General features: G+C 39.4%; 4 protein-coding genes across 5 annotated transcripts; 2 read left to right on the top strand and 2 right to left on the bottom strand.

Moving 5' to 3' along the window:
• Positions 1-10,312: 10,312 nt before the first annotated feature.
• selenoi (selenoprotein I) lies at positions 10,313-20,600 on the bottom strand. Of its 2 annotated transcripts, none has more exons than XM_053337281.1 (10): positions 20,422-20,600; positions 16,811-16,879; positions 16,182-16,290; positions 15,263-15,337; positions 13,297-13,559; positions 13,093-13,201; positions 12,963-13,011; positions 12,691-12,871; positions 12,394-12,573; positions 10,313-11,422 (listed from the first exon to the last, which is right to left on the bottom strand). In XM_053337281.1, the coding sequence occupies exons 1-10, from the start codon at positions 20,476-20,478 to the stop codon at positions 11,315-11,317; spliced, it is 1,200 nt and encodes a 399-aa protein (XP_053193256.1). In that variant the 5' UTR covers positions 20,479-20,600; the 3' UTR covers positions 10,313-11,314. The 2 variants fall into 2 exon arrangements, with proteins under 2 accessions (XP_053193256.1, XP_053193257.1); XM_053337282.1 differs by having other exon boundaries at positions 11,357-11,422.
• Positions 20,601-21,640: 1,040 nt separating this feature from the next.
• On the top strand, positions 21,641-23,590 carry ost4 (oligosaccharyltransferase complex subunit 4 (non-catalytic)). The gene is made up of 3 exons (XM_053337289.1): positions 21,641-21,644; positions 22,980-23,118; positions 23,478-23,590. The coding sequence occupies exon 2, from the start codon at positions 22,981-22,983 to the stop codon at positions 23,092-23,094; it is 114 nt and encodes a 37-aa protein (XP_053193264.1). The 5' UTR covers positions 21,641-21,644; position 22,980; the 3' UTR covers positions 23,095-23,118; positions 23,478-23,590.
• Positions 23,591-23,617: 27 nt separating this feature from the next.
• agbl5 (AGBL carboxypeptidase 5) lies at positions 23,618-37,622 on the bottom strand. Its single transcript, XM_053337279.1, has 17 exons — positions 37,506-37,622; positions 35,540-35,834; positions 35,217-35,388; positions 34,907-35,073; positions 34,631-34,808; positions 34,313-34,491; positions 33,202-33,736; positions 31,791-31,960; positions 31,414-31,549; positions 31,015-31,226; positions 30,699-30,901; positions 30,087-30,263; positions 26,665-26,807; positions 26,473-26,525; positions 26,016-26,206; positions 25,207-25,334; positions 23,618-25,108 (listed from the first exon to the last, which is right to left on the bottom strand). Exons 2-17 carry the CDS (start codon positions 35,752-35,754, stop codon positions 25,028-25,030), a joined length of 2,940 nt encoding a protein of 979 aa, XP_053193254.1. The 5' UTR covers positions 35,755-35,834; positions 37,506-37,622; the 3' UTR covers positions 23,618-25,027.
• Positions 37,623-41,531: 3,909 nt separating this feature from the next.
• Positions 41,532-50,053, top strand: LOC128376811 (poly(A) polymerase beta-like). Its single transcript, XM_053336665.1, has 20 exons — positions 41,532-41,560; positions 41,690-41,803; positions 43,217-43,387; positions 43,544-43,610; positions 43,743-43,824; positions 44,121-44,230; positions 44,326-44,379; positions 44,491-44,602; positions 44,716-44,805; positions 45,624-45,762; positions 46,255-46,327; positions 46,420-46,540; positions 46,753-46,837; positions 48,050-48,103; positions 48,319-48,438; positions 48,692-48,795; positions 48,888-49,156; positions 49,271-49,579; positions 49,768-49,859; positions 49,957-50,053. The coding sequence occupies exons 1-20, from the start codon at positions 41,532-41,534 to the stop codon at positions 50,051-50,053; spliced, it is 2,292 nt and encodes a 763-aa protein (XP_053192640.1).
• Positions 50,054-66,978: the final 16,925 nt, after the last annotated feature.

Genomic DNA, 66,978 nt, shown 5'->3' with positions numbered 1-66,978 from the left:
TCTTCACCCATCATAATGTGAAGTGCAGGACGCACATTGAATAATGTTTCTATATGTATTCACTATTATTAAATACATTTTTGTACTTGCAAAAATAACAAAGTAAAAAAAAAGAGCCTGAATTAATTCATTGTGTGTTATTATGTAATTATTTTAATGATTGCTCAGCTGTGAAGATATTAGAGGTTTAGTAGGTAAAATGTTTGGAGATGAGTTTTTTTAATTTGTCTCTTGATTATTCTACCTCAACTACACTCAACTCTCTCAAGGTTTTTGTTTCACAGACAAACACACTGCATAACTCAGAAAAACCAGCCTTCTAATCTGAGTCATCTCACTGTGGTGTTGTGGAATTCAAAGTTTCCATTGATAAAATGTAATTCAATGAATCAGATAGTCAGAAGATAACTTCAACCCTTTAACGAGCAGCAGCAATCACCAGCTGAAGACTATTTTCTTTATGTCAAGTCCTTTTAACCACTATCTTATTCATCTAGACAGGAGTGGCATTGACATTGATTGCTTTACTTAATTAGGCTGCTGGCTGGCTATAAATGTAGCATTACCTCATGATTACTGAATCCATTAGGTTACTTTTGAAGTTGTGCATCATCCTACGGCTCAGTTTGAAGCACTGTTTTCTCCCTCACTCATTTGATTAACTCAGGATTTTGTCAGTTTTTCTTGTAGGGACCAGGACCAAAATGACAACAATCAAATCATTTTAACATATGCAGTATAAATATTTTTCACAGTGATGAACAAACCACAGCACAAGTTTGACCATGTCGTCATGTTTAGATATTTACCGCAGGAAGCCAGTTCTTCACTGGGCGAGTATGAGAGTGTCAGAGGTACTTGACAAATGATATGTCATAAAACTGTAAAGCTAACACACACACACACACATAAAAAAATCAACCTTAAACAATTTCGACCCCAAATCTGTGTCTTCAGTCCCACCCCTCTCTGTCTCATCACTCTTCTTTCCTCACTGTCACTGTCTCTAGATCATTAGTGTTTAGGTGCGCTGCAAAGAGTTGCAGGAATCTGGTTGCTGCTTCGTAGCTGCTAAATAATTCAGCCACTGTTATGAGATACTCTGTGTGTGTGCGTGGGGCTGGTCGCATGTTCTGCGTGTGCCCAATAAGGACAGATTGAACCCACTCAGGTGGATACATCGCCCACTCCAGTTACCACTCTGGCTACTTAACAGTGATATGAACCAGTAAGCTCTGATACTGTAACAGACAATATACACACATTCAAGCTGCACAATAGCGATACTCTAAACAAGAATGAACCTGTCAAATTAAGTAAACCAGAAGATGAAATACAGTGGCCTTTTTTTCTTTTTTTTAATCTGACCAGAAACTAACAAAAGTCATCTGAAGTGTCATTCTATAACACGCTCTTAAAAACACTTTGGCACTCATGCAGGGTACTCATAAAATAAGCTTATTTGGGTCTACTGTACACACGTGATTGGGGGTTGTAGATGCTTGGTGCTGTGAACAAGTGTCCCCTAAACTCTCCCCTTTGAGAGCTGAGCTTAGTGGTAGAGCCTGAAAGATGCGAGTGTGTAAGAACTGGACAAAGGAGGTATGGAAAATGGATTAATAATACATGTTACACATATGGATGTATCCATAGCTACTGGGACATTGTGTTTACATGCACGGTACAGTGAACATTGTTCCGTCTGAAGAGCATGTGCCTGTGAAGGAGACATCAAAAGGCAACTTAAAACACGATGGTCACATGATCACTGTTGGTTATCTATGACATTCACTTTTGTGTGCTTAATCTGAGTGTCAATGACAACTGCAGCAAAATCAAAGCAAAAAGCCAAACTAAAAATATACATCATTTACAAGTCAGTACTTAGTAGTGTCATCAGTATTCTTGCATCTGGAGGATCTGGTTCAATGTAACAAGTGAAGTATCTGTCTATTCATACAGGTGTTCATACAGAGGTGAAGGCATCAGATTTGGACTCTAATCAGACTTTAGTCACAAAAATTAGGACTTGAGACCTTGAGAATTTGTGAAATGAACCTAAATGGGAGTTGACTCGATGCAGATGTGACTTTAAACTAGAAAGCAAAAAACTTCCAAGTCAAGTAAAGTTTAGGTAAAATCCTGCAATAACAAACAATCAGACAGCGACAGGCAGGCCATGCATCGCCACTGACAGTAAATATTTAAAGGAGTAATTTGACATTTTGGTAAATGTGTTTATTCACTTTCCTGCCAAGAGTTAGCTGAGATTATTGATTCCACTCATGTTTGTGCAATAAATATGGGAATTATGTCACAGACTAGACACTTGGTTTATATATCTTTAACACACAAACATGAGAGTGGTATCAATCTTCTCATTAACTCAGCTCTTGGTAAGAGAATGAATGAGCATATTTCTCAAAATGACAAACTATTCCCTATAATTATCAGACCTATGGATGAAAGGGACTTGGTCTTAGCCGTGTCATTTTAATACTCTGCATTTAGAGACTTGAAAGACTTGGCACTGACTTGCAAGATCTTGAGACGAAACGACTTGACTTGGACTTGCCCTACAAGATGTCTACACAGCTCTGGTTGTGTAACATGACTACACCTTTATTAAATACTGTCTATGTAATTTTCTGACACCTTTGATTGTCAAAAAGTTTTGAGAATTGTTTTATTGTGTTCAGTTCTTTTGTCATGTTATAATTCAGACCATTCAATTTACAAAGAATTGGAAACTTGCTATTTTTTTTAAAAACCCTGATGTCTTCCCTGGATCAGGTCATTATTTGACAATCCAAATTTAGAGGACGACTTTTTACTTCATTACATTTCTCTACATACCATCTTCATTCTCTAATGGCGTCTTCCCTCACCTTGAACTCGATTTTGTTTCTCCCGCTCTCAGTTGCTACTGCGGCAGAATGAAGGTTAAGTTGCAATGAAGTTTCAGCCGCTGTCATGCCCTGTTGGGTAAGATGCTATAGAGATTGAAAGTGGTGGTGAACTGAAGGTTAGTCATCTCTGCCTTTCTTTTGTTAGCATTATTAAAGATACCAAACATGCCTGGACATGTCTACTCTGTACTTGTCTTTACTTCCTGCTTCTTCTGATGTATGTTTAGCTGGTTAATTATTAGAGGAACGGACAGAACAGACAGTTTTACAGCTGTCTGAATCCCAACAAGGATGATAAATGATTTTTGTCTTACTTTCCTAAGAGGGTGTATTGGACACATTTTAATTTTTACCTGATGATGGCACAAGATGAAAAATCAGTGGATCTCCAAGTTCATTATATTTCTCCTGCGTGACATGAATGTGTGGAGCAACTTTTATGGCAATTCATCCACTGTAGCTGTGACAATTCACTCAAAACCACAAATGTGAACCTCATGGTGGTGCTTGAGGAAAAGTAAGAGGATCAAAAAAAGTCTGGGAACGATGAATGTTCAGTACAAAATTTGGTGTCTACTTGTGCAATAACTGCTGAGATATTTCAGTCTGGTGGCCGCTAGCATGACGTGTGTTCACATTGTTGATGCATGACTGTGTATCCCATCATTCTGGTGTATTGCAGCTTAATCCCTGCGTTAATGACTGGTGAGAGATGCATCCTTTGTGCTCTTTCTTTTGCAGAACAAATGCAGGATTAAGAGCCGTACCAAAAGAGCTAATAAGCAGCTGCCCTAACCTTGACCACCCATGACACAATGAATACCATACACTGCATCTCCTCTATGATACACCAAAATGTCTTTTTGCCATGCAATGTTATTCATTTTGTGTAATATCATTATTTGACACTGATTTAGAGTTCTGATAATGATAGTGATACAGAAAATCCATACTTGTGGTTACCTGGAGGCCAAAAGGGGTTACAGGTGCAGTGGTTATGGAATGAAATGGATGGTGTTACTCCATTAGCACTTCAATAGTCTTGGGTGTCTCTGAGTATAATCGCAGTGCCCATCACAGTGTTTGTGTGTGTGTGTCAGTCTGGGCATGCCTGTGTTCCGGCGTGTCTGGTTTCTAATGATGGTCATCTATAATTGAGTGTCACCTCGCGGTTGGGGGGGTGGGGTCCACGGTGGTTAACTAGGATCTGGCTACTCTGCCATGGCAGTTTGTGTATGAGTCATAGGGGTCACCAGTGCACAAAACGTCCAGCGCCGCAGGGCAGCAACCGGAGCCGAACACTGTTTAATTGATGCCACCTCTGATTAACTGTCAGTTCAGGATCAACACCAGCTAATTCACTAAAAGACGTCCTGACCAGAGGGGCACTGTGTCACTTTAACCTCAACACATGGGAACTGCCCTTAACTTCTACACATGGGAGCTCGCATGCAGGTTGCCAAGAAACCACATTATTGTTTTTTAAGTCAAGCACCCCCAAAATATGGCTTTAGATAATAATTATGTTAATGATGTTCTTACAACTGAGTCACAATATGGAATCATGATTTTACACCTTGATTTAAAGCCACTTCATGTGCAATTGTAGCATCTTTCTAATTATTTTGTAAGCATGATGTTTTTATTCATAAAACAGTGAGACAGTCCTGTAAAGATAAATGTCTTGGCACAATGTCTTTTTACTGCTGGGGGTGATTTTGACTTGATTTTGACTTTTGATTTTTTTAAAATGTAGTTTTTTTTAGTATGTCTCAAAATATATCCTTAATTAAGGGTTCATAAGTTAATAAATGAATTACTTATACTTTATACAACAAACCAATAAATAAAAAAATTTTTTAGGTCACCAGGCTGGTAAAAATCTCTCAGTTGATGAATCATTAATATTAAAGCAATTAATAAATGCTGATTAGTTTTTTTAATTTTTAAGTTTTGAACAGTCCATCAAGTCTGCATTTTTGTTATAGTCATTAGTCAAAGTCAAAGTCATTCAAACCCATGATTATGTCGCTTTCTAATTAGTCATCAGCTAAAGCTATAGTGAGTCATCTGAAATCGTAAATGCTAAAAAGTCATTGATAGGCGCTGATTGGGTTTTTACAATCCATCAAGTCTGCAGCTGTAAATGTTAATATGTTTTAAATAAATGGACTGTTATCAGGATTTCCTGCCGCTAAAAAGAAGGGTCCTGTCGTCCAAGAAATGTCATGCAGCAGGAGGACAAACTCCCAGCCAAAGAAAATTGCCATGGCAGCCAAAAAGCTCTTGTGAATGGTTTAATAACATTATTAATTAATGTTAATAAAGTCAGCATTGGTTGCAACTTATAACCCCTGTATAAATGTAGTGGTACCAGTTTTTTAAAGGAGCACTGGACTAAAAACCAACATGTTGAGTATCAGAAACCATCGAGGCTAGAAAGGGTGACTCTAAAGAGTCGTGGATTGCTCCTTTGTGAAGGACTCAAATTTTTTTGAACATAGTGAACATCTGGCTCAACAGCAGATCCATTCTCTGTGCTGCAGTTTTATCTTCAAATTTCTACTGATGTTCTACTTTTTCTTTTCTGTATTTTCTTTTGTTGCAGTTAATCTGAATCACTGTTTGAATCCAACCAACAGCCATTGTCTCAGTGAAGGAGTAAGCTACAACTTTTCAGAGGTATGTAATGCTTACAGGAGGTGAGTGTTTGATTTGGTGGAGTATTTAAACTTTAATCTCCATCACATTTCACCAAAATCACATTCAGTATGTGTATAAATACAGTCAAGTAGAGCCTATTTTCTTATGGAAAACACACTGGAAAAAGAAACCTTTACAGATACAAATACATTTTTCTCATACAGTATCTTCTAGGCTACTGTATGATCCACTGAAGATAATTAATTACTTTTAAAACACTTTGAATCCCCAGCTTCAATTTGGCCATTCCAAGACAAAAGGAGCTGGGTGATCACATGCTTAACGGACGAGCAAACCTCTGGCTCGCTCACAGCACATTGTTTGGATGAATCATTGCTCGATGGGAGTCATATTTCTTGATGAAAAAGATCCCCTCAAGACAAGCGACCGTCATGATCCGTTGCCAGCTGTTTTGACATGCAGCACTCAGCACCTACACATTCACAATAGAGGGCCAGTCCAAGAGAGACATGCTGGGCCTCCACTTTCAAACATACTGACTCAGGGATATACAAGCTTTTATTAAGGACAAATTTGCCCCCACTTTGATGTTCTCTGGTAATTTAGATTCTTTTTAGGATTTCTGATTTATCCCCATTAAAAGAGTTTTTTTCATTCCCTCAACACTCCCTCTCAATCTTCTTGCATATAATGCCTGGAGTTGTTTTTTTTTAAAGAGTGCTTTAAGTGCAAAGACGATAAAAACAAACACAAGCTTTTGCTGCCAGACAAACCTGCGGGTGAGGAGACAATCAATTACTAATGAAGTCTGAAACAGAGAGCGGAGCCGCATGAGTCAGAGGTGTTAAGTTCAGCACACGTGTTATTCACACTGTGAAGACTATAAAAATGCCAACTGGTGCTTTTTTTTTTTTTTTTTTTACCTATGAAACTCATTGTAGGGGGAACTGTGTGCAAGAACAATACTTTCATCATTCCTCACTCTTGGTCCACAACTACTGCACCTCAGCATGGAAAAGGAAATCATGTCAGCTTAGACATCTATTGAGCTACAACTCCATCTGCTGAAGCCTCTATGCAGTGCAGCCTGATTTGTGAATATTTTCCACCTTTGCTTACATCCAGTTTTCTGCACAATTCTCAATACATATTGCTTATGTCTGATCTCTCAACCAGCTTTGCACGACACATATTTCATTGATTGCACGCTCACTTCAAAAATGTTTCACGTTTCAGCACCACTGCCATCACATTTTCTTTGGAAAAATACCTTAAAACTGGAACTGGAATGCAACATAAAGTCCATCTGTGCTTTACAGCATATTGTAAAGTCCAAAATAAAAGTTATCAATAAATCATGATGACTTGTAGTATTCTGAACTATAATCCAGGACACTCTAGATCTTCACTCTGTAACGGTCCAGCAGTGCTCTGACCCTCGGCCTGGGACATACGCCATTGTAATGACATCACCTCGTCAAAGTCTTGACATACATGATCTACACAAGCCAAAACCATGAATACCACATGAAAAGAGCTCAATTTCTGATCATGCACTTTATTATATCTCCTCCACATACATGCACTTTGATGTTTGGCTGCCTGAACTCACTGCTTCATTTATTGTAGTTTCTCCAGCTGATTAAGAGTAATGGAAATTGAAAGCTGCATTACTGACTCAGTCTGCTCAACCTCAGCTGGAATTATCTAATATTCTCATTTTCAGATACATATACTGCATTTATAAGCCTGTAATGCAGTTTATAGAAGGTGAGACAGACTTTCAAAGAGACGCTCATTGCCAAGCTTTTTTCCCTCTATTTTTTGGAGGGTTTTTTTTTTTTTACTTCCATTTGTATTTTCCTACATCTTATAATTGAAAAACATGTTGCTGACGTTGAATGTGTAGCCATCAAATATTCATCATTTACACATTACAATTGTTTAAGTTGTTAACGTCTGTGTTTAGAGCAAATGTTGCCAGATGTTTTAAATGGTAAGAGAGTGTGTAGTATAATTGCCATTATATACATTATATATACCATGTTGGTAAGTGTGGTATATGAGTGAGAAAATATAGCTTTTTGGATCTGTAGAGACTATCTGGGAGCAGATTACTATATTGATATCAGTGCTTCATTTTGGTGAGAAAGTGTGAGGTTTAGTGAAATGGGTGTGTCGTTTGGGGAAACATGTTAAAACGTTGCAGTTGCCAAGTTTAGGCTTTTTGTAGGAAAATGTGTGAAAATGAGGAAATGGGTTGAAACCTTATTGGTATTTAATTAAAGGGCAGTCTGTAGTACCACAGGAGGGGCCACAAGGGGCCTCAATAGTCTGTCAGGAGGTTCAAATCTGCTCTCTGCTGATCCCTAGTGGACAATAAATAATCTGCAGGCTTTCTTCACTTGTAAAGTTTCCAGCTAACACACACAGCAAAGTGGTTAATGAAAATTCACTTTTATTTGTTTCTGGACAGTCCTTCCTTTCACTGGTTAAATACAACATCACAAGTAGCCACACCGACGCCCTGGAGTGTGTGCCAGGGCAGCATTATACAACAACTTAGTCACAGATTGAACAACTCCGTTCATTGATCCAGGGGGGTTTAGACTTTTTTTTTTCCTAAAAAGTGGTGTGAAGCAGAGTAAGACACTATAAAAAATGCCCAGAGAGAATTTGTGATGAAAATCTTTTTCTTTTTTTAATTCTCAAGACAGGAATTGAAATGCCAGCTGGCTGAGAGAAATTGGACTTGCTTTAGCATTTGTTCCTGATTTTTATTTGTTTATTTAATGGCACACTTTCTTCTCAACCAGCTGACATTTTTTCTTCTATTAATATATGAAATCCCTCTTTGCATTTAGCATTGTTTGTAGTGTCTGCAGCTCAAGGTGGAGATCTTCACACCCAGAGCTCCGCCCCTACTCTCCCAGAGAAAAGACCCAGAGCATGGTCCAATCAAGCCAGTTAGAGCAGCAGCAACAACTGTTCATAAAAACTGTGCTGGCAGATCTAAGAGCTGCTACCTGGACAGCAGGCATCACTCGCTGGTCTACCAGTTCACCTGCACCATGTTTAGAGAAATTGGCCAACCGGATGTGTAGTTTTAAAAAATAAAAATGGAGAAATAATATACGTATTTACACAGATATCCACACATAAAGAGTATACACCCATACATTAACAGACATGTACACATGGATCTGCACGAACCCAGACAGTGCATATACAGTTCACCGTTTTGGTGGTGAAATCTCAGTCACAGTTCTCGTCCCTTCACTACAATCTATGGTCTCTGAAGTCACAGATGCGGGGCTCCCAATTCAACTCTGATAGTGTGCTTAGAACAGCAGCTTTCTCCACTTGCAGCACAGACACGCCGGATACCAAAACTGGGCTACTTTGCTGGGTATAATGGCAGTAGAGTTGGATATCCCAGTCGTAATAGTACTGCGGGGAGACTACAGTACAAGGCTGTGCCTGTGGTTTAAATATTCAAGTTGCTCAATAACAGCTTATGTACAAAACCTTTGGACAACTGCGGAGCATCGGTAAAAATGCATAAGCAAAACTGAAGCTGAAGATCCAAGTTGATTTTTACATTTCACAACCGTTGTGCATCTAAAATGTTTCCTACTGACTTTCAGTCATAGAGTACAACCTCACTTTACCTGTAATGACTTAAATGAGATGATTATTGTGACTTCACATTCAGACAGATAACTGAAAGGCATTTAACTCCACATTGAACTTATTACAGGGCTTTTCCAATAGTCCATATCCTGGGCAATTTGAACATTTTTCCTTCATAAAAACTTTGATCCAGACATTCAAACCTGTGGTTTACGGCTGACTGAATCCACCTGTTTTTTCCACAGGTAAAAATGAGACATGACATGTAAACCAGAGCTGTACCATTTTTTTGTATGTCTGGTTTGGTTGAGAAATAAGGTTTAAAATATCGGTGAAGAGGAGGACAGACTCATGGAACACTATCCTTTAGTCTTTTCTCCAGATTGATCATTCAGACATAATTCTGATGGCAAAGTGAGACTCTCAAGTGTAGCTGAGGCTCTTAGTGCTTTCCTACATCTTGTTTTAAAAGATGCAGGAGACTGAAACACGGGAGAGTCCTTGCACTAATCGCTTTTCAACAGCAAGGCTAAAAAGGACTTGAAATGTTCAGATCATACACAGACGAACACACATTCTCCAAACTACAACCACACTAACAAAGTGTCAAAGTTGTAACATGAAAAAAAACAATCTGAATGTTGTGATGAAAAGCCACACGGATAATAAGTAAACCCAGTCTTGTCTTATTTGGCTCTGTGAGGAAAATAAAGAGAGACCAAGTAGCCACTGCTATAAATCCACTTTCACCATTGAAACACAGCTTGAATCACACAGAGAGACAGTGTTTAACAGCCCGAAAAAAAAAAAACAACAAGACACAAAGTTAAAAACAGACAGTATAAAAGGTGTGATAACAATATCTGTGTGTGAGTAGGAGAGTGCGGCGCCAAGCAGCAGTGTGGTGTTTACGGTGTCCTGTGCGACGGCTTGTTCCCTCAGAGTGAGTCCGCTCCGTGTACGGCTTTTGAACACACTCTTCATTCAAGCGCTGCGCGACTGAACCTCACACCTTTGCCTTGGCAACAGAAAACAAAACAAAACAAAACAAAACAAAAAATCCCCAATATTTGTAAAAAAAAAAAAAAAAAAACCCACAACAAAACCTTAAAAAAACTGAACGAATCAGCGTGAAGACACGACACCTCAGAAAGTAGGGCGAGCCGGGAGGCCAGTGCTCAGACAGAGGTCAAAATGGGAGGTTAGTAGAGTTCAAAAGGTCAGAGGTTACCCTGGTCAATTCTTGCCCTGGTTGGTCAGTATCCAACTCTGTTTACTCAGTTGTCACCACAAAATGTGAAATTAATTAGAGGGAATTTTATACAATGTTTTACAGGAGTTATCATTTTTTTAAAGATTAATTTCAGTTTGAAAATAAAATGCCCCAAACCCCTTAACATATACAGTATATATATAGCTATTAACATTTATCACCGTGACTTCCAGCTGCAAATCGTCCGATGATAAAAAGGTGACTGAACCTTTAAACTCTGGACACAGCTGTGGATGTGTGAGCCACATGTGGCCAGATCTCAGAGGCTCACTCAGGCTTGAAACAACACTACTTGAGGCATTCCTGTTAATGTATATAATAAAACTGACATGGCGTTTCCCCAAGGCATATTATACATTCATAATACTATGTGAGTGTAAGTGTAAGTGTGTGTGTGTGTGTGTGTGTGTGTGTGTGTGTTTGTGTGTGTGTGTGTGGCTGTGTTTGAAATGCCTGCCACGAGATATAAAGGATCTGCATTAAAGCAGAGTAATGTACTGGATGTATTGGTGTATGTTTGCATGGCTTGTCTGGGCTCCTGTCCTCGCGACTGAAGCACATTTCCGTAGGAAACAATTGCACCTCATTGGCTCAACCAAGTTGGCCAATCACCAATGACGGAAGCCAGAGCCCCTGGGCACACCCCATCACCGCGTCCAGAGGTGGTAGGTTGGTTGGGAATGTGTGTGCGAGTGTGTATTGTGTGTCTGTGTTTGGGGACAGTGGAAAAGAGGGCCACAGTCTGTTCCACTTGCAGCCTCCTCATGGATGGAGGGGAGGGGATGCGGTTTCCGTGGTGATGAGAGTGAAGTGTCGTAAGCCGAGGAGGGGAGGCCTAGACCTCGGCTCCTTTCAAGCCAATTCGTTCCTCCTCTTGTCAGTCACTGTTTGCCTTCTTCAGGGAGAAGGCAAAGATGTTGAAGTGGCTGCTGAGCTGTTGAACCTGGTGATGGAAAAAAAAACATTAATTTTTTTGTCAAATTCAAGTCTGTATTTCATTGTTAGATGCGTGTAATTTATAACATTTAGCAGCACAGGGCCAACAACAACTACATCTGTCTTTCATTTTGGAGTCCAGGTGCATTCAAATAGTTATTGTAACCATTATGGCACTGAAATCCATAAGAAAAAGGCTAAAAGTACTTTAAAAGGGAAAACAAATATCTGCGGTTTTAGATTAAGCATAGTAAATGTTCTGCTTAAAAGGAACAGTTCAACACTTTGGAAAATATGTGTATTTGCTTACTGGTGGAGTAAGAAAAAGATGAATGGATGCATGGTTGGATGGATGAGAGGATTGATACAATTGTCACATCTGTCTACTTAATAAAAGGCTACAGCCAGCAGCTGGTAAATTTAGCTCAGCATAAAAGCCATAAAATGTAATCCATAAACAAATTTAGGAGTAAAAAAAGTTAATTTGTCATTTTGCTGCGATTATGAGCCAGACTATTTCTTGTCTGGGACCAGTTGCCAGGCAACCAACAGAGACAGTTACTAGAGCCAAGAAATATTTGGTCAGAAAACCCCTTGTAAAATGGAAAATTTAAGTTTTTACACTTAATTTTTGTACCGAATGAAACAAACTAGACATTATGTGTTATGTAGTGAGCTTTAGATGTGCCCGTAGGTGGAGTTTTGCATCTTTGAACAGTTCCAGGCAAGTCTTTTCCTTGTTTCCAGTTTTTATGCTAATCTAAAATTAACAGCTGCTGGCTGTAGCTTCATATTTACTGTACAGACATGAAGGTGATATTGATCTTCTCATCTAACTGTCCTCCAGAAGTGAAGTGTTTTTTCCTTTAGAATATGGAAATGCCAATATTTTGTTGGTGCTATTAATATAATGCTTTCTTTTATTCAAGAGAGGTCATGCATAAGTATGTGTGTGTGTGTGTGTGTGTGTCTTCTTACCACTGATACGCCGTAGTGTATGTGCGCTAGTATGACAGCAGCTGTCCATAGATACAGCAGTAGCGTCTCATTGGCAACGACTCCAGTCACCGCTAACAACACCACTGGTGTCATGGGCAGCAACAGCCAGCTCAGCGGCTGGCAACGTGTGTTACTCATCTGGCACACAATGAGCTTACACTGCAGGATAAATACACACACACACAAATTAATAAAAGGTACATTAGAACCTGAACACTTAAATGTATGCTTTATGTTGCTGTGGTTTGTGAGAGAGAGAAATCAGCAGAAACTCACCGTGACGTTAGCAAAGGCTGTCCCCACCATGAGGTAGAAGATCCTGGGCTGCAGCTCGAGGATGTTCGATGGAGAGAAAACCACCCAAGTGGTGGATAAGATAAAGAGGAGGACGGGCGAAAGGAAGGGCAGGAAGGCTTCGTACAAGCTGCTGTGTTTCAGAGTGTTACTGCGGTGACCCCTGCAAAATTACAGATGGTGACAGTTTCAGAGTTCTGGGTCAAACAACACTGCTGCACTTTTATTAATACGCACATTAAAACTAGACTTACTTCAGGACATTGTAGAGGCTCATGGGTAAGGTCACAGTGAAGGAACAGGCTAGAAATCAACAGACATGAGTTACTTCAGCTGCTTCAGCAAATGGAATGAATGTAATCACAGTGACCAATCAAGGCTCACCAATGATCATGAAGGTGAAAAGGTCTCTATAGAGGAAGTGAAACAGAACCGGCTGGTACCACGTTTCCACACCGACGATGGCAGTGACCAAGTAAACGAGGGAGATGGTCTGGAAGGAGATGGGACGCAAGACAGTGAGTTACTAGAAGCTCGCTTGCTTTGTATTTCATCTTATTTCTTATTTTAACGTGTGTTAGTCCTCACCACTTGACTGACGTCGTATCCCCAGGGCAGAAACAAGATGCCGGTGTTATATTTTTCCCAATGAGATAGAATGAAAGAGAAAAGTACCACCCAGAGGATGTAATACAGTGTGGCCACACCTACGCCGCTCTCCCCACGCCCAAATATGGAGTACACAGTGGCCACAAAGAAGATACAGGCCCAGCTGTCCAGCCCGTGGTCAAACAGCTCCCCAAGTGGCGTGGAGGAGTTGGTGCGCCGCGCCTGTTTACCATCAACACCGTCTAAACAAAACAAAGAAAGACACACATTACAAACAGTACATTTTTATGTGAACATTTATACAGGAACATATAAACATACATGGTGTAAATTGTTTACTCATATTTTTCATGTCTCTGCTCAGTCAAAGTTGCTCCCCACACTCACATAACTGGACAGTCTTTGAATGACAGCCACATTCCTACATCCCATCACCGACTTCGCTTACACAGCAACTGAGCCCAGCTACATTCATTTCACCCAAACATGGAAGAATTCAGTAAGCACATCCTCATAAGAAATCACAATATGGAAAGTTGTTTTACTTTAATGGTTCACAAAATGGTCAGCAATATTTTTAATTGACTTTAGTGTGGTTCACAGAGTACATGTCTGACCACAAACAGAAAAGGAATTTGACTGTAAAATGGATCTGGATTTGTTTGACTGTTACATCCACTGACTAACAGTCCAGAGTATATGTGAGGGCATCCATATGGCTCTATGTTTAAAGAGAAAGCATACTTTCTTTCTTTCTTTGCCACCAATGCCAGTATATAAAAATGCTCACAGAGTCTCTCAGTTATATAAATCCAGGGTTTCCCACAGCACTTTATAGCTTAAGTGGCCGCCTAAGCAACACACGCCTTAACTAATGTCTTCAAATAAAAAAAATAAATAAATAAATAAATAAAAAAAGTAATAATAATAATAATAATAATATATAAATATATATATACACACATATACACATATATAAAATACATGTCACGGATTGGAAACAAATCCGTTTTTAACATCTTTAAATAGGCCAATGTGATATGCCTCCGAGATGCGTCCACCTGGTGGTTGAATGTCATCATTCTTTACTTCATTGGTAGTGAACTTCGAACAGATTTCCAAATGTTATCATACATGTTACACCTTCTGTGTAAATATTGCTCTGTTAAACTGACTCCTGCTTGAATGGTACGATGGGTGGATGGGTAGGAAGGGAGTGGCTTAATTACATCATTTTTTCACGAGTCAGAAGCTCTTAAAAATCCTTAGATTTCACGTTAAATGGTAAATATTTGACCATGAAGTCATATGTACATTTTCTTTCTATCTATCTATCTATCTGTCTAACCGGCTGGGATAATAAATGAGTAGGTGGGAGTAAATACAGATTGTATACAATCATTATGAATACAGTATCTACGCTGACACAAACTAAAGGTGTTTTGAGATTCTTACAAGTAAAATAACATACACTTTGTTTTGTGTCTTACTAACCCTAACCCTTAATCATGATTATACAGTTTGGCAGTTGCGTAATCCTTTTTCTTACATATCAAAAAAATTCCCCAGGAAACTGTTATCTTTAAATTTATGTCAGTATCTTGACTACAACACCACACTTGTTTTTAAATAATAAATCTGCTGTTTGATAATGAGGCATCGTCTTGGTTCCTTTTCTTTTTTTAAACCTCCCCCATTAACACTGCAATCACAATTGCACAAATAAAACATGACTACACAAATTTCAGATATATCCAAACCTCAGTGGCAGTATATTTCAGCACAAGGGCGCATGATTTCGACTTGTACATCGACCCCTGATCTGATAGCTTTACTCTCAAGCTCAAGTTCTCATCCTACTAGGAAGAATTTCCCCTATGCCTCTCAAAAACTCAAAAAGGGGGAGAAAGAACAACACAGAGGGGCTGCAGGGGTTAGGACTCACCGAGCGTATAGGCCAAGAAGTTGAAAATCCCTGCAGCAACCCAGACCAAGCTAGGCACGTGTTCATGTCCTGCAGCTGAAACATAAATAAAGTGAAAATACAGAACACCACACACATACACAGCCTGTAGATTTCAACTTTTCTGACTTAACACAAATCTACTCAGAAGTTCAACTCCTCTAAAACTGAAGGCAATGCACGAATAAACTCACTTGACTATGTAACTGACTTTTAACAGCAAATTATTTTTATGAGGAGAATTTGACGTAGCCTTTGCAGTGATTAAAAACATGACAGGGCACCATATTACTACAGAGTTTTGCTATTATACAAACACTGACTGATTAACAGGAGAGTACTACAGTGTGTGTTTCTTGGATATGATGTGTTAGTGATTACACTGACTCACCATATGCAACGTTTCAGTAAAATGATGGACTTTGCCCTTCATAAACTCATCGATGCAAATACCTCCAGCTCAACTAGCTAGAGCTGAACAATTAATACAATTTTTTTTCGAAACCGGACTATGGCCCAGTGCAGTTTTTTTTTTTTTTACAGCAGGAGGTGCAATATTTGTTAGAGAGATGTGTGTCAAAATACCATTTTAAATTAAATATGGTTGTGCAGCCTACACCTCATATTCTACAGAATTAAGAAGATTTTGTTTTTGGTACGGACACCTGAAAAAATGACACCATAATCAATTTAAAAAAAGATCTGAAAATAATGATTTAAAAATGATAATTCCCTCTAATATTGCAAATAATATCGCACCTGCAACATCAGTAAAAATGTCTGCAATTAAGTATTTTTTCCAGAATTGTTCAGCTCTACAAATAAATTACAGCAGGTTTGGAGACAAATACACTCTATAATACACTATGCAAAGAAAAAGCAGGCAGAGCATTGGACATACCTGAGGCATTGAAGTCAAAGTCATAAAAGGCCAACATAAGGAAGTTTAACACGAGGAACATGAAGCCTGTAAATGTAATGAGATTTGGAGCCAGCCACGTTGGGAGAAACTGTTGAGGGAGACATGGATAGAGACAAAGATACAGTGAATAAAAATATAAAATAGTAAAATAAAATGTATGTTCTCATCATAGAAATGAATAAAATAATATACTGTAATCACACTTTTAGGTTTGATTATTAGATAACTGAGGAGAGGACAGAAATGAACAAACTACAATACAGGCTTGACAAAGAGAAGCAAATACATGTGTCAGGGCCTTAACATGTTGTTTACGATGGCAGTGGACCCATTTATATAAGAGATGAACAGTCTGTGCTATTTATAAGTTACATAACAGCTTTCAAGATGACACAGTATCTCCATAGTCCAGAGCAGACCATCACAATCAAAGACTGATGTGTACTGACACAGTGACACAGTGAGTGCGGATGTCTGGTTACTGTATCAGAGCAGACTGTTGGAAACCTCATTAATGATGTAATGCATGCGCACACACACACACACACACACACACACACACGCACACACACACACACACGCACACAGAGCTGACAGGTCTTACTCACCTTGACCACAAAGTTCCAGAAAGGGTGCATGACGTAGACAGACAGGGGATTCGAGTCCACTGCGCTGTACTGCAAAGACAGACATCATTTCATCATCAGCCAGGGTGTGATTATCATTAACCTACAATTCATCTACTTTGGTTGCACTTTTCATATTTGACTCATTTAATCTAATTTTTCAGTAAAGCAGGGCTTGTAAACAAATACCACATGGCCCCACAAGCAGCAGAAGATGTTTTACTGGATCATATTGGTAGCCTGTCACCATGCAGATCAAAATAAACCTGATTCCAGTCTTGTAACTTCATCCAGACATGACAGACATGTGTGTGTGCTACTGCGTAATGTATCTAATGTACCTCTGGTGTTCATGCAATTGAAGAAGTGTGCAGAGCTGCAGTTTGTGTGTTTTATAAAACCATGCTTTCCAGCTCAGAGTAAATGCTGTCTCTCTAATGTCAGTCTGTTTTGGAGGGTGGTTTTCTGTAAAAGGTTTTGATAGTTCACTTTCACTGTTTCACCTGGAGGAAAAGTCATTTCTCAACCGAGGCAGGTGGCACAACATTTTCAGGTGTACACATGAAGTTGCATTACTGATTTTAAAATGCGCTGCTCTCATAGAAGCAATACGTTCTTGTGGAGTTCAAATGAACCATTTTAAACATGTTTGCCAATGATGTAATTCAGTGCTACTATACAGCAATCATCATACATACACTAAGATTTTAAAAATGACTAGTCACAGACTGGCAATGCTTAAACTTCTTGTTTACAACGTCTATTGCAAATTAATACAGTCATGTTGTTGTGTAATGTCAAATGAGTGTTCCTAAGATTAACAATGGTGATAAGATTACCACGTGAGCACACAATAGACACAGTGACCATAATTCACATCCTCATCTTGCAAACATGTCAAACAAACAATGTTGCACAAGAGAAAGAGACACAACACACACCAAAAGGCTCTGCAGTCTGCGTTCAGCGAGCAAAAAGGATGACAAAAGGAGGAAGACTGATGACAGCATGAAAACCAGAGCGAGACCATCTCTTGAGTGTTTCACCCTCACTTGCACGCTCGTGTCTGTGCATCTTTTAAGAATACGACCGCTGTGTCAAAGAGAGCCACAAGTCCTTTCATTCACTGTCATCTGTCTTCCTCTCCTGAGGGCACTGACGCTCGAGGCTAACGCACCGAGTTTAGCCACTTAATAAGCAATTATTGGAGAAAAGCCTCTCATGAACAACAGCTCCTGGGAGCAGTTTAACACGGTAATCAAAAGAGGGGTATTAAAAGGAGAGAGAGGGAGAGAGAGAGAGAGAGAGAGAGCCTATGCTTGAGTCATTTAAAGATAAGGAACATGACTAAGAGAATACAAAATACAGGCAGAAATATAAGTGCAGACTAAATGGACAGAGGATTTTTGATTTGAGAGATTTTTTCCCCTATTTAAAATTAACTAAACATGGAAATAAGTCTTAAGATAGCTCGGGCTGCTTGTCTTGTAAATATTGGTAACTAAGTCAAATTATGTGGCCTTTTATCAAATTGAATTGTCTTTTACCATCCTTGACATAACTGCCACTCCTGTTTTTCTTCACATGAAGAAGGTGGTCTTTTTTAAACTTTTAAACAACACAATTTTACGGTCACTGGACTTGCTTATTAAAGCAATTTCACATGTCAGTCCCTATTTACTGCCCATGTTTCTCTTCAATGTAGTTGTTCCAGTTGAGTGGTCCCTCCCCTACATATCCACTACAGCACCTGCTTTGTTTTTTTCTCTTATATGGTTGTAATTACTGTAAACATTGAATAAAGGGGGCTTCTATACAAGAATGAGATTGACAACGGATCTCTGCAACATGTGAAAGTTCTAATTAAAGCTGTGTTTCATAGCTAAATACTAAGAGGGGAGAGAGTTGTGAGCCAACCAACTGTCGGCACATTTGCACCAGCGTGAAGCAAGACGTGATAAACAGTGACACATCTGGTGTTACACTGTATTTGGTGACCCATCAGATTCTGTGACCTGCAGAGTTGAAAGAAGCACTCACATTCTTTATGTAAGTAAGTATCAATACCACAATTTAAAAATACTTCATTACAAGTACAAGTGTAGAAGTATTACCAACTAAATTTACTTAAAGTACTAAAGTAAAAACACTAAAATTAGTAGTTTAATTAAGTATTTTAAAATTGTGATATTAATAGCGTGTAGAATTTAGTGTCATCTAGCAGAGAAGTTAACCCGCTAAATACCACCACCCCTCGGCCTGCCCTTCCCAGCAGGTGGAATAACCTACAGCTGTCGTGAAAAGCCCCTTCTAGAGCCAGAATCTGGTGTGTCCATTGTGGGCTACTGTAGAAACATGACTTGATTTTTAACCCACTTGGCCAAATGGCTACTAAATGTTAAAATGTGACCAGCCACTTGATAGATTACTGTCTTCTTTTTGGGTGATAAGTGAAACAAATCTACCAACTACTGGCACATTTTACCAGCTAGTGTGCAGTGGTAATTTGTGCCCTGTGGCGGCCTCCATGGAAGAGCACCTGCTCCTTATGTAGATATAAAGGGCAACAACACATTAATTCTTATTTTCAGGTAATTATACAGTAATTAAAACATATTTAGGATCATATTACATTTCTGCCAAATCTGTTGCGCTTGATGCCACTAAATTATACACAGAGCACCTAAATTATCTGAGTACATGTTAACACTGCAGGTCACAGAATCTGATGGGTCACCAAATACAGTGTAACACCGACCAAACCCTTGTAAAAACTATTCACCCACATTATATTCTACAAACATTTACACTGTACATAGTTTTGTTGAGTCTTGTTTTACTCACCAGATGTTTAAGATTGTTGTATAATATATATTATATAATGAGGGTCAGTCTAGAATAGGGGTGTCAAACATACAGCTTGTGGCCCACAGAGGGGTCCAATCCAGCCCACTGGATAATTTTGCTTTCCTTTAAATCTGAATCACATTGCAAGTCTTTTTTCCCTCAGTGGGCTTGTGGACACATTGTTATCAGTACCTATTACCAGATTTCTTCTAGGTGACTTATTACAGTAGAGTTATAATATGTATTTAAATATATAGGTTATTATGCAATGGTTTTACTGGTCCGGCCCACTCGAGATCAAATTGGGCTGCATGTGGCCCTTGAACTGAAATTAGTTTGACACCCATGACCTAGAGATTAGAAACTTTTTTTTAATCATCCCAAACTTGAACCCTACAAAATAACAAGACGACTCTGTTTAACTGACACTATAATAATTCAACATTAAAGCTTAAATTTCACATGTTTATTCCTTGGCTATTCTTTTTACCTCTTATAATTGCTTTGTTTTATGGCTTTTTGCTGTGTTGACTATACAGTACGTTTAGTCGACTGCTTTTAAACCCTGCTTTATAAATTAAATAGACTTGTGACAATAACATGTAACTGTGGCGAGCTTCACACACTCCTTTCTTTTTCTTGTTTCTTTTTTTTTTTTTGCCAGTGCAGCACCCTGCAGATCGTGACAGTACAGTAAGGCTCAGAGTGGCTAACTTAGCAGCTAGCAGGCTATCACAATCTGTTACCTTGTATTTGTCGAAGCCCGCGAGCTGGTCCTGAGTGACATATTCGTGGAGAGCCATGTTGGTACAAATCTGGCTCCACCAATTAGAAAAGAAATGGATATTCCTCCTCCTTTTTTGGAAATATGAATCCCCCCACAACGTTAGCTGCCGAGTCGAAATACCATGTAGCTCAGCCGCTGTCGTTCACGCCGGGTGAGGTGATGTCGAAACATTTGGGGCCACTCCTACTAACAGTGAGCAGGGCTGAGGCCCACTACCGCCGCCTGCAGCCCGGAGGGGGTATTGCTTCTTCTTCTTAGTCGTGTTCTTGAGGGGTGATTTAGCATCCAAATTATTGCAATACAGCCATCTACTGGATTTGAACTAAATCCTCCACTGACGACATAAAAATAAAAACCCCTTCCCACCATTTAACACCCTGTTCTAAATTATCTAGGCTGCATTACCTTTTTTACACACTTGTAACACTTCAGTTTTTGTTCAACTTTTGTATGCACTTGTCTGTATTGCTTTATTCTTAAGTTTTTAGGTTGTATGTTTCACTATAGGAGAGCCAGCTGACAAGCCCTGGTGGGTTTTATTGGCACCTCCTGCAGAATTTATTTTTTGTTAGTTATTGTTTTACTTTCCTAATCTCAACACATCTGCATGTATTATTTATTTTTTTGTATTATGTATTTTATTTTTTATGTGAAATTAACTAAACTAAACTATTTTTAAGAGAAACTAAAGCCTAGAGATCTACATTTTTTACAAGGCTGGATTAGTACCCCTCGGGGGCCCTGGACACTGAAGCTGTTGGCAGCCTGTTGCTGCAGCTCCTGCTCATAGTTCATCTTGTTCATTTCTTTCTCTGTGTGTGTGTGTGTGTGTGTGTGTGTGTGTGTGTGTGTGTTTCTTATTGTTTTTACTGTTCTTTATTCTTTTTTCTTCTTATTATTGCTGCTCTTCTAATTTGTAATAATGCAAATTTCCCCACTGTTGGACTAATATAGTATCTTACCTCTGATCTAGAGTTTCCTCCTATTTTCCTGCATGAGCTCTTGTTTCACCCTGCAGTCCAGGTGGTGGCGGTATTGCTCTCTAAGCTGGTTTTTCAACCACCATTAAACACTTAAGAAGGAGAAGAAAAAGTGACGTGGCCTTGCCTACAGCCGGAAGAGCTGAGCAGCTGAACTGGATCGCCTAAATTTTAGAGATTAAACATCAATTTAACACATCAAGTAAGTAACACTATGAGCTAAACTAAATGCAGTTGGCTGAATTTTGTAATATTGTTGAAGCTTTATATGTAGCGTTCTGTGTATTGGTTAATTTAGCGAGTGTTGGCTTGACAGGCTAGCTATTTTAGCTAAGTCGACGTTACACTGATTGATGGTCAGGTCTCTAAATTTACCAGAATTTGGCAGATTACTTTGCAGCCATGTCATTGGTGCTGTAGGATATTGGTGGTTTCGTCATTAATGTACAAAACTATGAATACATATGAATGCAGATATCACGAACGTGTCGGCGTTATGTGCACACAGTCACTTGTGTGCATCTCTTTTAATGATTTAAAATGATGATATGATGCTATCAGTGGTTTATATGTTTAAGCATAATTCTAGTGCACTGCTCACCACTTTACAGAGGGCACCTTACTTATTGTGAATGCGGTTTCTCATCTTCCAATCAGTCATTTAGTTGCATTTGTTTAATATAGTAAAATAACTGGCAGAATTAGGCCTGTCACGATAACTGCATTTGTTGGACGATATATTGTCTCAGAAATAATCGCAATAAACGATATTATTGTCATTTGAATCTTGTTATACTGCTTGCTTAGCAAATGTGACATGCATAGCCTCTTAGTGTGGCAATATTGAGGTAAAAATGTGTGTTATTTAGTTATTAACGTTGATACATTTAGAGGCCAATTGATATTTGATTTTTTTGGGACTGATACATTGGGGAGCAAAACATTCTGATATCATTATAGTTGCTGATATTATATGTATGACAAACATTTATTTTCAACCAGCCCTTAAAAACTGTATCAAATACCTTTTTTATTGTGTAAAATAACATCAATGCACTGACACAGCAGACTTACCGGGGAATTTAATGATTATAAATAACTGTAAATAATAAAAGCAAAGCAAAAAGCATATATACAACTTTAAAAAGTATAAAAGACATCAGTGCATATGGGACAGTATATCTGATACATCTGTGATAGGCCAATTGCAGCTGATAATATTGACTGATCAATGACACATAATGCTCACAGATGGCTTAAATGTTATCCACCTGATAACACAGTGCAAGTATTCAAATTGATTTCCGCACTGTTATAAAATAAATGGATAGAAGTGGCTGGAAAGGCAGACGATGCGTTTAGATATCTTTAAAAGCTGTGTTGTATTTACACAGTGTAACAAAGGTCATGCAAAATAAACATGTTCGTGTAGTAAAAAGACTTCAGTGTACCTTACTGCCTTTGACCATGGACTTGTTTTTCTTATAGTAAACTATTTTCTTCCTCTTGCACTAATGTGTCTTTTTATCTTTTTCAGAATGGTGACCGACGTGCAGCTGGCCATCTTCGCCAACATGCTTGGCGTGTCACTCTTCCTCCTGGTTGTTTTGTACCACTACGTCGCCGTCAATAACCCTAAGAAGCTGGAGTAGAGTACCCCCAGAATGGCTGGAGAGGTGAGTGCAACCTCACACTCACAGCGAGTAAAGGTTACCTGAGATGGTTCGTCATTTTCAATCATGTGCCATTATTGAACAAAAGTACAATGAACGCTACATTAATCAATTTGTTGAAAGTTGTCTCTGTGGTCAAAGTTATGACTGAAATGAGCAGGTGAATAGTTTTCATAACACACCTGCTTAAACATTTGCTAAACATGACCTGTTGTCAGTGCAATTCAATCAAATACTTCAATATTTAGTGACTTCTCTTACCCCACTTTGATTGGTGTCTTTATCATTTTAGCTAATGCACTAATGTGTTTCTTACATATAACACATGTTAACCCTCTTAAATGGCATTTTTCTTTCCACAGGTGAGATGGGAATCCCTGCCATCACCCTGGAAACAACATTCCTCCCCCTCTTGCTTTGTTAAAATTGCACAGTAGTGTTTTTTTTCTAATAAAATATGTAGATTCAATTTGCATTTGTGTTTCAATAAATTCTTTTTATTCTACACACACAGTAAATACATTCACATCAAGTTATTGTGCAGAATTCAAAATATGTATTTCAAGTTAATTAATATTTTAAGCTTATTTCAAGTTACAACAGTATTATCTCAGTCACAGTATAATCAATTTGGTAAAAACCAGTCTGTCACTGGGATAACATATGGTTATTACATTTAAAAAGAAAAAGACTATTTTAACAGTTTCTCTCATAAAATATATGAATATATATATGGTAATAAAATACCTGGAAATCAAGGTATTAAAGGAATGTGCCAATATATTTAATAAACATTTATTGCCTATAAAAATATACACCCACCCTTGGACTTTAATGTTTTATTACATTAAGTCACTGGGAATATGATGAGACTTTGGTTAAAGACATTCACTGGAATGATTTTTTTTTTAGATTCCCCTCAAATACTTTTTAACAACCTTATTGTGGAATGATTTGATATGTTTCTTCTTAAGGTTTGACCTTCGAGATACAAGTGTGTTTATCCTAAAATCACTTGCCACACATTGATCACACATAGGTGATCTTAATTCAATGATATGTCTAAAATCAACCTTCGGCATTAGTGATAATTTAGGTTTTTAACAATAAAGGGCTCGAGTTCTTGTGCAATCAGTGATTCTTACATCTTCACTTACTTCGAGCTGTAAACTTTCATCCACTGAGGGTTCAGTGTTGTAAAACAAATCATAAAAAGTCCAATGTGGGTGAATAGTTTTTTATAGGAATTATATGCAAAACGCGCAACCTTTAGAATAATTACATTAAATACACTTCACTCTCACATCTAAGCCCACAACGGGAATAATGAGGTTATAAAGGTGCTGCTGTGCTCGTTGGAATAAAAGTCAATCCTTTGCTAGACTAGAACAAATGGCTGACTGTGGAAATATTTATCAGTGCAGAACAGTACTGGTCATGAGTGCGTGTCACTACATTTTTAGGGAGGGAGCAACAGAAGGAAAGGACTCGCATTACAAAGTGTGAGGTACATTAATGGTAGCTGAAATGTTAAGGGATATTTCAAGTTTCTGGATTGTTAATTAGCTAAAAAGCTTGAATGAAAGAAGTTTGTGTCTCCTCCATACCTCAGCACACTGTTGTGGTGTCATTGGGCAAGGCACTTAACCCCCAGCTACAAGAGTAAAGCTCCTAGGTCTGTCTGTGTTGCACCGCATGCCTGAAAACATGCATGCTCCGGATATTGAATAAATAAGGATAAAATTGTTCACATTAATATGCCCAAAATAATCCTTCTGTGATGACTATGTCACCCCTTCCCCCACATTCCTTCCTTCTTTGAAATGATTTTGATCTTAATATGGTAATTTAGTCTCACATTAAGAAAAAAACATACATATACTGTATGCACCAGGGCTCTTGTGTGCAGTTTCTAGGCTTCTCCACACAGCGTCACTGTCTCACACATGTTCACAGGCTCAGGGAGCGGCATCACTGGAGGAGTTTCCTCAACCTTCAAACACAAAATATTACAGACTGGTCAAGTCAATTGATTTATTCATGCTGATCGTTGGTCTCTGTGAACTTTAATAGTGATTCATCTGTGTTCACCTGTTGTTCATCAGTCTCTGGAGCAGTTTCTATAATAGTGTTTCCTTTGTAGTGGAAACTCCGGCCCGTGCTCTTCTTTAGTGCTTTAGAGGTCAGCTGTATGGCACCCTCTTTCCCTGATACACCTTCTGAGTGAAATAAAACACTGACATTAGCTCTGGACATAAGTCATTTACACACAGGAAGGGTGGAACTCAAAAAGCAATTTTATGCTGACTAATTATGACAAAAGGAAGAAGTCTTGTATAATGAGATATTTGTATGGGAACCATCAGGATTGTCTAAATTTCCGGGGATATATAAATGTGGACAATTCAAACCAATGTTCATAGGAGCATTGTAGCCACAAGTATACATCCATGGGTTTGTGAAAGGCGCTATATAAATCACACCTATTATTATTATTACATATTGACAGATATTTAATATGGAAATGAACTTCTGTCAATCCTTCACTGATTGTTTGGCTGAACGCTCTGTTTTGGTCTTCAATGACCCCTGAGGGAAATATCTGGCTCTTTATTGGCTAAATGCTTCACTGTTTGGGGCTGGGCAGGTTTACCAGAGCTTTTAAGTGTAAATCCAAAACAATGATCTAAAAAAAAGCTACAACACCCAATTGAAATGAGAGAAATGGTATTATCAGTTAATTTATGTCTCTGTTTGTCACTTTAAGCTACAGTAATAATAACTATGCAAAACCCTGTAGGTAACTTACTCAGACACCGGTCCATAGGTCAAAGGTCTAATACCACAGACAAATGTGTGTGTGTATGTGTGTGTGTGTGTGTGTGTGTGTGTGTACATGCCTGTCAGTGACAGGTGTCGGTGGAGCCCAGGTCTGATCAGCTTCCAGACCTTCATGGTGGCGGAGTGCTCATTTGCAGGTGAGGGTGGGTTAGTGCTAATAGGGGATGTTTTACTGTCACGTGTGGGAGAGGTTTCAGATGACCCCACCCTCCGGATAGGGATGCGGCTTACATGAGGCTGCAGCTCACACCTGGGCAGGCAACAGAGAGGTTAACATAATTTACAACTCCCTAATAAAAACATAGCATTGGAAACTAACAACCAAGCAACACAATGTTACATATTAGCAATACATGGGAACTCCTAATTTTCTTTCTTCCTTCCTTTATATATAAAATTTGCAAATGTCAACAGTTGCCAAATTTCTTCTCCTTTTGCATCAAAATTTTAACTGCGAGTTTTAAAAAAAAAAAAAGCCCTAATATACATACATATACATAGAGTAAGCACACTCACTTGCTAAATTTGATAGAGGAAAGGATGTGTTCAGGCTCCGAGTCTTTAGCAGTCTGTGACAGATAGACATTACAGTGAGACTTAATAAACCTGGGGAAGTACACTTAAATGGAATAAATGGCAGAACAAACTGGTAATAGAGGAGATGAGGACAATTAAGTGTCTGTAAGTGAGTTAACAAAGTATGTTAACCTCTGTACGGCCTTCTGTGGTTTGACGAGTGATGGTAACAGTTCGACACCCTCTCCCCACACGCCCAGGACGGCTGGGGAGAGGCATTCTTGACCAACCCGCTGAACTGGGTCCACCAGCCTGAAAGTCTGGGCAGCTGAGGCCTGTAAACCAATGACAAGGGACATAAATACAAAGGACGGAGAGAGGAGAGGAGAGGAGACACATTGGTGGGCAGATGAGTGACAAAATATTCAAAGATAGACATTTATTACTGGTCAAGATGTTGATTGTTGATTTTTACAAACAGAGTCTTGCCTTAACTAAACAAGTCAGGATACTGAAATGTCTTGAGGTGGCCTATATAGTTACAAAGAAGTTGCATTTATAGAGATTTCACAGAGTCAAAAGAGATTAGAGACAGAAGTTGCTTCACAAAGGAATAGTTTTTATTCCAGAGGTTAAACAGAGAGGCGGTAAAAGACAGCAGCACATTCAAGGAGGTGATATTTGTAAAGATGTTACACAGACAAACACTTATTGTAGTCTGGTATAGAAGATTAGCACCACATTGATAGAAACAGCACAATTCTCATAAGGAGTATAATGCAGAGAGACCTAGTGAGAATGTGACTATGCATACAGTGTGTTTCCACCTAAAGCTTTTTGTGTGTGTATGTGTGTGTCTGTGTCATTCTGGATGATAATATATAAGCTTTAGGACTAAAACCACTGGGGAACAAGACATCAAAGTTCACAGTGAAAAAGCAGAACTACAGTATACTCTCCACACTTGTCAGGGCGTTGATCTAATTTGAGAGTTTATAATAAATATACACTGTATTAAATGGAGTGGGCATTAGCTACATGACAATCATCATAGTGAGCATCAAGTAAGACTTCTATGTCCCTAGAGAACAATATGAGAACATTTGTAGAAGTTTAATTTGTTTTTGCTCCTGTTCTCCTGTAGCTGAGATCTCTCTTTTAAGCCCATACTGCCTCTTTGGGAACGTTTACAACTACCTAAGAAAGGATAGTGTTGCCAGTTTTTGTTGGTCATCGCTCTAATTAGACTTTTCTTTCATGAAAAGGTAATAAAAAGTCCTAAATATGCCCCTTAATGTCCAAATATAACTGTAGTCATATACAGTATCTATATATATATATAATTTTTTCTTTTAATGAGTTGTATAACTCAGATTTAAACATACATTAGTTTAGGCCTGTATATTCAAAAAAGCCACCCTCTACATTGTAGCTTGCAAAAACAAGATTTCTTCAGATTGAAGTTAAAGCAGACGCGGAGGCAACATGGATCCCTTATCAGATCACCTGGATTATATAGTGATCTGGTAAAAAAAAAAAGGAATGAGCAGAGCCTCCAAGATCTACTGTTTTACAAAAGATACCAGAGCAAGGCACACCATAACTACAATGTCACACAGCATCAGAACAGACAATAGCTACAACAAGGCAAGGCCAGATATTCTGAAATTTATCGATTATTAATCTGGTTTATCTGCTGTTTGTAATACCCTCTCTCCAGGTCACACACCATCTGCCTCTCAGTGCATCGTCAGTGCATCTAAAAATCGCTGGTCCTTAAAACACAGACCATAATCAAGGTACTTAGTTTGATGACAACACACAAAACTAAATTACAGACAAATTACCATAAAGTCCACAATTGATCTATGAAGCGTACATACAGTCTGAGACAACAAAATTATTTCTCATCTCTGCTAACCACAAAATATATTAACTTTGACAATTGACAGCCCATTACATACCTGCCACGCTCACCCTGTTTACACTAGGAAGGACACATATACAGTACGCTTAATAAATAATGAATATAACTAACATTATATATGAGGAATTAAATGTTTTTCTTCACCACTTTGATGGATCATAATACAATTTAAAAACTCCACATTTTATTTACATCATAACTTGACTTAAATCTTATAAAGAAAATTATAAACTCCTGCCAACTTTGACTTGGTCAATCTGTTGGAGACAATGAACAAAACAAATACTTTTTTATATGATATTGCTAGTTGGCAAAACTGCTTCAAAAACCTTTTTTCTCTTTTCTTTTTTTTTACCTCCAAAGAAACTAAGGTTTCACCATCCATTAGGATTTGAGCCAGTGATGGTGCACATGAGGTTTCTGGCATTAGGCTACTCTGTGAACATCATAATGTCAAGACCAAGATAGGACTGACACTGGAATGATACATATTTCATAACGATCACTGAAATCAATCATCCACTCACATTAAATATTAAAAAAAACAGTCAATAGAAATTAAATAAAGTGTAGAGAGTGCTCAGTCATACACTAAACTAGCTCCAAATAGGATTATACCAGAAAGTTGTGGCAGCGTTCTACATATAAACATGAAAAAATTAAATTAAAATACAATACAGCAAACAAAAGATCAACAGGTGCTTTAAAAGATTAAACAGAAACATATGCCACATTATGTTCAGTCTTATTATTCAAAAAAACCTGTTCCTCAAACATTAAACAAATCCAATAAACAAGTCACTCTCATAGTGTTGAAAATTAAAGTGCAGTATGTCGAATGTTTAAGTATTTCATTCATAGATGACAGCTCCTGTTTAATATGAATGGCAACTATGTGAAAAAGAAGAAAAGCTCACAGCCCTGTCAATCTGCACAGTTATTCTTCTTATTAGCTTATTACTTGTATACAGACTGAAAAGGAAACTTAATCTAAATGAAATCTCTTAGTATAGTGTTTCCAATATTATCCACTGTACATTCTGTAAGTCTTAGGGGACGATAAAGGTTATCCAAGTCTAGCCAAGCATCTTTCATTCATTCACTAACCGGCCTGCTTCGTTTAGTAAAGAATGTCCACAAGATAGACACCACAGGATGTTATCCAATGCTTCATTAAAGGCTGAAAATAAAAAGGAATAACATTTGAAAATTACCTGCACCGTCAAGTGTATTATTTATCCTAAAGGTGCTAGTAGGTATATGTAATTACAGATATGTGCAGAAGGAGAAACGGTAATATTTTGAGAAAAAGTTAGAAGAGCTAGCACCAATGATGTTTCAGACGCGAACATACACAAACACACAGTAGATCAAATAGTGATTTGCACTTGTTTTGACCCAAGTGGAGTACCAGGCAGATTCAGGTTTGTGTAAAGACAATCTTCATATTTCATACACCTGTTCGTCTGATACTCCACTCACTCAATACAACACACACAGATATATTTCCAAGCTCACAAAAGGAAAGGTTAAACTCAGTCCTGAGTGGGCCCAGTTGGAGAGTTGGTGGCTGGTGGTAGGCTCTGAAGAAGCAGGGGGCTCAGTTTGGAGAGCAGCCCGGGGCGGGGAAGTGCCTGCAGGGAGGGGAGCAAGGTGGAGAGGCTGGGGGGCTGGAGGGAGTACAGACCTGTCATACTGACGGAGGCCGGGAGGGGACAGGAGCCTGCTGCGCACACTGAGGAAGACGAGGAGGAAGAGGAGGAAGGGGGTGAGAGTGGGGGGCGGGTGGGAGTGTGGCTGTTGCTAGGAGACCGTAGGATGGAGCGGTGGTGGGGCGGGCGTCTCTTCTCCTGAGGCTTAGCGTCTACAGGGAGAGAGAGACACACACGCGCACACCAGCTCAGACACATGCGGGGGTCGTAGACACACTAACACAAAGTGGCTACATGTTGAAACTGCCCTTTACTTTGACAGCCATGTACTGTGAGGATGAAGGCGACAAAATTCATACACACACACAAACATACAGCAGCAGCAACAGGAGGGGTGCTGGGGTCATGCAGGGGTCATGCATGGTACAAGCTGTAGGCATCTGGGGTGTGAAGTCATACCATGTATTTAAAATCAAGTGAATGTCATCATCATTAGCTGATTTTGCATCACAATCACATGGCACATCGATTATCAACCAGCCACCATCTTTTCTTAACAGCTCCAAAAGAGGAAACAGACACTGAGTGAGAAAAAAGCGAAGAACACCTAGAAAAAGGTAAGGAAAGGTAAGGTAACATCCACTTACCCCTGACAGGTCCGAGCGCCTTGTTGCTTCCGCGTACGTTGCTGTGTGTGCTGTTGTGCTGTGTGTGAGTTCGGGGTGGGGGGCAGCCAAAAGTAAAACTCGGGGAACTGTGAACTTTCGGGGATGGCGTCTGACTGCTGCTGCTGTGGCTGTTGCAGCGAATGCGACTGAGGGTGTTCTCTGATGCCGAGCCAGACAGACAGCTGTTCGGAAAAAATCAAGACAAACACACGAAACACACATATTCAAATGAGTAATATAAATTTTAAAAAAGACACTATTTTAAACGGAGTATTCAAACTCCATGTGAACTCACTTGCTGAAGCTCTTTGGCGGTGACGCCTTGCTGCCGCTGTGGTGTGTTCTTGGTGGAGCATGGACATGTGAGTTCAGGCCTTTGGTGTTGCGGACATGCTTGAGGATCCAAGCTCGGAGGTTGGTCAGGCAGCTGTGCTCAGACAGCACCAGTCGAGGCCAGGGGTTACACTCTGCCATATCCAGTGCTGAGATAGCAACGGCACGACCCACCTGATGCACAAAAAAATGCAGTTTTCTTCATACCCACCTCATATTGAAAGATAAATTTGGTTACGAAATTAGTTTTAAAACCTAAAATTGAATTAAGTCAATATCTTGGGGGGCGTGTGTGAAGAAATATTGTTCACTGTAACTAAAACACTTCACATCTTGAAACTAACCACTCATGACTTCCTACCTGTTCAAATATTTCTGGAGTATATTTTGGAGGGAATGATGGAGGTGGAGGGGGGGTCGCCCGTCCGTTGTCGTGGCAGGCCGGTGGGATAGTGTTCATGGCTTTTCCTGTGTTGTAGTTGCACTCTAAAGTGTAGCTAGTGGAGAACCAGTGACAGAGATGTAAGTTTAATGATAGCTTGGGAGACAATTTGAGAATAAACAAGTTCATTGTTATCTTCATTTTTACTATGTACCTGAGTAAAAACACTATGAAAGTATGGAGATAATCTAATTCCAGAAGAAAACTGAAAATGATTTAAAACCTTTGTTGTTCTTTTTGAATTGATCACACTGAACATAAGTTGTTGCATTGGTGTCCATCCCATGATATCTGACCTGTGAAGCAGACCTATGGCCTTGTGAATAGCCACCCGCCCGCTGCCTTCCTTAGACTGGCCATCTCTCTTGTCCCGAGCGTACATGTTTTTCTCAGAGAAGTTACAGCCCAGGAAATCAAAGTGTGCAGAGTTCACAGCAATCAGCCTTGGATACAACATGTTCTCCACCTGCAGACAGAGGAAGCAGAGTACAGTTGTAGTACTATATCTGCTGGGGATAAACAAATGTGCTATTAGGCCTGCACGATTAATCGAATTTTCATCGTCATTGCGATGTGAACGTTCGCGATGAACCCATCGCAAAAGCTGGTCTGTAATGCGATAAATTGGCCACGCACACTTTTTTTTTTTTTTCGTGGCGTCCAAAACATTTTGCCTTGTAACAGTAGACCAATAAAATTGATGAGTAGTTCACAGAGGTCCAATGAAATTGTGTGATAAATCAAGCACGCTTTATTATTGTAAATCAGTCATTTGTACTGACTCTCATCAACATGGAAAATACTCGAAGAAAATCATATGATGCGGCTGTTACGTACTTTATTATTTTTTCACTTTGCTTCATGGTTGATACACGTTGTCGTCCGACTCGTTCATAGGAGAGAACGGGAGAGTTCGCTCAGTAGGTAAGTTTTAATTCAAAGCAAGACGTACAATGACAGGTGCCAACGAGGTAGATTACTCCAGTAAAAGTAAGACTTAGTTTAATGACTTAGAAGTCGCCAAATTACTTACTTTAACGAATTTCGTTAGTTTATATAATGCAGATTTGTAAAATATTACTTTTATGAGGGTCACAGTCACAGACTGGAAAAACTTAGCATTTGATAATTGTGATAGCAGCGGTGCAGCAGATGTATTGAAGTCCATGCAGCACGCTGTATGCAAACTAATATTAAGCATATATCCTATTCATTACAATGTCCATGGACATAAATTGAGTTCTTTTGCCTTAATAATGATAAAATAATACACAATAAATGCGTGATGGCTGTCAGGCATCGCCAGACCAACCATAGCTAATATCTCATATTACAACGTGGGACACCTGAGGCTTAAAATCCGGCGTGGCTTGTACAAGTACAAAATTGATTTTCTTTCTAAAATTAGAGCATGCGGCTTTTAATCAGGTGCGCTCTGTAGTCCGGAATTTGCGGTAATTACAATCAGCTATTCAGTGTTTTAGAGTACCTAAAAGCAGGGAATCTTTTAAAGCTGAAAATCTGAAAGAGACAGGAACTGTATGCAAACTTTAAATATTTTCTTATTTATCGCAAGTCATATCGTCATCGCAATATTGAACAGTGTGATCGCACATCGCACATTTTGCTGATATCGTGCAGGCCTATGTGCTATCATTACCACTAGTCAAATGAACAACTGTATTTAATAAATTCAATAATCTTCACCTGCTGGCTCTCGTCAGAAAGACTATTTCCATACATGAAGCATCCGCGTTTGGAGGCGTGGCCATGTAAGTCCACATAATATGCCACACCTCCCTCCTGGGGTGGGATTGATTCCTGTTCCTCCTCCTCCTGTGGTTCTGGTGACTCCACAGTAACAGGAGCTACAGTCTCTACAGAGCTCGACGAGCTGTTCTGGTCCCCTTTGCCCACCTCTGTGGTCTCCCACGAGTTTTCCTCCATCCCCATGGGAACTTCTGCCTGGGGGGGATTTGCGTCTTTCTCTGCATTTCGTTGGTTCAGGCTGACTTCGAGGGCCGTGAGGGGAGGAGACTGATGCTGATTGGCTGGCTTGGTGTTGAGGGGAGGGGCCTGTGTGTGTGTGGGGCTGTTACAGCGAGTCCCAGGGTTTGTATTGCGCACACGGTTGTGTGTGTGGTGGTAAAGCAACAGTGTTTTGGCTGCGTAGATGGAAGGGTGCAGCTCAGGGCTGGGGTTCAGGTACTGTCTATTTAGGTTCACACCCCTGGAATCAGTCCTACAGAACAGAGAGAGATTGATACATCAATTAGTTATTACATAGAGCTTGAAAATCAATTAATTCTGCCATAGTTCTTACATACTGGTGTTTGTTTAGATAAAGAAAGGTTAAACCTGTATTTGCTTAAAGGCTTAACATCACATAACCTGGCTTCTCAAACCTGACCTAGATTGGACACTGCTGGCCTTTGGTGAACAGGGTTTTTCATTACAGGTGAAAATGTTATTTAATTTAATTTAAAATTGAGGTTTAACGGACATTTATGAACATTAAAATTCTATCAAACTAGTCTATGTCTAGGTGAGACATAAGGAGAAAAAGGGAGTAAGAGAGCAAGAGAACACACTTCTTTAGTTTCATCTGTGTCTGTGTAATTAATAATGACCAGAGGTTAACTTAAGACAGCATACTTATATAGTAATACTGTGGTCAAGTAAGGGTTTAACAGAGGTTCATTAGTTTAGAGTATGGGTCAATGCACACATGTATTTAGGAGAATCTGGGCAACACTGAGAGAAACTGGAGGCTTGGCTTACATTGACCAGTCTAGGTGTATGAATGTGCAGTTCTCACCTGTAATGCCCTCGGACAACCCCGTCTGGGTTGAGCATTGGAATGAGCTTGAACACAAACATGTTACGAAGCGCATGGGCGCGTGGGTCGTCTCTTCTTAAGATGAAGTTGAGAAAACCGTTAAAAACAAAGGATGATGGAGTTTCCCCGGGGTGCACTCGACTGCTGAGGAAAAACACCTGCAAAACACACGCAGAGACACAAATGCCAAGTTTCAGCTTCACGCTGCTCTGATATCATTGAATGCCATCATAAAAAAAGCAATTATGTCACTCATTAGAAGAGAGAATAATGATTGTGTGTTTTTTTGATTGATACCCTTTTGCCAGAGAATTGATGAGGTCTTGGAGTGTTGGTGTCAGGAAACAGCTTAGGGAGCCGGGGTTCTCTCTCCTCTTGCATCCTGCTGCAATTTGTCACAGTGAGCAGGTCCACCCTGTTGCCATCTAGAGAGTGGCACAGCAACTCCCTGTGGTAATACACAGTACCTGGTGCACTGGCAATGAGAGCAGAGGATAGTGATGGAGGGGAGAAAGTTAGAAAGACATCATATACACACGAAACAACGTGTATTCTGTATTTGTTGTGTTTTACCTGCTCGGAGTGAGCTGAACAGCATTGGGGTAGCTCTCATCCAACTGCTGCAGCATCTCCTGGCACTCATTGTATGAAAATGGGTAGCAGAAGGAGAAATAGGTGGTTGCCCCTCGAACCTCCAAGAGGCGGTGAGTGAATGATAGGATGAACTGGTTATCTACAATCTGGACAGCAACAGAAGGAAGAAGAGACACATTATTAGAAAGATAATAATAGCTGACAGCACTCTGCTTCATCCATCCAGCTGCTTTTGGCTCCTCTTTAGCCCGGAGTCTCTCCCTGAGAGCTTCTGAGTGTGTGTAAGTACCTCAGAAGTGGGTCGGTCTCGGATCCTCTCCCACCGGTTCTTGCCAGGTAAAGTGCGTACGAGAGGAGCCATGCCTTGACTGTAAAGCTTCCTCTGGTTGTTCATGTTCATCACATTTATCTTCATTATCTTTCCAGATGCTGCACCCCGCACACTGAAGTAAAACCATGACCTGAAACACAAAAACACAATATGAGATGCTCTAAATAATGTAGTTTACTGTAAAGGTTGTGTCCAGCAACTAAACACACTCAATTTTTACTTCATTTCATTTCCTTGTTTTAATAATAGAACAGTAAAATATTAACAAAATATGAAGTCACCTGTTTCCATTTTCATGTTCTGAGCCAGCGCAGTCTGGCTGCGTCCACACATTGAACTCATAGTCAGGGGTAATGTTTGGCACTGAGGGGGCGCTCCCGCTGGAAGCCGTATCAGCAGTAGGGCTGGAGTTGCCCTTCTCCACCTTCTCCACGCGGGCCAGGTTCCCTGAGTCAAACTTGGAGCTGAACACAATATTACCAAAGCGAGCCTCCATTGTTTTGAACTCTGGACTCTTCACTTTTCTCCCCTCAGGTCCTTGGTGAGATGCCAGTCAGCAGTGTGACATTAGACAACCTGTTACAAAATCATACAAACACAAAATATATTTACACTGATAAGATAAAATAAATACATAAATAAAGAGTTAAAAGGGTGGTACATGAATTGAAATAAGCTAAAATATGAGTGATATGAAGATCCTACAAACTCAACCAAATAGTATCTGTAAATAATAAATATCTTTTGAAATATCTTGATGATAGTTTTATCCACTCATAACGCTGGTTCTACTGTATCTACAATTTGGCTTGGCTAACAATTTCTTTATAATATCTTTCTGCCATCAGTGAGAAAATGAAACGTAGCTTTAACTGTAATTATGACTTAGTTATAATCAGTGTAGGGGAGTAACTAGTTATACATGTAATGGTGCTACATCATTTAATTACAAAATAAATGTAACTGTAATCCGTTACAGTAAAAATGTGTAATTAAATTACAGTAACTTATGAAAATGTTGATTATTACAAAAGGGGTTACATCTGAAGCCAGACCTTTAAGAATTTGCTCAGGAGGGTTTGTTCCCCCTATTTTTAATATTTAACATGTTACTGAATACATATTGCTGTTTTTAATTCTTTGAAATCAATATTTTTGTTTATATTTTGGAAACAAATCATGATGTAGACCTTATTTGAAGCACACATGGATTTAAATGGTGTTACAGTACCAATTGAGCCCATGCCAGACTTTTGACTTTTTTCATAAAATCTACATGAAATAACGAATGCATTTTCAAATGAGAGATAAATCTTGCTTAATAAGAAATCTTCTCCCTTATACATCATCAGTGTCCATGAAAAACACGTGAACTTAGATTTTGGTGCTTAATGAATACACTTACCCTAACAGCTCAAAACATTCATTAGAAAATTTGAAAAATAATCAAATATAATAAATTACATTACTTTGATTAAGTAACAGTTACATTACTTATATTACATTTTAAATAAAGTAACAAGTCATCTGTAACCTATTACACTAATGGCACACACTTCAGTCTATATAATATAAATCCAGTCAAGTAAATAAATGACCAACTCCCACTTTGTCCCCACAGGGACCTCTGGCTGTGATGCAGGACTGTGAAACGATGCAAGTCAACAGATAACAGCGACAACCTGCGGCCAATCAACAAAAATGCAACTAAAAAGCAAAACTATAAGGAATATTTTCCCCAGTCAATGACAGCCAGATCTCTGCACACTACCGATGTATCACTTGGGGTTGCAGAAACACTGTCATTGTCGCTATTTGCCTTCTTATAAATGACCCGATCATGTATTGTTATCCTGTCCTGCAAAATAAAACAATGGCTGCTGTTTGTTGTCAGTAAAAGCAACACAGAAATAACAACAGCTGATCGAGGAAAAATACAGCAAGAGCAAAAGGTGAAAAAAATATGACAAAATGATGTGATTGATACTGGTTTATCTGTGCAAATTATTGTTAATACTGACAACCATGCAAGCATTGGTGGTCAATGTCAGATAATGTTGGTAATAATAACGCTAGCATCCGTCTCTAAGCTACCGAGGCTAACTACCGTGCCAGCAGCAGCCCTTTTCCTCAACGACAGTCTTTTCTTTTTTTAAGCATATACACGGAGGGTTTTCGTCGTTGCATTGCCATCAAATATTATCTGCAACAATGCGCTTACGTGAAGTGATGAATTATAAGTCTTACTCAGCTATTTTCGATCGATGTCCATTTTTGTTTTCACCGTCCTTTTCTCAACCCCTCAATTCATCGCTCTGCGTGCTGCGTTCAGGGTTCTCTGGACAAACGAGCATTCACTGGAAATTTCCTGTAGTTAACGTCAAAGTAGCAGGAGTTTATCATTAACAGCAAGGGTTGAGGAGGTGACTGTGGAAATATAATAGGTTACAGTTTGCTTGTTACCCTATTTAAAATGTAATAAGTAATGTAACTTATTATATTTGATTACTTTTTAATTACTTTTCTATTTTTTATAACAAATGGTTTCAGCTGCTAGGGTAAGTGTACCTATTTGGCCCACTGACATCTAAGTTCAGGTGTTTTTCATAGGTACTGACATGATTTATGAGGGAGACAATTTCTTATCAAGCAAGATTTATCTCTAATTTGAAAATGTATTCATTAGTTCATGCAGGTTTTGGAATATGAAATAAAGATATGTTATGGAAAAAGTTAACAGTCTGACATGGGCTTAATTAGTACTGTGACACAATTTAACGGGGTGGGGGGGGGGGGGGGGGGTATGTTGTCAGATATCTGGCAATAAAGATTTCCTAAGTTAATCATACTCATCAGTTAGGGATGTTAGGGCTATCTTTAGGCGTCCGTCAATTTGAAGAACGGTTGCATTGTGGCAGTGTTACAACAACACAGATAAGTACCTTAAAAAAATAGTGCTCTCAGCCATACTTCCTGCTCTCTATAGTGCTCTCTACCTTTTCTGGTTAATGCATGTTACAACTATATACCCAACCAGTAGACATGGACCCACATTAGCATTCATTTGAAGGTATTGGGAACTTGGTGAATGTTCCTTCTCCTTTTAGTTTGGTTTTGCTCTCACCATTTTCCTGAGGAAAGTATCCAGCTTCTTTAGCTGCTAAATGCTCCACTAGACTATATTTCCCAGGTAGTTGTAACTGAGTCTGTCTGCTGTTTGGTGCTGGGTAGGTAGCGTACACTGGGTTTATCACTGGGTTTATCACTGGGTTATCTGCTGTGGCTGGAAACAATGCTGATGAGTGCAGTAAGAGTTGATCCAAAATGGGGAAGTTGTTGAAATGAAGAACCATGGTGTCAGGTGATCATTTTCTATAGCTTTGTACTGGTATTAGCCAGATCTAACTTAAGAGAAAATGAACTGATGGCTGCAGACTTCAATCAAACTGAAATATATGGCACTTTGGTGGTTTTCACAAGAGTTACTGTGTTTAGAATGAACTACAGGCATGTTTAAGCTGCACCCCCAGAGGATAAAGCAGAAAGGTTTCTAAGACCACTTTTCTGTTCTGCACAACATAGGTTTAAACCCCTTTTAAATCCTAAATCCCTGATAAGTAAGCTCATGACAGAATAACAGCCCCTTTTTCTGAGATGTTTTGTTTTCTGTCTTATTCATTTGGTTTAGTGAAATGTTGTATTTTGCACTTTATGGCCCCCATACAAAGAAAAAAAGAAAATTAATACAAATATTCAAATTGAAATAGGGATCGTTCTTGCATATGATCATTTCAAACTGTCAGTAAAAGGTACTGTCTGTGGATGTTTCTTTGTTAATATCACTTTTTAAAAGTAAGTAAAGTAAGTAAAGTAAAAGTAAGGAATATACAGATAAACTGGATCAAGACCAACCATTAAAACAAACAAGAGAGAGCCAGATAGGAAAACACGGTTGCACTTATAGAAAATTATTTGCTACTCTGACTATGTGTTGGGATACTCACAGGATACTAAAAGTGGCATTTAATATATTGGCATTTGAAAATGTGCTGGTACAATAGGCTACTTTCCAAAATTTAAAAGCAAGTTTTTGAAATCACTCTTCCCTTTATTAAACATGTATGTTTATTTTATATAATCATATAAGCATTATTTTATTGTAGGCTAGATTGAATCCCAAAATAGATGGGCTAATTAACTTTCATGGCATTGTGACAGGGTCAGTTTAATATATTGGTTTGCTGTGATTTAATTATGTTTGAAATTTCTTTTTCCGAGCTGACCTTGAACATCCCACAGCTGACGGACAATCAGTGCAACAAGCCACAGCTGGCAGCTTGCAGGTATGACCCTTTTTATTGCAGGCCAGAGGAGCCAGAGAGAGGAGCCAGAGACGAAGGAAGGCCAGAGAGGCCGGAGAAGGAGAAGATGAGGAACCAGCCGGAGAACCAGCAGGCCACCGAGAACCTACCATCGCAGAAAGATCCTCCTACCTGAAGTGCAGCGGCCCGTGTCTGTCGGCGTAATTACTCCAGCCTGGGTGAATGACGTTCAGTTATCACCCAGGAAAACCGTGAGTGTTAACTCCCAAATCCAAAATGCAGACACTAAGAAGGCCAGCTGTAGGGCCAGGTAGAGGAGGGAGTGAGAGCGTAGATGGGTGTGTCGACAGAGGGCTGGCGGTTGTGTTCTGTGTCTACAGGCGGAGTACCGGACTGAGGGAACGAGTAGATCCGGAGGAGGAAGAAGGTCTCACCCCCCCATCATCTCCGAGAATTGAAATCAGCATCCAGTCCTGGGAAGGACCTCCAGGACGGTCTGGAACTGGGAAAAGACTTTGGACTGTTTTATAATAAATCCTGGTGAACTTTATACATTTTTATGTGGTTTTTTAACTCTGCTCCGTCCTGATAAAAAGAACCTGCAAGCCTATCTGTAATTATGGAGTCCTAAGCTCCTCAACTTAGGTGGCGTTGTTGGCAACATTTTAAAACTAAATTATTGTTTCGGCTTTTAAACCAAACCAACCACGTGACATTTTCTGGCGTTGTCGGCAGGATCAGGTACCTGAGCAGAGTTAAAACCAAGGTATTGTTTTACACTTTTATTTTGGTGGCTTTTACCATTTTTATAAGTTTTAAAAATGATGATAATGCCTGTTTTTCTGGGTGCACCATGGGTACCAAACTTTGGGGGCACAAGTTTGGAACTCAAGCATTGAGGAGGAGATATGCCGCCAGCACCCTGATGAGTCTGCAATGCCCTTCGACAGGACGCCCTGTTATTAGAGGAGGATGCATGTGGACACAAAAGGCCCGAGTCTGCCAGGTTGGGTGCAGTGGAGCAACGCTGGGTAGCCCAGCTGGGAGGGAGAACATCAACGCGGATGCCCTCTCCCGGTTTCCTGCAACTTGCCCCAACCAGAGCCAGGAAGGCTAGAGACGGCCAGAGCCAGGAAGGCTAGAGACGGCCAGAGCCAGGAAGGCTAGAGACGGCCAGAGCCAGGAAGGCTAGAGACGGCCAGAGCCAGGAAGGCTAGAGACGGCCAGAGCCAGGAAGGCTAGAGACGGCCAGAGCCAGGAAGGCTAGAGACGGCCAGAGCCAGGAAGGCTAGAGACGGCCAGAGCCAGGAAGGCTAGAGACGGCCAGAGCCAGGAAGGCTAGAGACGCCAGAGCCAGGAAGGCCAGAGACGCCGGGGAAGGGAGAGGGTTTTGCATAGGAACTCTCTCGGACTGTGTGCAGGTTCCCTACACAGCCATGACCCCCAGCCTCACAATTGACTGGAGAAAGAACAGCAGAACTGTCTATGTTCTACTGTGTGCCTGCCCCAACATGCCTGCAGAAGTTAATGAAGCACCTGTACGACGGTGAATATCACCAGAGCGCTATAGACTGTGAGAACTGTTGCAGAGACTGCCAACTGTTAGCTGTGGGGGGATGTGACAGGGTCAGTTTAATATATTGGTTTGCTGTGATTTAATTATGTTTGAAATTTCTTTTTCCGAGCTGACCTTGAACATCCCACAGCTGACGGACAATCAGTGCAACAAGCCACAGCTGGCAGCTTGCAGGTATGACCCTTTTTATTGCAGGCCAGAGGAGCCAGAGAGAGGAGCCAGAGACGAAGGAAGGCCAGAGAGGCCGGAGAAGGAGAAGATGAGGAACCAGCCGGAGAACCAGCAGGCCACCGAGAACCTACCATCGCAGAAAGATCCTCCTACCTGAAGTGCAGCGGCCCGTGTCTGTCGGCGTAATTACTCCAGCCTGGGTGAATGACGTTCAGTTATCACCCAGGAAAACCGTGAGTGTTAACTCCCAAATCCAAAATGCAGACACTAAGAAGGCCAGCTGTAGGGCCAGGTAGAGGAGGGAGTGAGAGCGTAGATGGGTGTGTCGACAGAGGGCTGGCGGTTGTGTTCTGTGTCTACAGGCGGAGTACCGGACTGAGGGAACGAGTAGATCCGGAGGAGGAAGAAGGTCTCACCCCCCCATCATCTCCGAGAATTGAAATCAGCATCCAGTCCTGGGAAGGACCTCCAGGACGGTCTGGAACTGGGAAAAGACTTTGGACTGTTTTATAATAAATCCTGGTGAACTTTATACATTTTTATGTGGTTTTTTAACTCTGCTCCGTCCTGATAAAAAGAACCTGCAAGCCTATCTGTAATTATGGAGTCCTAAGCTCCTCAACTTAGGTGGCGTTGTTGGCAACATTTTAAAACTAAATTATTGTTTCGGCTTTTAAACCAAACCAACCACGTGACAGCATCTTTTCCAAAACAATGCTCACAAGGCATCCAGTGCACTGAGACAAAGCACACTAGGGGTAAGGGGATCTATATGAAGATCTTAACATAGGACAATGTGTTACAGTTTTAAGTGCTTTTGGTTTTAGGGAGTATTTAATTGAATGAAAGTAGGCCTATAGTTTGATCTCATAGCTAAATGAAGTATAGCAGCATGGTTTCTTACCTGTAAATTTAAATTTATGGATATGAAATTTGGCCATTATAATAATTGGATTTATCATGTACAAATGAGATCTTTTTTTCTCCTGTGTGTTAACATGATGCGTTATCTGAAGAAAACCTTTCCCATCATGACCTCAACACAACACTGAAAGTTAAACAAACTTAACGCGCGTCCGTCCTCACTTGTCACCGTTCCCTGATTGGATTCGTAAAGGTGACGTCACTGTAGAGGCGCTCTTTCTAAATTCGGCGTGTGACCCTCTGTCTGTGGATGTGTGATCTACACTGCACTGAAAATACAATTTCACTTTATAAAAAACAAAAAAACAGAAAACACGTGCTTAATTTTTTGGTTACTATGCCTATGCTTCGGTAAGTACTTTTGTCTCTTGATAATGAAGATTTGGGAAAGGTGAAACGGTTAAATCAGCAGCACAGGATCATTTTAATTCAGTGTCCTCCTTGAATTTTCTGCAATTTAACTTAGGATTTTGCTTTTGTTTGGGCTTGTATTGAAGTGTATTATCATGGGAAGAATGTATGCATTTCAGACTGGTAATTTATAACCAGTTTGTCACAGGTTAATGGCAAGTTTGCATTAGGGCTGGGCCTATGATGGGCCTATGATATTCTGTCAATATCGTGATATGAGACTATATGTCGTCTTAAGAATTTGGATCTCGTAATACCTTGATATGGCATAAGCATATTCTTTTTCTGGTTTTAATGAGACTGTTCTAGCTGTTCTATTATTTGCCTTTACCCACTTAGTCATTATATCTAAATTAGATCTACTGATGATTATTTATCAACATTTCATTGTGTAAATATTTTGTGCAATATCGATATCGCGATATTTAATGAAATATATTGTGATATTTGATTTTATCTATATCGCCCAGCCCTAGATTGCATGCCTGTTTTCTGTGTCATGGTTTTAGCATGATAAGAATATAGTGTACCAACATGCAAATCCCCCATTTTAGTATATTTAAGACACAGGCTCCATCATGTGAAGATATACCCAAGTGGTATGGGATTTCTGGTCCTATCAGTGAGGATTTCCCTAATGAGGCTGACCTGATGCAGACCAGAAAACTGTGTGACAGCCTTAAATCAAATGGTGTGTATGAGGATGCATTGGAGCTGCAGCACAGGTATGATACATTTTCACAATTTTATTACATGTTGTTTTCATACTGCAAATAATGCAGGTTGTAGAAGTTGGTGGATCACAGGTGGAGGGGGCCATGGTATGCGCTGTTTCAGAGCAAAGGCAATAGTTGAAAATAATCTTTGTGCTTTATTTGCAGAGAGAAGGTCTTGAAAAGACTGGAGTCCCTCTACAAGGAGTGGCTCACAGAACTGTGTGAAAAACAGGTAAGAAATAGTTGGTTTAATATTTTTTAAATCTATATTGATATTTATATATTTTCAAAAACAATTGTATATATATGGAGCTTGTTATTGTATGGATACTATGATATATATGTGTTTTAAAATTCATTTTAGAACTTACCTGAAGTGGTAACAGACAATGTTGGAGGCAAGATCTTCCCATTTGGCTCCTATCATCTGGGCGTGCACACTAAAGGTAATGCAAGAATACAATGATAATAATAATAGTTTCTTTTTAGGACAGTTGCAACAGTGACTCATGACCCTAATGAGGTTCATAATATGTGATCAAACTTTGTTCATTCAATGAAGGATATGAATATATGGCTCTGTTATAAATGTGCAAGCAATCAATTTCTCGTTCAAGGGACACACAGCATAGTCTTTTCAGTTGTGGGCTGTCAAATCACACGGTGGAGATAATGGTCTAGAACAAAGTTAAACATTTAAACATGGTCTCTTTTCTAACATGAATCTTGGCTGTTTCGACAGGTGCTGATATTGATGCCCTCTGTGTTGGACCTGGATTTGTTGAAAGAAAAGAATTCTTCACCTCTTTCTTTGAGAAGCTGAAAGCACAAGAGGAGGTTGAAGACATACGGGTTAGTCATTGAAGTCATTCATTGTGTGTAAGTTAAAAGAGATTTCTCTCCCTATTGCAAGTGACTAACAATATTGCTGTTGTCACTGTCCTCAGGCCATTGAAGAGGCATATGTCCCTGTTATCAAACTGTCTTATGATGAAATTGAGGTAATTCAGCGAGAGAAATAAGTAAAGTCTCTACTGCCTGCAGTGTGCCTCAAGGAAAACATTTTTTTGCATGTGTCCTAACAATTATTTTTTGTTCCTATTATTCTTTAGATTGACTTGATCTTTGCTCAGGTGCCATTGAAAAGCATTCCTGAACATCTGGACCTCTGCAATAACAAGCTGTTGAAGGGCATAGACAAACGCTGTGTGAGGAGTTTCAATGGTAAGAAACAGCTGCTTCCAAATCCTATCAGTGCCTGGCAGCTGCAGTAGTATTCAGTTTATTTTTGTGATGTATGACAGAGTTAATCTTTTATTTTATTCTGTTTTTTGTAGGCTACAGAGTTTCAGAGGAGATCCTTAGCCTTGTGCCTAACGTCCACAACTTCAGACTCACTCTGAGAGCCATTAAGCTGTGGGCGAAACGTGAGTTGAACACATTTGTTTAGGTTTCAACACTGCCAATAGGTTGAATTATTTTGAATATTTCCCCTTACACAATAATCAAAGTCCCACTCATACTCCCAGTATGAAATGTACACAGGTGTGATGTGGAACCTTGAAGCTTCCAGTGAAAATGGGTTTTTTTGGTGGAGGAGGAAACATCTTGTGCTCATCAGTTAAACTTTTTTTGTTTTTTTTAAATGAGGAAGAAAGAATAGATGGAATTGAAGATTCCAGATGAAATTTGAAGTTTTTAATTACATACTTACTTTTACTTTTAAACAAAAAAGCATAGTATACATATTATTTTTCCAGCAGCAATTGTTCATGGCTCATATTGTCTTCAACATTTGCTACCAGGCAACAGCTCTATCACTAAGCAACGCACAGGTTTAGTGATCTTTACAGGTAGCATTTACCTCTCTCAGGTGTCTGTCTATGTCTAAGTAGAATCATCTCATACAATGTTCAGGCAAAATATAACATATCAAGTTAAAAATAAAATAAACTTATCACTCATGCAAGCAGCTAATGAGGTCTTTTCGAGGCCTTGTGGGTTTCCTGATTGTGCATCTCTGTTATGCTGCATTGTGAGAAAAGCCAGTGGATTTGCATTATTATCTGATATGCTTTACCCAATATTAGAATTCATTTCCCAACATAATTTCACACCATTTTTCAAGCAAAGATTGAAACTTCACTTAAAGTAATGTGACATAACTGTTGGCTATGGCAAATTAGAGCAAGGGGAACATTGTACACTAGAAATCTATTTTTCCATCCTCTTATTCTCCCTCCAGGCTGTAACATTTACTCCAACATCCTCGGCTTTTTGGGGGGTGTATCATGGGCCATACTGGTAGCCAGAATCTGTCAGCTCTACCCACATGCTACAGCATCCACCCTGGTGTTGAAATTCTTCAAGGTCTTCTCCAAATGGTGAGCTGTCTCAGAATTTCTTTTAATCTTTTCAATTAAAAACAAAATTAGCTTTACTAAAAGTCACTTGGCTATGAGATTCTTTGTTGTCAGGGTGACCTTACTTGAACATAAGTGGGTTTAGCTTGTCCATTAAATATAGTGTCTAGTAGAGTTTTTCTCAGACTCCATATTAACTAATAAACAGTATGCACTTTCTACAATAACCTTTTCCTCTGTATGGTGTTGTAGTAAACATAAATGTTTTTGTGATTTATCAGAAAAAAGCAGTTCATGGTACATCGTACTTTTTTCTTAAGGTGAACCATAATTTGGCAATTAAATTATTGGCTGCAGAGAGTTTTAAATGGTAGCAGCATTCTTCAACAGTCTTAAAAAAGAAAAAGACTGCCATTGAAGATGAAGATTGAAGATTTCGGGCAAAGCACACCCTTTAATGTACTGTTGGTTTTAGAGGATTTGTACTGAATCATCTTGTCTTTTGTGTTTCAGGGAGTGGCCAATCCCTATTCTCTTGAAAGAAGTAAAGGACTGCCACTTTGGCTTCCCTGTTTGGGACCCCAGGGTAAGGCATAGAACCATATAAGTCAGTGAATTGATCACATTTGCTCACATGAACTGGTAAGGTCAAAGTGCTGTGCTCTTCTGCATTTCCAGGTTAATATGAGTGACTGCTGCCACCTGATGCCAATCATCACCCCAGCGTACCCACAGCAGAACTCCACAGTCAACGTGAGTCCCTCCACCCTTGCCATCATGAAGGAGGAGATGAAACGGGGTACGTAGTCACTCAGCTGATATCTACCACATGTTCGCAGTTCACTAGTTTGCTCTAATGCAAACTCATTTGGTCAGGAATAGGCATTCAAATTTTGGTTACTGTGCTGTAATTTTGAATCAGATTAGTACAATTTAGCATAAATCAAAAAAAATGTATACCTTGGTGTTTTGCTTTACACTCAAACGAGCTCTCCTTTCCCCTTTTCACAGGCCATGACATATGTGAAGAAGTACAGCAGAAAAAAGCACAGTGGTCCAAGCTATTTGAAACTCCAGACTTTTTTGAGAAGTACCAGTACGTATGAATGAAACTGAACAGTGCCATATCTAGAATACACACACATATGTACACACTGCATTATAAAATTTGGACATTTTTAACCCATTGTTTATCAGTTTTATGTTTTGAACAGAATTTTAAAGCTTTTTTTCTTCTTAGTATCGTCTCTGATTTCCAAAAAAACTACATAGAGTGTTAACTTAAAAGCCTGTAAGCCCTTTTTTTAAACAGGTTAACTATACCCCAAAAGCTTTTAAAATGTTCTTGATTACGTTATGTACTGTAGTTGTAAAATGTCCTTGTTAAAATGCTGATTTGTCTTGACCCTTTTTGTGCATCCAGATCAAAAACAAATGATTTAGTTCACAGATTGCGCTACGTACGCACTGTATCGTATGCAAGTCTTGCTCTGAATCACATAGAGACTTGAATTCACTTTTTTGCCATATGTATATTTACACATAGTGTTTTTTTTTTAAAGTATGCTACAACTGATATCTGGTAAATGTAAACTGACCATGTTCTGTATCTAACTTGAATTGCTCAATGCCAAATGTTTCATGAATATACCTTAGTTTTTTGCTGTTATTGACTTAAAATGTAGTCTTATTAAGTATTTAAGAAATTTTATTTTAACGGACTTCAATTTGTACTTTACTTTAATTATTTAATGCCATTTTTGGAATGGAGATGCAGTCCAAGTTTTATTGTTTGATGTTATTAATTCAAAATATGGACATAAGTTTTTCAAGTACTTGGATCATTTGTTTGTTGCTATGTATACTATTGGCGTTTTAAATCAGTTTTAAGCTCCTAATATATGCTACCTGCCTTAAATGTATTGTTCCTGAACTTTTATTGTGAAACCAGTCTTGAACTTTTTATACATTTTTCTATATGGTCTATTATTACACCATTATTATCAAGCAAATACAAGATTATCAGGTAGTGGAAGGTATGCTTAAATTCTGAAGTGTATTTTTAAAATTGTGGTGAGTTTTGAAATTAAAAACTGTAATGCATATTCAAATGGATGTAATAATTAGAATTCCCTAGTGCTCACTGCGGTGTTGACTGACCTGCTTTAAATATTGATCTGAAATTAATTGTAACTATTTCCGTTGGATACAACTGAAATGTATGATTAATGTAGTAAGATTCCAGCCTTTGTAGAAAGGTACCACACTGAGACGTCTGCTGCTGTTGTTCTGTCTCTCATGTTTCAAGGCATTACATTCTGTTGCAAGCAAGTGCGGCGACAGAGAAGCAGCATCTTGAATGGTGAGTACATAGAACAAAGAAAACGAGACGCCAAGTTTAAGTAAAACTGGAACAAATGTAGACATTTCTGTAGATGATCTCGTATCTTTGGGGTGAGAATGCTACTTATTCATGCCTGTGCTGCTCTTTGAGGGAGAAAACATTTTTAATATTTTATTTCCAGCGACTGTAGCGCTTTCCTCTTTCTGAAAATCATGTTTTGTTCACTCCCTCAGGGTTGGCCTAGTCGAGTCTAAAATCAGACTCCTGGTGGGAACTCTGGAGAGAAACGAGCACATTTCTCTGGCCCATGTTAATCTACAGCCCTTTGCTGGATCCAGGAATGTCAAAAACAAGTAAGTACACATGATTTTACAGTTATATTTCAATTCTGACAGGGAGGTCACTTGGGCATTAGCCCTTAAGTGAATAGTTTTCATTTCTAATAGATACACTTATTCTATTAACTGGTTCCTTTTTGTGAACTTATGCTATATATCTACTCAGTTAGTTGTAAAAGTAAAAGTATTTAAAAAAGTGCTTCTTTTATGGGAAGCTGAGAGTGTTTTGGTGTGTCAACTTATTGACCTGTTTTTCTGTCTGTTTCAGAGAGGAGAAGAGCACAAAGTGGCTGATTGGAATCCTCTTTAAGGAGGTGTCTAAAAACCTGAAAATAGACCTGACCTGTGACCTCCTGTCTTTCAGTGACACTGGTATGTTTTTTCTTTTTCTTTTAACTAAGTACAAATGGAGCAATGCGGTGTGAAAAAAATATGAATCCCCTTTTCATTGTTTACTGTTGCAGTCCATAGTCAGGCAGAACGCTGCAAGATATATGAGGAGGGGATGACCATATCAGCTGCGTATGCGAAAAGGGAAAATCTTCACTGGGTGATGCCTAATGGCAAGCAAAAAAAGGTTTTCACACCAAAACCAACACACACAGTGAGCAGTGAAACCTCGGCCACTGTGCCACCTAGTCACACACCACCTGTCAGCGTCAGCCAACAAGCCACAGAGAGAAAAGCTTGGCCTCAGTCTGACATGCCAGCTGAGAACCTTAATGCTGACAAGGTGTGCCAAATCCTTCCATGCTGTCACTGAGACAAGTTGATCAGTGTCTAATGTGAATATAACTGTACTAATCTAGATCAAGCTATGTTTAAGTATTTCTCTTGTTCTGTACAGGAATCAGTGTCAGGGACGAGCAGCCCACCTTCTCAAGGGTCCACATCCAGCAAACCCTCCTCACCCTCCTCACCCTCCACTGTCACACAGGCCACCGAGAGACCTTCTTCTCCACATTCAGAAAATCCAGCTAAGAAACTCAAAGAAGATATGCAATCAACTCCAGAGACCAAAAGCACCAGCACTAATGAGCCCACTACAGGTGTCTCACTCAGTGAGAGTCCATCTCCCACCTTGAGTCCACCAAGTGTCAAGAGACCTGCCACTTCTGAGCCTGAGACGCCTGCCAAGAAGTCCAAATTTGATCTGGTATGCTAAACGATCCTTGAAAAGTTTTCCTGTCAAGTTAATTACACACACTATTAAACAAGTCAGCTTCAGTTGTACTGTTGCTATGAGAACCAAAAAGGAAAAGGCCAGTGAACCATGTGCAAAAATACTAGTCTAAACATCTTATTGTGTCTCACCTCATTGTTTGTCTCTCCCTACCCTCTCAGAGTCCACCCACTGACGAACTGTCTGACATGGCTCCCGGCCCCACCAAACCTCTTACTTCCATGAAACGCACCATCAAACTCAAGCTTGTCAGGTATAGCACAGAATTAGGAATTGAAATCTCTCCTTAGTTTCCTCTAGCTCTTCGCACCTCTTCTCTCTCCCACCTTGTCATGTCCTCCGTATGACAGGAATCCTTACTACAGTATACATGTGCAGACTCATGAATGGCCTGCTGTGAGGCAGAGCTGGCTGGGTGAATGTCATATCTCTTACCGCAATGACTAAGCAGTCACCACAAGAGGGCAATGAAGCCTTTCTACTGGCCTTTTCCTTAAGTTAATGAAGCAATGGATACACAGACACATTGTTCAGACAAGTCATTTGGTGACAGAAAAACCTGGCGCGGATCAGAGTTAAAGGAGAATCTTTACCTTCAGTAATCTCTCAATGGCGGCATCTTCAAGGGGAAAAAATGATTTTGAATGCCAAATTTTTAATTTTTTCACCTCATTGTATTGATCTGGAGACTAGATAATGCTAGTGAGATGCTGATTCATAATTTAGAAAAGTATTTGTGAGGATGATCTATTGTGTCATCCTTTCAAAAAAACATTAGCCTTTGCAGGAGGAAAACAGATCTTTTGTGTTTGTGTGTTGTTTGATTATCTTTCCCGGAAATGCTGTCGGAAGATAATGTTTTGTCACTTGACCTCTGTGAGCTCTTTGCAGAGTGACGCTTTTAAGTAATCTGCTGTCTTTGATTAGCTGTAATTAATGACCAGGGAGAAACAAACATCACTCATTATTGAATAGTAATTGTTTTTAGGCCTTTTTGGTTGAAGAGGATAATAGCAAGTATACTTAAGATTTGAGTGCCGTAAAAACCACACTCAATCTAATACCATTAATGACACAGGCTGTATTGTAGACGACAACATGGAGTTTATGGATTAAAGTATCTTTACCCTAGTTTTGCATTAAACAGTCCTCCACCACATGTAAATATGTAAATAACGGCTTAAGATGACTGTGTGTATGACAGAATGCTATCTTTCCTTATATGGTAGTTTCATACTTTCACATGTTTTTGTATAGATTTACACACTAATTCACCAATTCATTACTACATATAAGAGGGCAACAGGCTTCTTTAATATACCTGAGCCACTGCAGGTTCCCATCAAGATAGAGGCCATAATCCATGTGCCATAAATGGCCTGATAATGTGAAATGTTTATTTTAGTGCTGGTGGGAGAGCAGGAATTAGATAGGTTGACCAGTTCATGACTAGTTCATCCATTGTACTGTAATATATACAACCGTTTTGTCTCTGTTGAATTTTGGAAAATGCTATTAATTATATAATTTGTAAACATTCATGTAACATTTTGAATTTAAGGACTATTTAAGAGGTTCAGATTTGATTAAGCAGCATACTTCAAGCTTTATTTATTGTTTTATTTATCTTCTTTATTGCGTTTTGTTGATGCACAGTATGTATCATTAGTTGGGTGGATTTGTGCCAGACGAGACACCCAGATTCTCAGTTTAGGGAGCAGACTCAAAACATGGCCTAGTTAAAGGTTTTTCTGTTGTTTGCATCCCAATCCGGTCAAAAATTCCCAAGATGTAGCTTGTAAGAGCGTGTATGTTGTTGCTAAGGAACAGTTTTTCCTGTGCCCCCAGTAGGTGGTCTCTTTATGAATATCATTACATATCCCCATTCAGGGGAGGCAAGACATCTTTATCCCTTCCAGACCATGTTTATCGCCATTTTCACTCTTACATTTAGGAGGGATGTTCATGCTCATATCTATGCTAACTCAGATTTTTATACCTTTACATATTTACTGATAAATGCAGTTGTGCTGCAGAGTAATTGCCGATAAAAATGAGAAGCTGTATAATGTGTTTGTGTGTCTGTGTGGGAGAGAGGGGGCATACTGGGATTTAAAACTTTCAAATAGTTATCAAATAGGTTAAATGTCTATATCAAAAGCAAGCCTTTTGTCTTACACAGCAGTAATGGCATACTTACATTTCCCTAATTAATCATGGACAACATTAGGACTTCATCCAGAGGTGTATCCACAGGAGGTCCAGTGTAGGGTATGGGGCTTCCCTATAGTTGTGGCCCTTCTTACTCCTGCCGCGTGCACTCTGTGTGGGGTGGAGGCTCAGGGCATGGCCCCCTGTCTTCCTGCTGGGCCTTCCATCTGCTGTGGAGGTGGTTAGGTCCCCGGATTGATGGCAAGACAATGAGTTTATGACATGTGTCGCCGTGAGTGACAGAGGGTCTTGTCCCAACTGGGCCTTCTGACGACCACGAATCTCACATTTGTAGTCGGCACTATGCCAAGGCTAATGGGAGGAGTGATCCTCCTGCTGTGGAATGGGACTTGTAGTTTACAGCTGGCTGGTAATTCAGGACAAGGATCAAATCTCTGTGGCTTCTGTCTTAAGACTCCTTGGCGGAGGACTGGCATCAGTGCATGTAAGTGAGCCTTACAGTCTGTGTCTTTGTCTGAAATAATGATAATCTGTGTTAAAAGAATGTGTAGGCATCTATAGAGAGTACCCCTCTAACTTCTGATTTGTACATGAGTGTTGTTAGTTGCTCTGCTGCCAGTACCAGCCTATTACTCCGTCTCTTCTGAGAGACTTTATGAAGCCTTCTAAACTGGTCTCTGAAGTTCCCCAGTTGACCCAGCAGTACTCTTTTCACACACCTGTCAACACGCTGTTTCTTTCCACTTTGGTGGGTCCAACTTAAAAAGAAATCTCTTCCTTCATCTCCCACTCCTCTCCTCCTTGCCCAAAACAGGATGATAAAAGCTAGAGTTTCACATCTGAGCAACTGCAACAATGCTACTGTACCTTCAAAGGGAAGATGCCACATTGTGAGATGACAGGGTATTGATATGAAAGTGTTGTCTCCTTCCCGGGTGAGATCAGAGGAGGCCGGTAGATGTGTACTGTTATGTTGCACTGAGTGATCTGACCAGCGTGGTGGAGGAGAAGTGTCATGGCGGACAGACTTTCTGGGATGTGCGTTTGTGTCAGTTCTTTCTTAGAAGAATTCAGCATAATGCGTTTGGCAAAGGCTTTCCAACTATCATGATTTTTTTTTGTCTGCACTTGACTTTGTTGATAATCAGATTTTGGTGCTAAAAATTGCTAGTAATTTTTAGAAATGATAATGTTTCTAAAGAAATTAAATTAAAGCTGATTTCAGGAAGGACGGTTATAATAAAATACCAATGAAGATTTAGTATAATATTCTTTTCTTTTTAGTACGTTTACACAATCTAACCTCAAAATCTCATAATGTATTCTTCCATTAATCATTTATAATATATAACCAGTGTAGTTGATCTGTACCTGCCATTTTTACGGCATCAATTGGTGTAACATGCTGTTTCATGAACTTGTAACTTGTAAACTTGTTTGTCCCTGTTCGTCTTGCAGGAGGTGTAATTGATTGAGTACCACTGAAGATTATATTGTCACTCTACTCTCTCCCTCCTGACCAAGAGGAAAAACATCATCTTCGACAAAAATGAAAAAGCTTAAACCCTGAATTGTGCATTGTCTATGTTGAATCCCATGTTGTGGTATTGTGTTGTTGTCCTTTGAGCTGAGAAAAAACCTCTCTTAACAAACTTGACCCGGGTAATGACAGTGTTATTGGTTCCATTTTTTAAAGTGACATTTCAATGTTGCATGTCATATTCAATAAATAACCTCAGGACACTTCATTACAGCAGCAACAAAAATCATAAGTGCAATAAGAAAAGTTTGTTCTAAATCTGCATCTCCAACACCTGATCATCACGGGAACAAATTATTTGTTTCGTGCTAATGTTATTTTATGGAAGCATTTGATACCTTGGCCGCATTAGTGTCTCCCAGGACTACTGCTGCTAAGTGTCAGTCTTTACAAATTAGAAAAGCCTACTGCACTTCCTGGCAGCAAGGAAAATGTCCCTTAACACTGACTCTGCCTAGCCCACTAAATATTTGGAGTAATCTAATATTAGATGTAAGAAAATTGGATGACCTCCATGTCAGCATCTGTAAATACTGACATTGAGTTGAACAGATTTATAAAAGTTTATTTTTAAGTTAATGAGAATAATAGGAAAATATTTTTTAGCTTTATAATTCAGAAAGCTAAAATGTAGAATATTTGTAAAATGTGATTGGATTCAGTAACACATCTTTATTGACATGGAATCACTTCTCATATGAATCCCAATTTTTATTTATTATAATTTTTATTTTTGAGATAAGACTTGAAATGTAACTTTTAATGATTGAGTGAATTAGTTGTGATTGTCAGGTGTCAGTCACCATCATCATTCAGTGTCCTTCTGGAGAAAAAGATGTACTATGACTGTAAACATACAGAAAGTATTCACTTCAAACAATATGCAAAAAAAACACACAGCCACATTGTTTGTTTGTTTATTACCATATCATTTACTTAAAAACTGGTGGTATATTCAGATGCATCTCAAAACAGCGACCAAGAAAGGGTGACAAGCCTAAGAAATGTATTCTTTTAGCACATGAAAGCCTCAAATACCATATTGTTTTCACTTTAGCTCAGACCAAGTGTTTGACAGGAGTAAGGAAACATCATCATTAGCTAGTCTGAATGCTCGGCTTTCCCTCTTACTATTATTTTCAGCTAACTTTGCCACTAAGTTAAAAAACAATCTAGTCAAGTTAGCAAATGACAGCAGAGCAACTGAACCTAATGAAATTCTCACAATTTAAGAACAGCCTAAAGGATGTATTTGAGGCCTTCGGACACCATAAGCACAACATGGAAGAGCACCTGTTCCTCCATGGCACCCTGCCACTGCTCTCTGTCTGCCTGCTGTGGAGGCTAGCTACCCATGATGAGGAATTAGAAAGTCATTAAGCAACACAAATAGCAGGGTGGCCCAGTCGCAGCCCACTCCAGACGACATTTGTGTCTTCATTTATACACTCATGGGTAAAAACAAACTTTCTTCTTTGCTAATTACTGATCTTATTAATATTTTGAAATCAGGTTTCCTCTTTATGTATAAGCTTGTGTTTCATTTAATCCCATTTATGAGATAATTCTCTCTGTACAGAATCATATAAAAAGTTAAAATTATGCCATGCTAGTATGCCATATATCCACCAAATGTCATAGCAGTTGATCCAATAGTTGCTGAGACAGAAAACTACAAATATCTGAGTGGCACAAGTGGAAAGAGAGGGGGCCAACAAAGTCAGTAGGATTCATTGTTTGGAAATGATTTTTAGTGCCAGTTCGTCCAGTAGAAATGTATTTCCCTGATAATTGAAAGGTCTGATTTGCTTGTGGTGCTAGATAAAAAGGGGATCACTAAAATTATTGGGATTCTTAACTTGGGCACTATTGATGTCTGTACCAAATTTAAGTTAAATCTATTTTATAGGTGATGAAATATATCAGTCTAGTCTAAAGTGGTGGACTGACAGACTGACATGTGACAGACCAGTCCTGGCACACTTAGAGCTACGCCTCATCTAACATGGATAAATTTAATACCTCCACTTCTTTGACATAAACAATTTGCTAGCTAGATATCGACATGACACGCCTCACTTGGGTCATATGGAAAACGTATTTCTGTTTCCCCAGTGCCATCTGTCTTGTTCCCCTGTACAAGTGCTTGTGGTTCCTAATTAAAGACTTCAAATGAAGTTTGTCTCCACAGCTGGCAAGGCTGCTAACTCCAGAAGTTCATCAGAAGGGCAACACGGCCTGATGTTTTCATTGACAGGTTAGGAGCAGCTCTAGTTGTGCTGGGACAGATACGATTCGTATGGTAGGTGGGTCTGTGAATGGGACAATAGAAGAAATGTGCTGCAAGGAAAGGGATTGTGTTGGGCTGGAAAGGTGGCTAGTGAAAATCCTTTTAATAAATCAGTCCAGTTCTTTCAAACCTCAACAACTACTGTCAAGTTGATCAGGGGTCCTGCACTTAAAAGGAAAGACCACTATATGCCAGAATTCAAACGACTATTTCAGTGATCTTTGGACACTCCAAATCTACTACACAGACAAACTGGAAATCACAGCATCAGGTCTTGAATTGGTGATTTCATTACACTTCTAGGAGTTGGTCCACTGACTCTGGTGACAGACTCCATGGGCTTGTAGAGTATCCAAGATTTTGCATTCAAATGAGTTTTATCTTTCTGTAGGCCTTACAGCTGTGAATCATAAAATGTCTACAAATCCCAGTAAAATCACCAAGGGGGCTGTCACAGTGGCCTTGCAGTTGTTCAATTATTCACCATTTATGGAGGAGCTCCAGGATTGGTCTCTTTTTGACATCATCACTGTAGTCTTGTCTCTCTGCTGTTCATCTAGGGATAGACTCTTATTTACATATTAAACTTAAGCTGGACAATGTAATTGAAATAGCACATTTTTTTATATTTTTAAGGTACATTTTCCCTTTAATTCAAATTCTGGGTCAACTCCATTGAAAGCAATGCTAATAATTATTTTTCTATTAACAGTGGATGAAATTACTACATCTAATATGAAAGGGGTTACTCATAGTGATAAATGATCACCAGACTCTCTTTCAGTGCTTTTGTAGGTTGTCAGCTGCTATAGCAGATAGCTGTGTTCAGCAAAAAAGTTCTTAAACCCACTGTCCTGCATAAAACAGTACCAAGACTAAGTTAAAAATAAAAACTAGCTGGTAATTTCTCAGGAGTTAATGGAGATCAACAAAGTAAAGGGAGAGTGGAAATTAGACTTACATTTGTCAGGTGACAAACATAATTCCAACTGAATGCTAATCTTGCTTCTTGTCTCTTGGATATGTAAATTGGCAAGTATATTATTGTGTTTACAACATCATCCTCTGGCCAAAAAAGACCCATTCATTGCTTAAAATGAACAAATGTGTTCATTCAAACATTCATGGACAAAATAAAAGTTTAAAAACAGTGTCTACATGCAATATAACAACCTTGTCTCCTAGAAATAAAGTACATATGCAACTAAATTGTTTTCCCAAGCTTGTTTAGTGGCTAATGTAATCACTGCCTGGGTTATGTTTGTTTTTAAAAAATGAATTAATGAATGATTTATATATCGCCCTGAAGTTAGGGGCAGGAGGTCAGGGTAGATGAGGGGTGTACAAAGGCAAGACTCTGAGATTTGCATCAGATAAATACTGTATAGTGAAAGTGGGCTAGCTTGGAGCTGGTGATTGGTACCAACAGTCAAGTCTGAATTTGCAGCTAAAGTGGGGCTTTAGACCTCACTGCTTGAGCAAGATGATAGTTCAGTATATCAGTAGTAGAATCTGTGATTGATATGAACTGCATGTCCAGTAACTTCACCAGACTGTGTCTGATCACTATGTGATGAATGTCTGTTTCACTGAGGCCCTCAAATGCATCAAGTGCATTAAAGCCCAATTCTGCTTGAGAGGTCAAGGCATATGGGAATCTGACAGATATCATGAACACGGCTATAACTCGTATCTTTTATACTTAAATTGTGGCACTATAGTGCATTGTACTTTGAGAGTTACCCCAAGGCTCACTAGCTGTGTGAGTCATTGACACACCAATGACTCTGACTGCACAGTCAATTACCCATCTACCTTTCATGGGCCAGGAGTAGAAGACAGGGAATGAGTTCATCCATGCATTCAACCTACGGCAGCTATGTCTCCACCAGAGGTGAAACCCATATGCAGACGGGAGAGACAAGAGGATATTGGGTTAGTTTTTTTTCCATGTGGAGAATAAAGGTTAATAACAGTCCTTTTCTGTGTCATATTTGACATGACCAGTCATCGCAGTAATTACAATCATTACACTCCAAAGGATGTCTAGTTATCCCTCTTAAACACAGCTCGCACAAAGGAAATCAATTATTCAATCAGAGCTCTCCCATTCATCCCTGCCTGAGTTCACTTAATTTTGGGCCTGGGTGAATCTGCCGCAAATAAACCCCACGACCAGAGAAGAAAAGACGAACAGGCCCCTAATTTGTACCCTTTCAGGCGGTCAATCACTTTTCAAAGGAATGCAAGCTTATTCTGACAATCAGGCCGACGTGAATGGGAATGGGTTTCATCTGCTACTTTACATAAGTTATCTGGTGATAAAGAGGGCAGAAGAAGGGGGGGGGGCTTTCTGTCGACAAGTGCAGCCTGTGGCCCCCACCACTGTTACTCTCAGCCCCCTCTCTGCTTTCTCTCATCCCCCTTTCACCTCATCTCTCACCCATCCTCCGCTCCTCATCTTGCCCGTGCCCACTAGGATTGGCAGCATGTAATTTAAGAGCATGGGCACAAAGACCAAATGCCAAGCCCATAATGGTAGCTGGATGTGTTCTGATTTAAATGGGCTTCTCTGCTCAGGGCCCAGGGCCTGTAATTAAGATCACTGGGACAAAGGAGAGGAGACAGTCTCACAATGCAGTCAGGACCTGGTTGAAGAAGAGAGAGAGAAAATATCAGCTCCTTGCACCCAAAAATGGAAAATAAGTTGTCCTTTTTTAAATGGACATTTAAGTAGTTGCAAAGGAAAGTTAAAGTGAGTGAACAGGCATGGCTACAAATGCTATCTATTTGTTGTTACTTCGCAGTGATGATCTGATGAATTTACTTGTTCCAGTGATGTCGATTCATTAGGATGACAATTTGGATGCAGTTGAAATTAGTCCCAGATAACTTTCAAGGATCCACCACAGTACATGCATCTCTTTGATTGCTTATGGAGTCTGACACACTGCAAAGAGCGGCTTAACTTCAGAGAGAATTACTATTACCAAGTACTGGCTCCATCAGCATTCCTGTAGGGGTATTTGATCAATCTGAATGATGAAAAGACTATAAGAGAGGCCTTCATATCCGGATGGAGGGCTGGAAGTCTCGTCCTCCATATCCATACACCCTCCATCACTCTCTCCTGAGCGTTTTTTGTTCCCGAGGACACACTCTAGCTCCTAGTGCTCTGGGTGGTTGTGTGTTCAGACCTTTTTCCGTTTAATTAGATTTGTTAAAACAATTTTTGGAGTGCTTTATTCGGTAAAAGCTCTCAGGGGTTAATATCCGCAGAACACTTCTGTTCAGCTTCTTTTCACCAATGGAGCATAAATTATTTAAATTATTCAGAATTGTGCGACCTTTTATCTCACCCCCTTTGAAGGCAGCAAATTAAAAATGCAAATGGGCTAACTAATTAATATGCAAATGTATTCATTCCCAGTTAACAATTAGCAATTAAACCTGCAGTGTCTAGAAAGAGCACTGACAAAATTAGCAACTTATTTTTTCATTTAAAAAATAGTCAGTCCGGGGAAAAAAATGATTGACGAAATGACTTTTACTGACAACCACCTGCCTTGATATAAACAAAATTAATAGGATGTCATGTAGGAGACACAGAAATCAGAGTAGAGTCATGTCACAAACAACAAAAATGTATGTCATTTTGTCATGGTTTGGTTCCAAGACTTGTATATTTCATAACTCAATCAAACGTTAATTGAAACATGAAAGTCTGCAAGGGATTCTCTGTTTGTACTCCTGCCTTGCAGACAAAAAGCACGGCAGGAGTACTGAGTTACCGTAGCATTGCATAACAAAAATTAATGGCAGATATTTGTTTTTATAGCCATGGTCAGATATCCAGAACAGAAAAAGACCAGCAAGAGACCATATAACATCCAAGAGCTGTCAAACAGTTTTCTATTTCCTTCAACACGCTCAAATGCAATCTTACACTTCACACTATCTACTATATTACACCTTATGATACCTAATGTTATAAACTCGACATCAATCATGCATGCCAAGCCTCGACTGTCTCTCCACTGTCTGTATTCAACCACATCCAGATCCTTTGATGTGATAGCGGGAAGGTGCGGGGGCCGGGAGGCGTGAACTGCACCTCCTTGTAAAGGTTATCTGTGATACACAGACCCGGGGGCACCTGCCTCATGCAGAGTTCATGCACGTCGCTGCTATTCAGGCGAGAACATACAAAGTGATGTATGTGTGGAGATCACTGTCAGCTGTGGAGCTATGACAATAGAGGTCAGTCAGTCAGTCAATCAGGGAAACAGGAAGCGAGGGGAAAGAGAACAAGATTTGTCTTTTTTTTCTTTTTTATTAACATCCCCTGCTCATATACTAATAATCACTGTCAGTGTTCAACTTGATCTCTTGTCAACCTGCAACTTCTGCCAGAGGGCTCAGCAACATGATCATCACCTTTCAACAAATGCTCAGTGATTGCTGTGCCTTTAAACAAGATTCTTGTGTTTCATTAACTTGCATTAAGTGCCCACGTCCCCTGATGCTTGAATGTTATATTGCCAAAGAAGGTTCATATTTTATGTATCGCAGTTTAATATTGTTTTTGAATATTTGCAGTGCCTTTAGGCCTGGCTTGCAGTCATGTTATGCTCTTTAATTTCTCTTCGGAATTGATTTTCTATTGCTAGGAGTGACGTTTGATTAAAAACATTTCCTTGCATAAAAATGTAAACGAACACGAAGTTATTCTCCATACCACAGCTGTTTGCTACAATATCTTTAGATTACGCTCGCATATTTATTTAATGTACTCCTTAATTTAATTGTTTCTTGTTTATATTGCACAATCTGAGTTAGAGTGCGAGCCATTTAAGAACAACTCACCTTACTGACCGTTGATGCCTATGACACCCTGCAGCTCTAATTTATTAACTAGTTTTCATATACATAATGGTAATATACTTACGATTTGAGGGGGAATGAGGAGGGGTGCCATCCCCATTATTAGTAAAATGGCCAAAATGCATCCCCCTTATTAACCAGCCATCCCCCCTCCCAATCCCCTAGCAGCAGAGGGAGTGTGTGGCCAGAAGGGTTGCTTAGTTAAATATGTTAGTCTAGTCTGCCTGACTCATTGATCTTTATCTGACTGAGGTTTGTGCAAGTTAGAATCTATGGCCCCAATGGTTCTGAAATATCAGTAGCCTAACTGTGCTCTGTATGGATAAATCCATGGCGCTATCCGTGGTTCTGAAGTAGCAGACAGATTTGCAATTGCATTTTTTTCCCCCTCTATCCTGCCCCTCTGTCAGTTTTGTCTCAGATCTTTATCATTCTCTAAACTATAGACTATATCTCAATTATATACTTTATTGTAGCCTATATAATCTATATACTATGGAGTAGTGTTAACCTTCATGATCCAAGTGACAAGTAGCAACGTGTAGTTGTGTGGTGCTCCCATTGGGCCATCCCTGTTAAAAATTAACAAATCACCGACTGCTAGCAACTGCATAATTACTGCACTCGACACAAGACACTCCACATGCATCTCTTTATCCGCTCACTCATGGAATAAATAGAACTAAAACACAAGAAATGCAGCAAAGAGCCTCTTTCAAGCAAATAGGCTGGGGGTGGGGTAGATAATTAATTCTGAGATTAATGTACTGTAGCAGTGGTGTGTTATTAAAACGCTATTTTTAAATTACAGCTCAGAAAGCACCCCCTTGGGATTAAGAGTGTTAGCCACTGATCTCTGCTTAAGTTATGGATGGAAAGGAGAGGGGGGGTCTATTTTACATGCCCAGGTCCCATCTTATGGCTCATGCTGTGGGCTGACACTGAGAATCTTTTTGGTGTTTGCTCGCCTCAGTGACTCACTGAAAAAGCCTTTAGTCCCTTTATCAATGGAGTTAGAACTTGTGCTTTTCAATAAGTATTTGGTTTGATAGGCGAAGGTCACTGCTGGCTTGCAAGTGGATTTGATTAATGGAGCTTGCTGTGTCTATTGTAATACACTTGTTTTTAGAGCAGGAGATTGTTGGAACGTTGTTGGAAGATAGATGACAGATTTTGTGGTAATATGCCAGTTAAAAGGTATACAACTCTGACAGCTTAAGGCTTAAATAATGAGGCCAGTTTATCACATGTTGGTCTTATTTTTGTTTTGTTGTTTGTTTTGGACAAGTTTCAGACAAGTTTTAGAGTTTTTATTTGTTGTGGTTACATTGTACACACCACAGTAATGACACTGATATCTCTAACCATGGCAACATCATTACAACAAAGAGGTGCCAAAAAAATACAGCAACTGGACTATAAGACTGGTTGTAAACAAGCCAGTTTAGCTGGTTAATCACATGATCTTAAAGTTAAACTAAAAGTGAGCACACATGATATGTCTGTACCACCACAGACAGTTTGGGGAATAGTCACACTGTTTGCCTTTTGTTCCTCTTCAAAACATGTTTGGCTAACCTAGAGCAGTATTATTTATTTACTTTCTGCCCTCTTAAGGACCATGAAGTAGCCTAAAATAGCATCAATGACATATTATCACCTTATAAATTTGTTTTGGCACACATGTAAGCAAACATCCAGCAGGCATGAAGCTTCTGGCCACTTGACAAAATATTAAGTTGAACTGGGCACTAACATTGTCTGCTATTTGGCATTGGAGAGAACCAAGAGTTGGAGTTGGAAACAGGGCCTTAAAACTAAAACAATGAGATGAGAAACACTAGGTTTGTCACTATGAGTAACACATTTATAAACAAAATTAGATTATATTGATGAATGCAGTTTTAAAACCAATATAAATTTTGGAGTTCTTGAGCTCTCTGCCCCATGAGTTCTTTTTAGAGTTGCCCTTTTCCCAGATCTTAGCAATTAACTTGGGGAATAAAAATGTTTATATTACCATTGGATAATGGTCAAGACTACAAAAACAAGATCCAAGTTGCAATAAACTGAAATTACACTTAAGCATAAAAATAGCAATGAATGCTAAAATATGCTGCTTGCAGTTAACAAAGTACAGGTGACAGCACCACTCAAGTTTTTGCATCATTCTCTTTCTCATGTGCTTATCATGGGATGATAAAGTGTTCATAGCACTTTAATTTCTAATAAATATTTAAAAAAAGAAAAAAATGAAAAAGAAGGCTGTGGTGCCATCTGCATGAGATGGACAGGAAGAATATTGATGTCCTTATGTATGTGTTTGTCAGACCCATGTTTGTGTTTGTGTGCCTGTGTTATGTTCTGTTTTTAACATTGGCAGTGAGTGCCTTGCACCTGTGGCTGCTGGCAGACCATCCGGTATGTTGCAGCTCCGGAGGGACCTTGAAGCCCGTCGCAGTGGGAGAGAGGAGTCTGTCCTGCTAACCGTAATTAGCACAGGCCTGTTGATTCAATGATAATGAGAGGGAGTTCATTAGCGCCACGCTAATTGCTGCCTACTTCACCACTACCGCCGTCGCCGCCATGCCAGCCCCCAAACACCCTGCTCTCCAAAAAGTTTTCCCGTCTATCACATCAGACATGAGAAAAAAACATAAAAATCAGTAACTGCTCTAGATATTGGACTGAGAGCAGATGGAAGATTGTGTTTGGATTATTTTTGAAAGAGAAGGGAAGACAAACAGCAGGAAGGGAGAAACATTTCATTCTGATGAGCAGTAAGAACCTTCTGCACAGGGGCAGATTTTGTCCATGGACATGACATGAGTTCAAAAGCTAATTGCTAGAACAAGCAAACAAGAAAAAAAACTGTGTGCTTGCTGATTCAGCTGAAACACAACCTCACCTGCACTTGTGTTATATAACCACTGTTTCAAAGGCACACATTGCAACTATCAGAACCAAGTTAGGTTACATATTTGATATAAAGTCTGTGCAATAATTTAACAAAAATCTATGTACAAAATAAAATACAACAAAGACAATAACACCACAATAGAAAATAGTGTGGTTACAACTAACACACACTAAACTGATAAAAAAGCTACATTTAAATATACATTACTTTGCTATCTTTCACAATGTGACATATGTTGAAGGGATGATATCAGAGAAAAATCTTCATTGAAAATATGGAAATTTAAATTCAAATTGGAATTTCAAGTTGCAGTTTAACTACTGTACACTTCTTTTTAAACATGCAAATGTGAAACTGTAATGCACACATAACCAACTAACACACATACTCAGCACTGCCACTTATCACCTAAAGCCATTGTGCTCATGTCTGTGTTTGCAGATCTGTGCTAATTGCTCTTCAAAGCTGACTGATGTGTCATTAAATTATGTCATCCACATAAATGTGCCCTGAGTTCCCTGTATAAATGTATTATACTATATACTGAGACCTTTTTTCTTTTGTGTTTTTTTCAGTCTCTCATTTGTTCCAATCTACATCTGACATTGACAAAAGCTCTATATTACCCTATTCAGACCGACACATTGACCTGAGCTAAACTCATGTCAGGGGTCGATCTGTATGGGTGTACCCCTGACATCATAGTATGTTATCTGACACACCTGAGTCAGATGTGGGTTTGATACGGATGGATTTTTGCATTAATGGAGTCCTCGACACAGGTTGCCATTCTGATGTTAAACATCTACCACAAATAAACCCAGCTCCCCACCTCAGTCTTGATTTAAGCTGATTGTAGAGCATTAATTGTTGCACTAATGTTTAACCACTTAATACACACCCCTGTTTTTTATGTTGATAGCCTAAACAACATGCCCAAGTTGTGAGCAGCACAGATCCCACATAGTTTGAGACTCAGAGATGTGTCTGGTATCATTGGAAAGGAAACACTCTCAGGATTCTTGTAAAAGTGTCTGTGTGATTCTGTGACTTACTGACAAAGAGTGGCAGAGGTTACAATGATGGGGTTATTTACTCGCCCATAGGTTTGCCTTTACAATGACATGTGTACAGACATTCAGGGACCTCTCAGCGGGATATAGACACAATGAGGCCACAGTCTTGGCTTCATGCAGTCCAAATTTGGAGTCAAAAGACCAAAAGAGTTATTTTTCAACAGGTATGTCCATGCGTTTTCCTCAGGTCCTTTTTGGAGACTCCAAATGGACACTTGGTTACCAAAGCTGTATAACCACAATCCAACACCTATAACTTTACAACCCCTTTGCCTACAATCAAAATCTTGGTCTCTAATGAAAGCTGACACCATATTATTATTATTATTATTATTATTATTATTATTATTATTATTATTATCATCATTATTATTACATATAACCATATTTTTTGTTTGGCCATACCTATCTATCTATCTATCTGTTTATTTTGCTATAAGTCATATGTCAAGTCGAAGAAGAACCAACCGTGTACCAAAATGCCGAGTGCGTAATGATATATGGTTCAACTCTTTTACGCACCGGGCGCACGCCGGTTACGCTTGGACTATTGGATAAAAGGTTATCAACTTCATTTCACCGAATATTTCCATAGGCTGGAACAGCTGTCAATCAAAGCCATGTCGTCATTGTCGTCGGTCACATGTCCTCATTGGCTTTGGAGACATGTACTGCCTAATCCTAAACACCGATTGGCTTGTGTGTGGTGTCGTCAGAAGCAGAAGAGGCTCTGCGGTCGTAAACATCTAGTCACGTGTACTCTGAGATGGACGTACAGGTCAGGAAATGACGTAAACGGACCGTGGTTTGTTGTTTGTGTTATTACGTTACGTGTTGGACTAAATACATGGACATATTGAGGAAAGTATTCCGGTTTTATGGAAACGGATTTCATATTTCACAAGGATGGATATTTGGCGAGCTGTACAGAAAGTCCTGAGTCATAAGATGATCGTTGTGGATAAAGGGAAGACTTTGAAGGTAAGTAGCATTATAACTTTTCTTACTTAGCTGAGTGGCTAGCCGAGCTAACCGCTAATACTATTACGGCTGTGAGCAACCATATAATTCGTCTTGAATGAATCAGCGCAATCTAAGCTTTCCAACAATGTACGGCATGAGTATATATGTTTAAGGGTTGGTGTTTAAAACATTCAGAAGAACGTGTGGCTACCTCCTAACATCCGTCCCGTCCCGTGAACGGAACAGCGTGCGTTAAGAGGTTAATAAGATGGTTGCACAAGGAACATAAATCCTAATAAATAGTAGTGTTTTGTAAATGATGCAAGTAGTGGGAAGTCCTCCCTTTAATAAATTACAATGTATGGTATCCTATATACTTAAAAAAATAAATAAATAAAAAAAATAACTACCCAAAGAGACCAAGTCCACAGGAACAGCACCAGGGTGTTTGAATGTCTCAATTTGCTCTTGGATAGTAGACACTGCACCTGTTAATGGCAATCTTTTGCCATGATCCATCTGGCAGTTCCACCGGTGTATGTGGCACAGGTTCAGGCTTTGCCATTTTGTCATTGAATTGACATGACACACTTAAAACTGCCACAGTACACATTTGTTCATTTGTGGCCATCAATATAGCAATGCAGACTCTGCTTAGTTCGCTGGTGCCCCTCACGTGCTAAGTAAATTATCTACATCCAGTTCATCTTGTACATTAAATTATGGGGCAAGTTCATTTGTCACATTCTTTCTACAGTTGATACTCAGCTGATCAGTCTCTTAATCTCAGTAAAGATGGACTCAGTCTTGGCGGTCTGTTTGACCTTCAGTTCTGTAGATTCCCTTAGTGTTGCACATAGACAGTAGACAGTAGAGACACACATTAATAACAGTAGAGAAGTAAGGGTTGGACTTACTGCTCCTTGATGAAAGGCCCAGGAAGAATCACAGGGAAAATGTACCATGTGGGAAAAGTTCACTCGCCACTGCACTGACCCGAACTTGATCCGGGTGAAGTCCATTTTTGGATATGGTGTGACCATAGTGTCTTGAAAGGCTGATGGAGCTTAAGTGAGGTCAAATGAAATTCAGGAGAAATGGAAAAGATCATCATGAGTGATAAATGCAGTTAAGTCATGGCTATCTGGATGTAGTATCTGGTGATACAGAATACAGATGTAGAAGTAAGTCAATGGTAGAAAAGACTGTAGCTCCTCAAAGTTCAGTGAACAGCTCTTCCATATGCACACAGGGGTGACAGTTACTGACAACTGACTTGTTTGGCTCCCTGAGGTCAGCACATGTGCTTTTCTCCCTTCTTTCTCTGGGTTACAACTATGGAGAAGACCCATGGAGATGCATTAATATGTCCTTTGATGCCCTTTTCCTGTAGATCTTTGCGCTCATCAGTCACAGCCTGCCTCAAAGAGAATGGAGAGCTCCTCATTGTCTGTTTTTCAGCATCTAGTTTGAGTTGTAGTTTTTGCCTGCACATCCTTTTGGACACCCAATCTTCTGTAACAAAGT

This window comes from Scomber japonicus, chromosome 17 (assembly GCF_027409825.1).
Source record: "Scomber japonicus isolate fScoJap1 chromosome 17, fScoJap1.pri, whole genome shotgun sequence".
Lineage (NCBI taxonomy): Eukaryota > Metazoa > Chordata > Actinopteri > Scombriformes > Scombridae > Scomber > Scomber japonicus.
Note: the sequence above shows the minus strand (reverse complement) of the source record. Positions and strands in the feature narration are given on the sequence as shown.

Excerpts from the sequence above, each read along its gene's own strand:
- selenoi (XM_053337282.1), bottom strand. The coding sequence starts at position 20,478 with ATGGCTCTCCACGAATATGTCACTCAGGACCAGCTCGCGGGCTTCGAC. Across the intron at positions 13,202-13,296 it reads GATACGACGTCAGTCAAGTG|ACCATCTCCCTCGTTTACTT; the intron begins GTGAGGACTAAC and ends ATCTCCTTCCAG. Across the intron at positions 12,872-12,962 it reads AGCCTCTACAATGTCCTGAA|GGGTCACCGCAGTAACACTC; the intron begins GTAAGTCTAGTT and ends GTAATTTTGCAG.
- ost4 (XM_053337289.1), top strand. The coding sequence starts at position 22,981 with ATGGTGACCGACGTGCAGCTGGCCATCTTCGCCAACATGCTTGGCGTG.
- agbl5 (XM_053337279.1), bottom strand. The coding sequence starts at position 35,754 with ATGGAGGCTCGCTTTGGTAATATTGTGTTCAGCTCCAAGTTTGACTCA. Across the intron at positions 34,809-34,906 it reads GTTCAGCTCACTCCGAGCAG|TGCACCAGGTACTGTGTATT; the intron begins GTAAAACACAAC and ends TCTCATTGCCAG. Across the intron at positions 33,737-34,312 it reads GTTGTCCGAGGGCATTACAG|GACTGATTCCAGGGGTGTGA; the intron begins GTGAGAACTGCA and ends TCTGTTCTGTAG.
- LOC128376811 (XM_053336665.1), top strand. The coding sequence starts at position 41,532 with ATGACGTTCAGTTATCACCCAGGAAAACC. Across the intron at positions 43,611-43,742 it reads CAGAACTGTGTGAAAAACAG|AACTTACCTGAAGTGGTAAC; the intron begins GTAAGAAATAGT and ends AATTCATTTTAG. Across the intron at positions 44,380-44,490 it reads TGTCTTATGATGAAATTGAG|ATTGACTTGATCTTTGCTCA; the intron begins GTAATTCAGCGA and ends ATTATTCTTTAG.